This window comes from Momordica charantia, assembly GCF_013281855.1.
Source record: "Momordica charantia cultivar OHB3-1 chromosome 4 unlocalized genomic scaffold, Mcharantia_2.0 BLBB01000004.1, whole genome shotgun sequence".
Lineage (NCBI taxonomy): Eukaryota > Viridiplantae > Streptophyta > Magnoliopsida > Cucurbitales > Cucurbitaceae > Momordica > Momordica charantia.
In genome coordinates, this window is record NW_028275162.1 from 7,205,268 (window position 1) to 7,273,638 (window position 68,371).

The window sequence follows — 68,371 nt, forward strand, 5'->3', positions numbered from 1 at the left end:
TACTTCTAATAACTCTCCATTGGTACCCACCCCTTGGCTGAACTACTTTGATTTCCCTGCTTTTATTTTTCTTCCTATAGTTGGCTTTGGACCAATGTGTGTCCATAGGACCACGAGCTCAATTATTGATTGGGGTTTTCCATTCTAAACAACTGTGAATATAAATAAATATAGCTTAATAGTTAAGGTACTGAAGAAGGGAGATAGATAATTTACTACGAAGGAGTGGAGGCGACCTGACGGGATGAGAATATTGAAGATAAAATTAGAGCCTAGGTCATATATAGTTTTTTAAATTATATAATATGAGGTCGGTCAATTCGAGTTAAACCAACTAAAAATTCTTTCAACGTGCTAATCAAACTGACTTTTCGAGTCTGCAAACAACCAACCAAAATCAAACAAATAAATTTTCAAACCTAGCCTAACTTTTATGATTTGGGTCGGATTAATATTTAAGTTGCCAGGTTATTTGAACATCCAAGATACAGTTGCGTTTACTAGCTAGTAATGACTCCCCATTGCTACACACCCCTTGAGAAAATTGTAACCAAAGATTGCTTCAAACGTACAAAATGTCAGTCAACATGTGGTTTACAGGCTGAAGCATCTCGTGAGAAGCAAAAGTCCAAAGTTGTTTCTAAATTCATTCATGGTAGGAAGCATACAATGTTAAAATTGGGTGACTGGGTTTGGAGATACTATTGGAAGGATCTTTTTTCTTTTCGAAAGAAGTTAAGAGGAACCATGTAGAGCTATACATTTGACTTTTGACGATTTTAAAAGTGCTCTACACGACGAGTTCGATGAAAATTACATATTCAATGCTGCTGATTTTCGTCCATTTGATGTAGGAAATCCTTTTGATTCGAGAACGAATCCTTTTGAAGAAGGGGATGATGATATGAACCAAAGTTTCTTAGTCCTCAAGGATTTAAAGGAAGATGTTGGAGAATCCTATGTCCAAGTTGACTTTGACTCGCCTTAAAATTACTTAAAAATACATAACTTGCACCAGATTGTAGTGAATTGTTTCAACATCTTGCATGAATGCTTGAACATGAAGTAGTTAGACTTGTTGAAGTTTTCTAGCTCTTAATCTTATAATCGGTCCATGAGGCATGACAAAGGGAGCTCCTTAGTTCATATCAACATAGCTCCACAATGTTTAATACATTAGTGCCAACTTTTATACGTCACATGAAACGTGTAGATATATCCTCCAAAAAAATATATAGTGAAACTCACTCGTACTTGATTTAGGCCTTTCAAAACAAATACTTTACCAGGTCAAAATTCATTATTTTTCAACACACATAAGCATTTTCTTTAATATAGAAGAAAACAAAATCAGAAAACTCATTATCAGGTCAGTCATCTAAAACATGTCGTTTGTATAAAATTATAAAAGTTGGGAAGATGAAATACAACATGTGAGCGGAGAATTTAAATTCACGATCTTCTGACTAGAGATAGATACCTTAAGTAATGTTTTTTTTAGTACAACATATAGCGATATTGGATTGAAGTCACAATCTCTTGATTGAAAATATATGTCAATTACCGCTAAGCTATAATCGTTTTGGCTAGATGCCTTAAATAGTTGAAGTATGATAAGTTGAAATAAAATTTTAATAAATTGTCACATGCTTGAATTCTTATCACCTGTGAATACCACACATTATACAAAGGCTAATTGAATGGGCCATTTTATTCTTGGTTTAAATACATATTCTTGATAATAATAATAATAATAATAATAAAAAGAACATTGGATGAAATCAAAGTACAAATAGCTTTTCTATCTCTCAAGCAAAATAATGAAGAATAAGGAAAAAAAAAGAAAAAAAAAAGAGTCTCATTCTCAATATTTGGCTTCTTTCCTATATTATAAGAGCATTCATAATCTGTTTGCTTTTAAGTACAAATGGAGGGAAGTACTGACAATGGCAGCCTTTCATAATTGTTTCCCAAATTTTGGAATTTCCCTCTTTTCAATTTTCATGCTGGCCTTTTATTTTCATTCATGTTTTTAAATAATAAAAAAAAAACCATAGAAACGTTTGTTTCAAAAGGTTTATTTATTTATTTATTTTTGCTTTTATCTTCCAAGTATTTTAATCCTAATTTTTTTTATAAAAAAATTAAATCTTATTTTGGTAGATATCAATGTAGATATTATTAGTTAGGTAAAATAAACAAAATGTGTGCGGGCGAGAACAACTTTTTTTTTTTAGTACAACATGTTGGATGGAGGATCGAACTCACAACCTCATGATTGGAGGTATATGTCAATTACCGCTGAGCTATTCAACAACTTTTTTTTTTAATTTAAGGAGCTGGTTAAAATAAATACATTTTATCAAATGAATGTTTAGTAACATATTTTTAGACTATATTTCTCTATCCCCACATTGCTCCTCATTTTCTTTCTTTGATTTTCTCAAATTAGTGAGTAATAATAATATGTGAATATAGGTACTTTAGTCAAAATAGAAAACATTCTTTAAAAAAAAAAATACATACAAACACAAATTTTTATTTTTATTTTAAATATATAGTTAACTTAATCCAATTTTTTTAGTATAAATGGTTAGAGATTGGATGAGAAATTATATAAAAAAAAAGAAAGAGAAAAAGAAAAAATCTTCTAGAATTGTAGTTTTGTCTTGAATTCTCTTATGACAATAGATTTTAGTAGGAGCGAGAAAGTGTTTCAAAGAGCATCCAAAAGCTATTTTCAATCTAAACCTATCTCAAATATTAGACATTTGTATGCTTCTTAGTGAGATTTTTTAAAATCTAATTTCATCAAATTGGACTAGGATGACCAACACGAACATAGCTCAACGATAATTGACACCTACTCCTTTTCTTGATGTTGGAGGTTCAAACCTCCGTACTCCCAATTCCCAGACTACAATGCAGTACAAATTTTGTCATTTTGAATTCGAATCTTCACCTCACATGTCGTTGAACTAAAAAAAGTAAAACGCACTTTGAGTTCAAATCTCTTCACCCTTTTATCTTTCAAAGAAAAACAAACATAAGGATAAAAAATAATTTTTTCTACATGGGTTTTGAACAAAAAGTAGTTTAGTATAATTTTGAAGAATGATGAGGGCAAAAAAAGGTGAGGGTTGAAAGGGAAAGAAGAATGAATGAATGAAGTAATAGTTAGAGTAGAAATCCATTGGGTTATGTCAGTGAGGCAGATTGGTTTCAGATGTTAAATTCAATGAAACCAATAACATGTCCTTTGGGCACAAACTCTCTCATTTCATCCACTCAATCTCATTCAATTCCCTCTATTTTTATAGGTATTCAAATCTAAGTTGAATTCTAATTTTGGTTTATTTAGTGGGTTCCTACGGTGCTTCTCAACTTTCAATTTTGTGTCTGATATAAGTTTAGTCTGCCGTTAATTTTATGGATTAAATGACATTAATTGTGTGTTGATTAAGAATTATGCATGATGACAGGACAGTTGAAGTGTGGCAACTGACAAGTGAACTAATTTTGAGTTTTTTTAGAACACCACGTGGGGTGGAGGCTCGAATTCACAACCTCTTGGTTGGAGATATATGTCAATTAACGCTGAGCTTTGTTTGCTTTGACAACTAATTTTGAGTTCGTCAGCTATTTTCTTGAATTTTTTTATTTAACAAAAAATTGACATAGATACATTATCTTTTGTTCTTTTGCTTTTTTTGATAAAGCATATTTTGTTCATTTATATTATAATAGACATTTACATAAACAATATTCCAAGCTATGGTATTAGGTTGAAATGTTAGGCTTCTAGATATTTTTAGATCATTTTAAATGATTTAACAAAAATTTATTGGTAAGGGTCTAAAATAGTTTTGGGGATGAAACACGTGGAAGCTGGTGGACATGTAATGCCCGAGTAGAGAGGAAGGATACATAGATGAACCAGAATGTGATCCTGCTTAAAAAGACTTAAAAAATGGATAGTTACTACCTATACTAATAAGGTGCTTAGCTTAGAGCAATTTCGAGATAGTCCGAATCTTGGGACGGGAGTGTTACATTTATTAAATAAATTTTTCTTTAAACAATAAGTAGAACAAGTGAAGGTGAAAGATCCAAACTCATGACCTCTTGATCAAAAAATACGTACTAATTATCGTTGAACTAAGTTCATTTTGACTAAACAAGATTTTTGTTTCGATATTCTTATAAAATTATAATGTGTTACCATACAAGTGACAATGTTATTTTTATAACTGGCTGTAGATTTAAGGCATGTTATATTGCAATGGTAAGAAATGAACATTACATTTAGCCTTTACATCGTATTATAAATGAATTGATCCAACAAATTTCTAGCACATGATCAAAGTTAAAAAAAATGTGCAATTTTTTTTCAAAGGAATTTGGATTAACATAGGATATGTGAAAAAAAATAAACTTTTCTTTTTTTTTCCCACACAAAAAAAAAAAAAAAAACACTTTCATCAAGAAATAGAGACCACCCAGTCATATTTGACTATTGGCTTCCATTAAAAGCTTCTAAAAGTCTAATAAACCTAAGAAAAAAATAGTCTACCAATGGCATCATATTTCATTGGAGATCATGTAATTTTTCTACAGTGCATATTTCTATAATGATGGTATTTTTTTAAAATCAAACTTTGGCACGAGTCATGATCTATAGTGGTAGATCCAGAAATTTGGTTGGGAGGAACTTGTTTAATTAAGCATTATATTAAAAAATAACTTTAAATCATAGTACATATAATGTAAAGTTAAATGAGAAAATGTAACTTAGACAATTAATCTCAAAATTATCGACTTCTTTTAGACTCTGCAAAATTAAAATTAAAATTATAATAAAACAAAAACAATATCTAGAAAATTTGAATATTTATAGAGAAGAAAAAAAATATAGATATAATAATTTATAGAAAAATATTACCTATATGTAATGACGAGAGAGAGAGATATATAGATTAACCATCGTGAGTGGCTCAATGATCTAAAGGGATTAGGGTGAAGTGGGGGAGTAGGTTCAAATTCGATATTGTAGAGTCAAGTGACTGTCTCATGAGATTATTTTTCTTTTTCTAAAATTTAGCCAACCCGCATAATCCGTTGCACCAATGCACGAAAATTGATAGTTCAATCCTTCGACTTGCAATTATTGAATTAATAAAAGAATGAAAGCTCGTGGATCCTTCTAAGTTTCAAAATCAAAGATAGTATAATTAATTTAAACTTCGTGTACCTTAATTAGAATAAACTTTAAGGGCCAAAAATGTTAAAAGAGTCAAAGGGTATGGCCAGTACAAAGGAAAATTCTCTCAAACCACTCATTTGCTAATTCTACTTTAAAAAGAATCGAAAAATACCATGATGGTCACCTACCTTGAGAATTACTTCCTATGTATTTTCCGGTACCAAATGTTGTAGAGTCAGACGACTGTCCCGTGAGATTAGTTGAAGTGCGCATAAGCTGAACCGGACACTCACGGGTATAAAAAAAAATTGGAAAATAATAAAGGGCAAGAGATGAAAATGAGCCAATTCTAGGCTTTGCTAAAATGCCAAACATGAGCATTTTGGCTTAAATGCATCACCCTTTACTTTCCAAAGATGGCCCCAAAAGCACAAGTCCAGAGGAAATGGGCTGACCCTCATCCTTCAATCTCTACAATATCTTCCTTATTTTGATACACAAGATCTGGCTGCTTCCATTCCAAGAGACCGACAATAGGAAAGAGGAGTTCTAGTTACAGAGATACAGAATCAATTTGGACTGGAAAAAGGCTATGGTGACAACTCAAACCACATGACTTCAACCACTTGCATGTAGCATCTGGTGAAAAAGGTGCAGCAACAAAGTCAGAAAACAGAGTGAAAAATATATATCTCTATATGTATGGAGACTCAGAGTGTTCATAAAAGACATGTTTTGGTTTTCCATTTTTGAAAATTCAACTCACCTATGTTTTCTATGTTTAGTATTTAAGCTTCTAAAGATATCTTTTCTTAAAAAAGAACTGCTTGATTTTGAGGGTAGATTAAGAAAATAAAAGTACACAAGGCTAATGTTAAAAACTAAAAGCCAAATAGGCCTATGTTTCTCAAAAATTTGAAAAACGGCGTTTTGAGCTCACTTTACATTCAACACACAGAGCCATCATCCCCCACAGATAGGTGAAGTAGTTTTATTTGGAACTAGCTTCTTAGAAGTCAAGGATGCAGCTGTACAACTTATCTTGCTCCAGTAAGGTCGTATTTGAAAGCCTTTACCTATTTTCTCCTAATGAGGTTCCATAAATAGGATGAATACAGCTGCATCTTTCAAAAGTGAACCCAGTATAGCCCAAAGTTGAAATGACAACCAAGCTTCCAGAGGCCATAGCCTTGATGATCAATAGATAGAAACTAACTGCACAGCAAAGTAATAGTTCAATGACTGAGGAATAATTTGTAAAATTTCCATTTTGAAGATGAAAAAAATAAATAAAATAGCTATACATGACATTGACAATTCAGCTACAACAATGGCAATGGCTTTTGATCGTTGCACTTACATCTCAACATCTATTTCAAAGAACATTTCTGTTTTGAAAATTTTGACTAGGACAATAGTTGAATGGAAATAAATATTACCAGTCATGAGTTAAACCATGGATTCTACACCAGCATCTTCCTTTTTTCTCTTGAACTGAGCAAGATGCTTCTGAAAGTCTTCAAGTTCTTTCTCCAACTTCTCAATGAACTGACTTGTATGCTCAAGTGATTGTTCATACTTATATTTTTCCATGGCCTGCAATATTTTACATCCAAAATTATGCTAATTCTTAAAGCCATTAAACTATGAGTCTATGATAATCATTCCTCAATGGGATCTAAAACTGGAGGCATGTTATATTATAAGGATAATAGAGAGTTTGAATCTACCAGATGAAAAGGGGCAAGGAAAATGTTAAGATACAAATTAAAGGTTCAGGGGGGAATAAAAGGGAAATAGTGGTGACAAACTAGGAGAAAGAGAGGGGCTGATAGAATCGGGGAGTAGTAAATGAAGGAATTCTTAATCGTTTGTATTATCTTCAAACAGTTCTCATTTGCCCTCAATATGAAACATTGTATTTTAACAAATGTATTTTATAGTATCAATTTCTTCTTGATATATGAAAAACTACAAAACAAGATACTCAAAGGCCTAACTATACAATTGTCCCACTGAGCCAAACAAAAGAGCCTTTTGTTTTAAAGAAAGGAATAAAAAGAGCCAAGGTGAAATTGTAGACGGAAGATTATTAGACATCAAATCTTAAGAACTAAGAAGCAAGCTAGTAAAAAGAAAGGGGAAAAAAGACGATCTAAGAACAAAAAAATTAGTCTTTGGGATAGAAGGTCAAAATGAAGCCATCAACTGAACAGAGCCTCTGTTAAAAAGGCGACCTAATTCTTTTCGGATCATATAGCCAAATGCTTAGTCACAATTAATTGAATTAGAACCATCAGAGCCTTCGTTAATAAAGTGACCTAGTCCTTTCGAACCATAAAGTCCAAAGCTTGGTTATGAAATAGGATGATGATTTTTAAGGCGGAAGAAGGTGTACTAAGGCACAAAAATTTATTTTAAGAAAACAAAGGAAGATACAAATATGAGCATGGAATAATATTAGAAGAGGTGTACAAGTTAAACTTTCTTCAAAAAAAATTAGAAAGAACATATCCACAAAGTAACTATTATAATTTTTACAAACATACGAACATTGCAAAATGCAAACTGAAAAATTATTATGATGTGCAAACTACAATATTGGATATTACACTTCGATGCATACAAACCCATTAACTAACTAGCATGATTGTGCCATAACATATGAATATGGAGTTCCAAAGGGACAATAAATGAGATATAAATTCTGCAGGTTACTGGTTTCTTTTGAAGATTTTAATCAAATAACCAATTTTCTTAGGTAAAAAGCTCGTTTCATTTACTTATAACTCAAGGACAACGTTATACAACCTATAGAATAGAGCTTGATCAAGTAAGGTTAAAATCACATTTCATTTCAGTTTTCAGAATGAGCTCAGGTTACCTTGTCTTTTGATAGTGTATCTGGAGGTGACATTACTTCTGGTTGCACATAGTTCTTTCCCCGGTAGAAGATTATGGCATTGTTAGGTTTAATGTCAACCACAATGCCTTTGCTCAATCGAGTGAGTTCTTCAGCATATTCATGAACCTGCCCTGGCTTGCAAGGCTTGCAAATAACTTTGACAGTTTCATGCTTCTTCCAATGCAAATGCATATTGAGAACAACTCCACCAAAGACGCCTCGTCTCCCCAACAGAACAAAATTCTTCTTTTTCTCCCCAGTACGCTTTAAGAAGTGCTTCTCTTCCTCAGTAAGAATTTCAGGGTCATATTTTTCTACAACAGGTTTGGAAACCTCAAATTTCCTCAACTTCTCAATCAACCACGCTTCTTTCCTTTTGGCCTATTAATATATTGTTGAGTCTTCGAAACATTGCAATATCAAATAAACTTTACAGTTCATAAGTACAAATGATCACTAGGAGATCCAAGAACACTTCAATCAGTCATACTTATCAATTCAAAATTCAACTAAACCTGTAAAATGAATTTAGGTATGAAAATTAAATAAATCATTTTTCTTCATCACTCTTGCTTTGAAAGTTTTGTTTGACCTTATATTTTTGTTCGATACAAGCGTTTCTGATAAAAGAAAAGAAAGAAAAGAAAAAAAACCAGGTTTTTACATGAGAAAATTCTAGTTAAAGTCTGATAAAAATTACTGGAACTATGAATTATAAGTTATGCATGGTCAATACACAGAAGACAGAAGAAACAAAAGAATCAACTTTCATAGATCATGGTTTTATAGTGATGTCAAGCAGAAGAAAGCAGAGAAAAAATCATTATTGGCGCATCTTATCACACACACAACCGCTAATCGAACTGCAGTCACCTTTGATATATTGAAGGATAAAAAGCTGAACAGTAAGCAGTGAAATCGAAAACTAATATTACAAATGAGACTGCTGCACACCACTTGTTTGTCCAGCAAGAGGAGATAAATAGTTTAATACCAAACTAAGTGTTAGATGTATAACCACAAGTTGTAGATGGCATCCAACCTTTTCTAGGGAATATCTGATCCTAACTTCTGGATTGGGAGATGTCTTCTTCTTTTTTGCCTTAAGACGATAGAGTCTGAGTTCATTCAATTTGGCCTTTTTAGACAATTTAGTTTTAGCCACCTTCTTCTGTTTCGGTGGGGAACCATTAGTCACAGAAGGCCTACCAAAAGAAAACCTGACAATGTTGCTATCTGTCTTCAGCTCTACCGCGACACTTCTAAAATGCCTAAAAGATTGCCATTTTTTAAAACCACCAAGGAACTCAGGCACATTATATCTCCTAGAAAAAAGGAAGCCAGGTGGGAAGTGTATGGATGTTGATTCCTGAAGAGGTGTTACAATATGATTACTTCTTTGATGCTCACAGCTTCCATATTTGGACTGCCCAAATGATGCGGGTATGTTCGATAAAGAACGACGTGACACATTTCGAATCAGAGAAATGAATCCGACCAATGAATTCCTGCATAAACATCACACCACAATCATCCAATTCCATGTGCCTCCAAAGGGAAAACGCATACACAGATGACAACTATAATTGACAACCCGAAAGTGAAAACTACTTTAAGCAAGCTTCTATTCATAACCAATTTAACTATCTGAAGAGCTAAACAGAAAACGCTCCCAATGAGCTACACCTTTTTCAACAAATACAAATCCTGTGTTACGAGATGAGTTGATTACGTTTCAGTAAGCAGAATTTTTCAACGCAGTCGGCTAAGGCTATAAGTTGATACAAATGTAAATGTATTCAATTACAACACTATTGAAACTGAAACCCATGAGATTTCCAGAGGGATCGAGAGAAAACCTTGTAACGGCGTTGGATAGATTGCGACCGCGAGGCATGATCTTGAATCACTCAATCCCTAGCAAGTAGTTTCGTTCATTGCCAAACTAAAATGACAGGGGAATGAAAGAGTTACGAATTGGTCGTCAAAAATTTGCTAAAAGGAAGATGAAATTGGGGATTGTGTCCATATCCAACTCTGGCGCAGTATCGAATTTCACTTTCTAGAACTCGAATTATTACCGAGAAAATAAGAGGTGGAGTTCAAAATTGAAGGCTAGCGGACAGAGGAAAGGAGGGAGAATATTCTTGCAAAAATGGACAAAATAAGCTTTAAGTCATTTTTAAGTTAAAACTCTTCTCACAGACTGACATTTGTCAAATGACCTCCCATGCCCCTCCTTACTCTACTTCAAAACTTTTTAGTTTTCAGTCATTTTCCTCCTTTATTTCTCTTTTTCTTTATTTCTTCTTTCTTTCTCTTTTCCATGTCTTTCGCAAGCATGAGTTTTTTCTTGTTTACTAAACCATAAAAAAAAAACCTAAATCTCTCACCATTTTTTAAATAGCAGCCTCCATAATTCCCGTGACCTTCAACCTGACGACGGATGCATCAAAGCCGACGAGGGAGGTCGTTCGTCAATGAAAGAGGCTCAGGAGAGGAAGAAAGTTACGATGGGATGGGGAAGAAGATAGAGAGAGAGTTGAATAAGAGAAAGTTGAGAGAGAGAATTGAGCGAGAGAGATGAGTGAGCGAGAGCGAGATTGAGCGAGAAATGATTTTAAAAATTGGAATGGAGAGACGAAATCTCAAATTTAAAATACATTGAAGATTTTTTTAACTAAAATTTAAAATTATAAAATGGCATTAATTTTAGTATATTCAAATTTGAAATTTAATTTAGATTTGTTTTCTTAATTGTTTTTTTCCTATTTAATTATTTAAACGAATCATTTGAAAAATTAACATAAATCCCTCCTTTAATATCTCCCCTAATTTTGATTAGGATTAGGATTACAATTAAAATTTTATCTGGAAGTATAAAAAAAAATGCTGTTTTTTTAATCTCTTCCTCATAATATAAATCTGCTCCTTTAATCATAAATTTAAAATTTAATTTAACTCAATTTGGTGGAGTAAAGAAAAAAAAAAGAAAAAGAAAACAATCCCTTTTTTTCCTAACCATCCCATTTTTTTCGTTATTATCACCACTTCTTCACCGCTCTCTCGATCTCGCTCTCTCGATCTCGCTCTCGTCTTTCTCGATCTCGCTCTCGTCTTTCTCGATCTCGCTCTCGTCTTTCTCGATCTCGCTCTGTCCTTCTCGATCTCACTCTATCGATGACGTCGCTCTCGCTTTGTCCCTCTCTCTTCTCTCCTCTCTCTCATCTCCCCTCCCTCTTCTCTCCTCTCTCTCTTCTCCCCTCCCTCCTCGATGCATTTGGTTTCATGGAGAAGAAGATAGTCCGGACATGAGGGACGTGCAAGAGATATAGAAGGAAAGTTTTTGAAATCTCGAAAATTTGATTTTAGAAGAGAGGGTGAAAGAGTTGGGAAAAATAATAAGGAAATTTTTATCTTATTTCATATGCAAATTATTCTTGTTCAACAATGTCGCCGGAGAGGCCACAGGGAGGCGCAAGAGCTCGGGATGGAAGCAGCGGACGGCAACCGAACAGGACCTCCACTCGTTGAATTCCTAGCGGAGACGCCAAAAACTAGTGTGTTGTGTAGAAATCATGGACAAGATCAAGCAAATTTAAGAAATGGAGGAGAGAGGAGGGGAGAGAGAAGAGAGATGAAGTCTGGAAGAGAAGAAAAAGTAAGGAGGGGCATGAAATGTCATTTGACAAAGTATGTGATCTCAGCACTGACGAAGAGGCACCTACAGAACGTTTATTTTGTCAATTTTCCCAAAATTCTTTCGGTGTAACTCGATTTGTATAATTGTTTTTTTCTTTTCTCTTTCTTTTTTTACAGAAAATTAGATTTATAATATATTATGTTTTACCTGTTTTAATTTGGATTGGAATAAAATAAATTTATAATATAGAATATTATATTTATCAAAATTTTTACTTTTTTAAATTTAATTCTACTTTTTAAAGTCTCAAATTTAAAATTTGAAAACAGAAAAAAAATATACGGATTAGATAAAAAATAAGTTATATTTTATCGTATTTTAAAAAATGCGTTTGATATATTCAAAAACTGAATCTAATTTAAGAATTTGGAAAAACTGAGTTTAACATCAAACTTAGAAGTTGGATCTATTTGATAACCATTTTTGTTTATGGTTTATTGTTTTCTATTTTCTATTTTAGTTTTTAAAAAATAAAAACCATATATGTTTGATAACTATTTTTTATTTTTTGTTTTTAAAAAATAGAAAACAAAACAGGTTTGGTAACCATTTTTAGCTTTCTATTTTTAAAAACTTAGAAAATTAGAAATATATATTATTAAGAAAATTCTATCTAGAGTATAGATGACAATAATGTGTGGCGGGAGTGAAGATCCACTCTCTTTTTGGGTTAAAAAAGAATGTTTATTTAGGGACGGAGATATTTCACGAGAATTTTTTTAGAATTAAAAAAATGTAATAAATATATATTAACTATTTTTAGAAGTATTATTTACTATATAAATAATTAGTTTTAAAAGATATTTCATATTTTATTCACAATTTAGTAAATATGTTAATAAAATATATATTCATTATTTTAAAAAAGGGAATCTGGGACGGATTTGAGACATGCATTTACTATTGGAGTAGAGACCCGACCTTACGGAAATTTTTGTCATCCCTAATGTAGATATTTAGACATTTTTAAAGAAAAATTTTGGAGAGATAAAGAAAGAGATTTAGAAAAAGTAAATTAGTGAAATAAAATTTAAAGACAAAAAGAGACAAATTTCAGAAAACAATAAATAAATAAAGTTGAGAAGAAAAGATACATTAAAGAAAAAAAATTAGAAAGCAAAAGAAAATTATGGTGAGAAAAAATTTAAAAATAAAACTAAGATTCGAAATATATTTTTTAGAGTAAATAAATAAATAAAAATTATAGTGAAAGATAATTGAAAAAGATATAATTTTGAGATGAAAAATAGATTGAGAAGAAAAAGAAAAGTAAAAAAAAGAAATGAAATTGTTGAGAGAGAAAAGTTCGAGAAAATATTAAATTTTTAAAGAGTTATTTGTTAGGAAAAAATAAAAATATGTAAGGATGAAATATTTTGGGGAGAGAGAAATAATAATAAATATTCAAAATATGAAATTTTAGAGAGAGAAAAATAATTTGTAGAAAGAAATTTAGGAAGGAAAAAATGTTAGAGTGGCAAAGATATTTGTTAGCGATAAATATGAGAAAGAAAAAAAAGTCTGAGTATTAAAAAAATTTAGATTTTGAAAAGGAGAAATTAGTTTTTGAAAGCTATTTTTTCTTTTTGAAATTTACGTAGAATTTCAATGGTTTTTGAAAAACCAAAAAACAGAAAATTTAATAGATTACCCAACAACTCTATTATTAAAAAACTAAAAATTAAAAACAAAACAAGAAACAAAATGGTTATAAAATGGACGCTTAAAATTTTGTTTTGAGAATTTCCACTATTTGGATCACACAACTCAAAAACAATAAATAAAATCTAAATTACATACTAAATATGTCATAACTTTTTCTTCCTCAAACAACACAAACATAGCTCAACCTAAAGATAATTTACTCGTTTCTTTAAAAGTTTGAGGCTTAATCTCCACACCCTCATATTTATTGTACTAAAAAATTTTCATTCCCGAACATCTCTACAATTACTTTTATGACCTCTAATTCTAATTTATATTTTTCTAAAAAAAAAACATATGCAAATTGTCAGCACACTTATTAAGTGTAACTGTAAAGTGTGATTATTCTATTGTACTTAAAAAAAGTGTGATTATTCATCTTTATTATCTATTATATCGAATACTTCTTTAATTCATTTCACTCCCTAAAGAGAGTTTTAATCGTTAAAAATAGAAACGCTAACAAAATTTTTATCTTAATCTAGATATGTTTGGGATTGCTTTTGGCATGATTCGTTATACTTTTCTCGTGACAACAAAACATTCCCACTAAATTTATGTTTGACAACAAAAGTACTTTGAAGAAACATACATAGAAAGCTTTTGAATGTATAATCAAACATCAAGGTGACTTGGTCGCTAGATACTTATTACTAAAAGTACTCACATAATCAAAATAGTTATCCTAAAATTACTTATTTAAAAAGCACTCCCACAAATATTATTTTTTTTTAATAAATTTAACAAGAAGTAGGGATTCAAACCTTCGACTATAATTTTACGATTAAAAAACTATATTATGTTAAATAATATTATAAACATATTTTAAGTTTATCCTTATACATTTGTTGTTATAACATTTCTATTCCTAATACTTGGCTATTTTAGTTTGGGTAATTCTTATAACTTGATATATTCAATTCACTAACAATTTCACATCATCCATTAATTAATCACATACAATCCGATCAAGATAGTTTTCAACTTGAGAAGATTAATGCATCAATCTCTGCCGCTATTCTAAGAATACCTATATTCAAAATTCAAATCCTGTATTAAAAAAATCTATATTGAAATCTCCACGAGATCTATAACTTAACCATTAAACTACATCTATTTTCATTCTGATAGCTAGTACAGCAACGATGGATATATATGTCATTGCAAACTAAATATTGTTGGAATAGAGGGAGGAATTTAGATGAAAAGAGAAGAATTTTAGACGTAAAAATCGTTGCGCTATGGGATGAGTCACAACTTTGAAAGCAATTTCGACACGACCATAGTACTACATCATATACCTGTCGGTTGCTTCCAAGGTTAACAGAACTTCAAACTCAAGCGTGCATTCGTCAGAGTTGAATGAAATCGAAGAAGCTCTAAATTTGTTTCAAAAGAAAACAAATGAAAACATTTTATCTAAATTAATTAATTAAAACGTTACAAAACAACTAATTTAGTAACGTTTAAATAATTAATTAAAACATAACTAAAACGTTTTCATTAAAATGATAAAATTAAGTAATAATAAAATGATATTACTTATTTTTTCTTTCTCATTCCCAACAAATATCACATCGGTAATTATAAGATTTCATTTATATTTAAGATTAGTTTACAATATTAACGATATTTTCAATATTACATGACAAAAACATCAACTAAATATAACAAACATATTAACAAATATATATATATATATATATATATATATATATATATAATTCAAAAGGAGAATAGTAACAAAATATCCTAACGAGAGCATAAATACTAAGATATTGAAGAGGAAAACGAAGTGTAAAATGTTTGGAAGTGAGGGCGATTCAAAGTGGTTTGCGGAATGTTCAGCATTTGGAGGGGCATGACATTTGTAGGAAAGTAAAGGACAAAATTGAAACTGGGAGGAGAAATCGTTGTGACGTGGGCGGAACCATTGTCTTGAAAGCAAAATCGGCACCACCTCGGTGCTAAATCAATTTTACTGCCGGTATGCTCCCCAAGGTTAACACAACCTCCAATTCAGACGTGCACTCATCGGAATGAGAGTGAAATCAATCTAAAGAAGTGGAAAAAGTGAAGGAATAGAGTGGGGAATAGGAGAGAATTGAGAATGAATGGGATGAAATCAAATGGCAGGGAATGACCTTTTGACTAGCCCGTATCCACCAATTCCTTTAGTTCACCACGTGTTTTTGACCTTGTAGAAGAAATTCATCCTAAAAAGAAAGCCAGGCCCGAGCCGGTCGGACGGCGGCGTGCGTGTGTGCCTCAGGCTTACCTCACACCAAGTTTATAAGCCCAATATACAGTTTATGCTTATAAACCAACTTCCCAAATATTATGCTTCTGATGTGGGACAAAAGCAGGTTTTAATATTTGTCATTCTCAACAATCCCCACGAATGACAACATAGTAAAAGAAAGCAGTATGAAGAAGGATGGAATAGCTGAGCAAAGGATAAAAAACTTAAGCATTAATATCTTTTGATTTGAAATAATGCATAGTGAAGTAGGGGAACAACCCAAGTACTGAAAGTGAGTTACCTCTTGAACTTCCACTATTTATAGTTGAGACCTCCACAACACGTGTGAATCCTCCATTTTGATTCCACGCTTGTCAACTGCTTTTAGTGGCCATGCACATATACCTTGGGTCATCGTGAAAGCTCTAGAAAGAGGCTCCTCAACTCTGCTCTTTAATTTCATAGAAGGCGGCCTCACCTTCACAGTCACGTTTGTCACTTCATCAAGTCTATCATAGATAAACCACTGAAAAACTAAGCTATGAATACTTTGAAAATTATCTATCAAGTCCACGCATGGACCACCCAAAAAGGGCTATAGATTCATAGTGTTTTTACTATATCCATCAAGTCCATTCATGGACTATCCAAAGAAGGGCTATGGATTCACATATATATGCTTCATTACATCCATCAAGTCCATACATGAACCACTCAAAAAAAGGGCTATGGATTCATGCCAGTGAGAAAACATCATGGCTTGAGTCCCATACATCATAACTTGACTCCAGAATTACTCTTCTTGTTTTGTCTTTGGTGAGAGGATCTGCTAAGTTTCTTTCGGACCTTACATACTCCAAGGATATAATTTCATCTTTTAGCGACTGCATCACAGCTCCATGTCTTAGACGTATGTGGCGTCTCTTGTCATTGTACACACTGTTTTTTGAAATCCCGATAGCTACTTGTGAGTCACAATGTATGGACACAGGTACAGACTTCCTTCATAGTAGCACGTTTCCAAGAAGACCTCAGTCATTCAGCCTTTTGACCTGCCAGTTCAAGTGCTATGAACTCAGATTCCATGGTAGAGCGAGCAATGTAGGTCTGTTTTGCTGATTTTCATGAGATAGCTTCACCGCCAAAAGTAAACACATACCCGCTGGTGGAGCTCAGTTCATCATTATCTGTAACCCAGTTTGCATCACAATATCCTTCTATCACATCAGGAAACTTGTTAAAATGCAAACAATAGTCCATTGTACCCCTAAGATACCTCAGCAATCGATGTAGCTAGAGCAGTCCAATGATCTTTACTTGGGTTATGAGTGTATCTACTCAGTTTACTCACCGCATATGCAATATTATTGTCTAGTAGTGTAATTCATTAAAAACATGACACTACCTATGATCTTTGCATATTCGGATGGAGATACACTATCGTCCTTATTCTTTTTAAGACTAATGCTAGCATCATAAGGTGTTCTTATAGGTAATTTATCAAAGTGATCCAATTTTTTCAGCATTATCTCGATGTAGTGTGATTAACATAAGAAATATCCTTTATCATTTTTCCTTATTTTTACACAAAGTATTACATCAACCTCTCCTAAATCTTTCATTTCAAAATGTGAAGAAATGAATAACTTGGTATCATTAATGATATATAAGTTTAAAAAAAAATGAACATGTCATCAACATACAAGCATATTATCACACAATCAGCTCCAAACAACTTTGAGTATACACATGTATCAGAGTAATTTACTTTTATAACCATTGTTTACCAAAGTGCCATTAAATTTTTCTTACCATTGTTTAAGAGCTTATTTTAGGTCATAGAGAGATTTTTTAAGCTTGCATACTTTATTTTCTTGACCAGTAGCTAGAAAATATTTAGGTTGTGTCATGTACATCTCCTCTTCTAAATCATCATTGAGGAAAGCTATTTTTAGATCCATCTGATGTATTACTAAGCCTTGAATATCGACCTAAGCTACCAAAGATCCAATCGTAGCAATCTTGGTTACATGAGAGTACGTATCAAAGTAATCAATGCCATACTTTTGTGTGTAACCTACAACTACTAGTCTAGCTTTGTATTTTTCTATTATTCTATATGGTCTCATTTTTCTTTTAAAGATCCAATTACACCTAATAGGTTTATTTCCTATAGATAAATCTACCTGTCGCAACGTCATCGCGACGCAGAGCGGCCAACGTCATCCCATGAACAGTCTCTTTCGAGATAAGGGTTTGGAGTCGCCACCAATCATCTACGAGGTGTGATTGCTCACCTATTTTAAAAACTTGGTCTACGAAAAACAGATTTTGGTTCGGGAGTTGACTGAACTTAGGGAAGGTGTTAGCACCCTACGACACCCGTTCGAAAACGGTACCACATTCTATCATAAATTATCCTATTATTTTATTTGGTCCAAGAAAACATATTTTTGTTTTGATCGAAATGTCCTATGTTATATTGATTCACACCTTGTTATAAGATATGAATTAATATGTATGAGTGACACGAAGGCCATTAGAAAAATTAAGCACCTCGAGTAAATTGGAGGGTTCCAATTCCCGTCATTGGAGTTTTCAAAATAATTATTTAGTAAAAAAAATAATAACAAAAAATTTTTATTTTAAGGCACATTGAGACTTGAGCTCGTGACTTAAACGTTGACATGTAAACATCTCACCAATGTGCAAACACATTGGAATATAAGCTATGACCCCTTTTAAAATACAAAGTTTGTATTTTTTGAATTTTGTTTAAAAAAAAACTCTAAACGAAATCTTTATTTAAAATAATTATTTAGTAGAGACAATGATTAAAAAAAAAAGAAAATAAATAAAATAATTTTAATTTAAGGCATGTAAAGACTCAAACTTGGGGTCATATATATTATAACCCAAACATCTTACCACTATACTAACACCATAGATGCAAACATTGTACACTTTTACAAAATCAAAGCTTTTAACTTATTTTTTAAAACTAAAAAAAAAACTTACGAATTTTGTTTAAAAACAACTTTTTATTTATTTCGAAATTAAAGAGATTCTTCAAAAGAAAAAAAAAATTATTTCAAAATAAAGTCAAATTTACTTTAAACAAAATTTATTTGTTAAAACTGATATTTTGTTAAGATTCTTTTTCAAAAGATAACTGATATTTTGTTAAGATTCTTTTTCAAAAGATAACTATTTATAAAAACTAAAAGATCTTCTTGAAATCCTATTTTTTATTTCCTCCCTTTAAATCTCTGCAGAAGATAATTAAAAAGAAACTCGATGTCAGGAGAAAAAGAAAAAGTCATACTTGGAGAAGGAAGAGAAATATTTTTTTTTTACTTTTACACTTTTTTAAAAAAATATTTAAAAAAGAAAACTTGTCTTTTCAAGCTTTCTTTATTTACCTAAAAAAAATAATTAATTTTAAAATAAATTCTATTTATTTAAAACTTTGATTTTGAAAGGCTTATTCTCTTTAAAATTTTAACTGCTATTAAACACGGTCTTTTTATTTTAATTATAAAATAAAAAAAACATAAACGGTAAATTAAATTCAAAATCTACCAATTTAAAAAAGAACAAAAGAAAAATCTACTAATTTTAAATAAAAACTGCCAAAAAAATCTATACTCAAAATATGGAATTTTTAACAAAATACAACCTCTAAATTATCTCCAAAAACTGCCATTTATAACAAAACACAGATCGTAAACCTTCCAAAATCAACAATGAAAAACAACCTTAAATAATGGGGAAAAAAGGTTCCAAAAGCAATTGAAATCACAATGAAAGCAGTGATTATAAAAACACAAACACAATTTACTCACCTTGCTTACCAACGTAGGAGAAAATGGTGATTTCTAGAGAGAGAATAAGTGAAAAAGAAAGGGAGAAGCATAGAGATGACTGAGAAAAAAAAAAAACTCTTTTGTTCTGCTGTTTTCTGCACTCCTCTATGCTTACTCTCTATATCCCTGCTGGTCCCTCTATATCCCTGCGTGTCCTTTTGTGTTTCCCTCAGACTTTCTTAAATACATGCAGATGGCAACGGTAATATGGAGAAGGTAAAAGAGAGTTAGAGAAAAAGAAGGGAGAGTTAGAGAAAAAGAAGGGAATGAAAGGGAGAAGAGGCCACATACGTGGCTTTGATTGGAAAAAATCAAAGAGGAGAAAAAAAACTGTTATTAAAAACAATCATTTAAATTAAAAACCTAATTTATAAAATAAAACTAAAAAAAATCAAATCAAATCAAATTCTTTTTTAAAACAAAATTTATTTTTTTGGTTAAATTTAATTTAATTAAACTTTACATTAAAACTTATAATAAAGTAAACTTATGTTATTTTTTTAATAAAAATTAAAAATAAACCGGACCAAATACGGTGTCTACAGCTTGCCCCCTTTGTGTATCCTTGCAGAACTAAAAGGGTAGACAAAGGCAAAAGACAAAGTATTTGGGAAGGTGAAAATTTTATTCAGACAAGACAAGATAGAGATAGACCAACTTGACACTAGACGGGATCTCAACATGCAAAAGAACCTGTACTTGACACCGGCTTCGACCTCGATCTAGATCGGGTTCCATTTAACTGAAAGAGAAAATGCAAGGGACCTGGCTTTAACAACAGGCTTCGACCTCGACTTGGATCAGGTTCGATTTAACCGAATGATAATGCAATGGACCTGGCTATAACACAGGCTTCGACCTCGACTTAGATCGGGTTCGATTTAACCGACTGATAAAATGCAACGAACCTGACTTTAACAACAGGCTTCGACCTCGACTTGGATCAGGTTCGATTTAACCGGAGATAAAATGTAACGGACCTGGCTTTAACAACAGGCTTCGACCTCGACTTGGATCGGGTTCGATTTAACCGGATGATAATGCAATGGACCTGGCTATAACACAGGCTTCGACCTCGACTTGGATCGGGTTCGATTTAACCAAATGATAAAATGCAACGGACCTGGCTTTAACAACAGGCTTTGACCTCGACTTGGATCGGGTTCGATTTAACCGGATGATAATGCAATGGACCTGGCTATAACACAGGCTTCGACCTCGACTTTGATCGGGTTCGATTTAACCGGAGATAAAATGTAACAGACCTGGCTTTAACAACAGGCTTCGACCTCGACTTGGATCGGGTTCGATTTAACCGGATGATAATGCAATGGACCTGGCGATAACACAGGCTTCGACCTCGACTTGGATCGAGTTCGATTTAACCGAATGATAAAATGCTATGGACCTGGCTTTAACAACAGGCTTCGACCTCGACTTGGATCGGGTTCGATTTAACCGAATGATAAAATGCAACGGACCTGGCTTTAACAACAGGCTTCGACCTCGACTTGGATCGGGTTCGATTTAACCGAAAGATAAAATGTAACAGACCTGGCTTTAACAACAGGCTTCGACCTCGACTTGGATCAGGTTCGATTTAACCGAAAGATAAAATGTAACGGACCTGGCTTTAAAAACAAGCTTCGACCTCGACTTGGATCGAGTTCGATTTAACCGAAGATAAATATTTGATCACAAAAGATTACCAAGCTTACAAGCTCGGCTTGGACGAAATTATGATCTTGAGGATGAGCTGAATTTTTCTGAGCAGGATACCGGTAAGAGAAAACACTCCGACGCCAAGTCAGAAAAGATCCGAGTTGTATTAGAGAGAAAATATAGTGTTTGCGTACCTTTGATAGAGGCAAATGGTTTTTATATATAGGTAGGGTCTCTGACAGGATTCTTGATAAGACCTCAACGACCATTTAAGGTAAGCTTGAATCACAACATGCTATCATGGAGTTTGTCGGAATATGAGGCTAAGCGAGACACATCTAGGTCAGTTCAAACAAAGAATGGGAACGAGACCAAAGGAAATCTTGGTCGGATCGGTCATAACGGCACCAGCTCGAAAGACAGTCGAAATACCTAGGTGATAAAACTTGGCTTCAACAAACTTAATGAAACGTGTGAGCTAGAAAACTAGCTCCAACAGATTAAGATGCAATTTTTCAAAAAAAAAAAAAAAAAACTGCAGTTATTTGATTTACTAGAGGTTTATTATCTAAGTGCAGGACTTGGAATATCCTCTTAAAAGCTAAGTGCATGAGATATGCACTTTGACACATGACAATAAGACTAACAAAAACCACGTGTTCATGCTAATGGGAACTTCCAATGGCATCGTAGCAGGAGTCTGACATCCGAGCGAGAGGTCAGACCAATTCTATTTATCTTGACAACCGACACTACACTGCGTAGGTACCTGTGTAGCTGAGACGTCGATCGGTCATTTAATTGCGTCCTCTTGTAAACGAAAGAGCTCCATGCCAGATTTGGTTAATGAAAATCGGGTACCCTGCTGCTGACAATTGAGTGTGGCCTATCAACTAGCTCTAACTCTAAAGGCCAAGGAATGGCTAAAGAGATCTGTAGGAGGCTCCCTGGGAAGCTGTTGCGCGACCTCTAATGCGACTATCTTATGATGGATGAGTGCATCTACAATTGTGTATTACCCCAATGTCATGAATGATGCTCCATTTTATTTTGCATTTATTTTATCACTTGAAAATGTGTGACAACGTATGATCTGTTTTTTATTTAGCTTAACCAATGTATTTGATCTTCAATACATGATGCAATAATGTATATGCCTATCGAAAGCTAGAATGCAACATGTATGTATGATGCTAATTTTTGTTTTGACAATGGAATGTGATTATGAATGCACAATGCATGATACTTAAATTTTCATAATCTAATCATGATATGACAACCTTTTTTTTTTTGAAGAATATGTATGCAAGTGATGTGAATGCATAATTAGTGAAAATATAGTTGAGAGAACACCCCATACTTTGCAAAGATATAACTTTTTTTTTTGTCTACTCTCATCCTTCTTATTAACAATTATTTAGCAAAGAATCAAATGAGAAAAGGTAATGTCAACATTGGAAGAAACACATCAACTGTTCTGTTTTCCTTTTGCTTTTTTTTCTCTTTTTTTTCTTTATTTTTTTTAATGAATGTTTTCACTCGATTGGAGCTATACAAGGTAACTTCTCAACTATATCAGGTTTGGAAGGGAATTCTTTTGTAGAGGTATCCCATGTGCCAGTTTAGAGAACAATCAAAGGTAACTCATAGCATTGTACATTTTGTTTGATTAAACTGCTTCATAAACTCAACCTTATAATTGACAAGAAAAGATCGGTTACAAGAAAATGGATTTAACATTAGGAGTAATGGAGGATAGGAATCATGATTTTGCGACAAAGCTTGACAATGAATAAAAGTCAGCAGGCTTCCTTTTTAAAAAAAAAAACCAAGAATTCATGGATATTTTGTCAAATCTCTAGAACAATAAGAGATTGAAATATATTTTTAAGAGCTTTGGTGAGATGGGTTGCGTAACTCCTCAAGAGTTTATCTCATGTACCTCACTTCTTCTTTGAGCTTAGCTGGAGAAATTTGATGAAATCATCTTTCGAACCACATGTTATTCTTCACGGAAACGTTTTTGTGGTCCATTTTTAAGGTAAAGATCTTTTTAGCCTTAGCTCTGAAGTGTCGTTCTTTACGGCAATATTGTTGCAGTCTACTCATTGAATGTAAATGACTAGTCCTTTTAGCCTTCAATTTTAAAATGAAGTTCTTTATGGAATGTTGTATAACAGCCCACTTTTTGCAGTGAAGGACCTTCAAAATTGAAAGATTTCATGCGAGAGAAATGAGATCTCTTCAGTCTGAAGATGGCCTTTGTCTCATGACCCTACCCCAGCTTGCAAATGATAGTTTTGCTCTAGTGTAGCAGATGACGGTTTTTGCCCCAATATAGTAATAATCAAATTTGCCCTAGTGTGGAGATTTGCAAAGAAGACCTTGAAGTCTTTGAAATTATTGTTGTAGATTTCTGTTGATTGCCCTAGTCATTGAACTAAAATAGGGTGCAATCATGTATAAAAATGTGTAGTCGCCTCTACTGCTGTTTTAAATTATGTCTTTATTACTGCTCTAGTAAAAATTGCTCTCAGACGAAACTCATCAAAGGAGACTGAGATCTTGAGACTATTTGTCAGGTCGTTAACTTCCCAATTCTCAAAATCACTATCCTCGGTCTTGGAATCACTTTTGCTCAAAAGAAGAAAGTGGACGAAGGATTAAGATATGAGAACAATAGAAAAGGAAAGAAGGAAGTCAGAGTAGGGAAATTTTGAGCAGCTACAAGTACCAATTCATGAAGCAGTCAATCATAAGAGTTCAGTGTTATTTCAGTTACCTTCAAAGTTCTCAACATTATGTGGATAATGATGTGGTAGGCCTAACAAAAGGCTTTTATGATGAGTAATATTTGGATATTCATCACAAAATTGTATGTGACGGGCTGAGCAAATGATTTTTTTTTTGCAGCAAATGGTTAACTCTCAATGTTGACTATATTTACCATATATCGGTAAGCTAGGCTCAAGGTAGATTAGGCTTAAAGCAGGCTAAGCTCAAGGTTTTACAGGGAGTGAGTAATTTTGGTTCCTCACCTCAATAGGCATGCTTGCCCTAGTATGAAATTTGATGGTTTGCTGGTTAGCACATGAGAAGCAATAGGAAGACCAAGATAAAATTGGTTTGAGTTGCGGATTTAGCTCGACAACAAAGTCCGGAAAAATGGTTGAGTTTTGAAAAAGATTATATCTCACTGAAGACCTTGAAGGCGTTCGCATTTTCATTTTTTTCCCATTTTTCATTTCTTTTTTCCACTTCTTTTTTTTTGTTTATCATTCCACTTTTTCCCGTTTCCTCCAAGTGACTTACAATGATTGTTTTATTCTTGCTAAAATCTCAACTAACAAGAATGATAAAAGTAGACCATATTAAAAATATTATTGAGAAACTTCAAAACATGTAATTTCCTTTTTATCGCGTGCATTTAAAAAAAATATTTTTTGTTTTTGTTTTTTTGTTTTTCAACCGATGACATCATATGAGTGATACGTGAATGAATGTATGACTTTAATTTTTTTCTAGATGATGTTACGCAAATGTTAGATCACAAATTAGGGGAATTTTTTTTTGAAATTATTATCAACACGTGAACTAACGCATGCATGGGAACGATAGATGTTTTTTTATTCAATTTATGGACGACATGCGGAATGATGCATGCAAGATATATTCTTTTAGTTTATGATAGGGGTTTTTAGTTTAACTTTTCTTACGGGAAGAAAAAAACGTATTTAAATATGTTACAAAGTTCCCTAATGATATGATGCATATTCCATGCCATTATTTGTTTTTTAAAGCAATATTTCATGGAATTATTAGTGTATTTAAATGCATGCAAGATTCTAACTCAACCCAAGGGAGAGACATGAATATGCATGACATTTAATTCTAGGGTTAAAGCTTAACTCCTAAGTTTTGGATCGAAAATGAATGAATTTGAAAGTCTTTGGCGTGTCTACATAGAGACATTTATAATCCTTTTGAAAGACAACACTTTTAAATTCACTTAGAAGTAAAATGTGATGTAGTGCATGTTGAAAGCAAATGAATAATGAAAGGAGTGAATAAAAGGTAAATGATTTTTTATTTTATTTTTTATTTTTAAAAAATGGTTAATTTTAAAACCTTATAATTAAAACGTCAAATCAACCCTAAAAAACAATATGCCATGAACGACATAACAACCCACATAAAAATGCAATATGAATATCGTGTGAAGTTATGTACTAATGCATCCTAGAGGATAATGGCCCCCAAATCTTCCATATGCTTTGGCAGTATGGTCGACTTGAGTGGAGAATTTCATGCGCCTGCACGGGAACCGAAATTCCACGAAGGTCACACTACTCAGTCTCCGATCTAATCTTAAGGGTAAAGCCTGGGTAGGAGGCTTGTGAATGTGTGTGAGATGCGTGATGATGCAAAATAAAATCATAATGCATATAAATATTTACAAAAATTGAAAAAAATAACAAATGACAAAAATGGACCCAAAACATATTACAATAGGATAATAGACGACAAAATAAATGGCTTGACTTTGTTAATACTCCCTAGTGGAGTCACTAAGCTGTCGCAATGTCATCGCGACGCGGAGCAGCCGGCGTCATCCCATGAAGGCTCTCTTTCGAGATAAGGGTTTGGAGTCGCCACCAATCATCTACGAGGTGTGATTGCTCACCTATTTTAAAAACTTGGTCTACGAAAAACAGATTTTGGTTTGGGAGTCGACTGAGTGTAAGGAAGGTATTAGCACCCTACGACACCCGTTCGAAAACGGTACCACATTCTATCATAAATTATACTATTATTTTATTTGGTCCAAGAAAAAAATATTTTTGTTTTGATCGAAATGTCCCATGTTATATTGATTCGCGCCTTGTTATAAGATATGAATTAATATATATGAGTGACACGAAGGCCATTAGAAAAATTAAGCACCTCGAGTAAATTGGAGGGTTTCAATTCCCGTCATTGGAGTTTTCAAAATAATTATTTAGTAAAAAAAATAATAACAAAAAATTTTTATTTTAAGGCACATTGAGACTTGAGCTCGTGACTTAAACGTTGACATGTAAACATCTCACCAATGTGTGAATATAAGCTATAACCCCTTTTAAAATACAAAGTTTGTATTTTTTGAATTTTGTTAAAAAAAAAACTCTAAACGAAATCTTTATTTAAAATAATTATTTAGTAGAGACAATGATTAAAAAAAAGATAAGAAAATAAATAAAATAATTTTAATTTAAGGCATGCAAAGACTCGAATTTGGGGTCATATATATTGTAACCCAAGCATCTTACCACTATACCAACACCATAAATGCAAACATTGTACACTTTTACAAAATCAAAGCTTTTAACTTATTTTTTAAAACTAAAAAAAAAACTTACGAATTTTGTTTAAAAACAACTTTTTATTTATTTCGAAATTAAAGAGATTCTTTAAAAGAAAAAAAAATTATTTCAAAATAAAGTCAAATTTACTTTAAACAAAATTTATTTGTTAAAACTGATATTTTGTTAAGATTCTTTTTCAAAAGATAACTATTTATAAAAACTAAAAGATTTTCTTGAAATCCTATTTTTTATTTCATCCCTTTAAATCTCTGCAGAAGATAATTAAAAAGAAACTCGATGTCAGGAGAAAAAGAAAAAGTCAGACTTGGAGAAGGAAGAGAAATATTTTTTTTTTTTACTTTTACACTTTTTTAAAAACATATTTAAAAAAGAAAACTTGTCTTTTCAAGCTTTCTTTATTTACCTAAAAAAAATAATTAATTTTAAAATAAATTCTATTTATTTAAAACTTTGATTTTGAAAGGCTTATTCTCTTTAAAATTTTAACTGCTATTAAACACAGTCTTTTTATTTTAATTATAAAATAAAAAAATAAACGGTAAATTAAATTCAAAATCTACCAATTTAAAAAAGAACAAAAGAAAAATCTACCAATTTTAAATAAAAACTGCCAAAAAAATCTATACTCAAAATATGGGATTTTTAACAAAATACAACCTCTAAATTAGCTCCAAAAACTGCCATTTATAACAAAACACATATCATAAACCTTCAAAAATCAACAATGAAAAACAACCTTAAATAATGGGGAAAAAAGTTCCAAAAGCAATTGAAATCACAATGAAAGCAGTGATTATAAAAACACAAACACAATTTACTCACCTTGCTTACCCCTGTAGGAGAAAATGATGATTTCTAGAGAGAGAATAAGTGAAAAAGAAAGGGAGAAGCATAGAGATGACTGAGAAAAAAAAAAAACTCTTTTGTTCTGCTGTTTTCTGCACTCCTCTATGCTTACTCTCTATATCCCTGCTGGTCCCTCTATATCCCTGCGTGTCCTCTTGTGTTTCCCTCAGACTTTCTTAAATACATGCAGATGGCAACGGTAATATGGAGAGGGTAAAAGAGAGTTAGAGAAAAAGAAGGGAGAGTTAGAGAAAAAGAAGGGAATGAAAGGGAGAAGAGGCCACATACGTGGCTTTGATTGGAAAAAATCAAAGAGGAGAAAAAAAAACTGTTATTAAAAACAATCATTTAAATTAAAAACCTAATTTATAAAATAAAACTAAAAAAAATCAAATCAAATCAAATTCTTTTTTAAAACAAAGTTTATTTTTTTGGTTAAATTTAATTTAATTAAAACTTTACATTAAAACTTACGTTATTTTTTTAATAAAAATTAAAAATAAACCGGACCAAGTACGGTGTCTACACTACCAATTTCCAAGTTTGATTCATAACTATGGAGTCTAGCTCACTTTTAATAGCTTCTTTTCATAGGCTAGAATCTAAGACATTTATAGCTTCTTGGTAGGTTTAGGATATTCGTCTATCAAATACATGTAATCGAACTGATTATCTATCTTGTCAAAGTTTTTTACTAGATAGGAAGTTAGGAAGTCAGGTCCAAAGTTTTTACTAACATTTTGCCTTTTACTTCTCCCGGGTTCAGAATCTATTGTATCATTAGATCTAGGTTTAGGGTCTAGCATATCAATAGAAGTGGAGGGCAATGACATGCATGCAGTTTTTGAAGTACCACCAGATTCACCATTCGTTCTAATCATAGGGAAGATATTTTCAAAAAATACAGCATCTCTATATTCACATATTGATTTTTCATTCAAGCTCATGAGTTTATATGCAAAACTATTTTGAGCATAACCAATGAAAACACAATCAAAAGTTTTAGATCCAACCGTAGGTTTTTTGAATGCTAGATATGCCACATTTGCGAAACACCCCCACACCTTCAAGTAGCTTAGGTTTGGTGAATACCTTTCCAGAGCTCGTATGATGTCTTATCCTTTTGTGAGGGACCCTATTAAGAATAAAACAGGCAGAAAATGCAGCTTCCGCCCACATATCATCAGATAAACCAGAACTTAATAGCATGATATTTATTTATCATTTCTTTTAAAGTTTTATTTTTCCGTTCAGCTATTCCGTTTTGTTGAGGTGAATATGGAGCAATAAATTTATGTATAATTCTACTTGATTCACAAAAATCCTTAAGCGAATTATCACTATATTCACCACCCCTATCTAATCTTATCCTTTTTATTTTTTTGTTTAATTGGTTTTCTACTTTATCTTTGAATTTCAAAAACATACTACTAGCTTCATCTTTAGGTTTTATGAGATATATTTTCGTATATCTAGAAAAAGCATCAACAAAATAAATATAATATTTTTTCCACCTCTGCTAGTTGTGAATTAGCTAAATTATAATGAATTAATTCTAGGAATTCAATACGCTTTGTAATGACAGATTTAAAAGGTTTTTTTTAGCAAACTTTGTTTCTACACAGATAGGAAACTTTGTAGTTTGAGACAAATCAAAAGCATTAATTAAATTTAAAGTTCTAAGCCTTTTAATTGATGCAATATTTACATATCCTAATCTACCATGCCACACATCAAGAGACTCAACGATGTAAGCAGAACTAGAATTAGTTTCATCTGAAGAAGTAGTGTTGAGAATAGACAAACCATCTGCTACATAGCATTTACCAACAAAGTAACCATTTTTTGTGATAATAACCTTATTGGCCTCAAACACAATCCTAAGTCCGGCTCGGTTTAGTAGATCTCCTAACACCAGATTCTTACACAGGGAAGGAACAGTACATTACTTAATGATAAAATTTTGCTAGATGTGAGTTTCAAGAGAACCTTCTCTTTCCCAAATACTCCAACTGTGGTAGAGTTCCCTATAAAAATACATTAACCATTAACAGAGTCCTGAAAGTCATGGAAGAGGTCACAGTTCGAGCAGAAATGTCTGGACGTTCCTGTGTCAAGAATCCAGTCGCATTTGTTCTCTACCAGATTTGCTTCCACAACCACAGCGGCAACGATGTCATTCGTCTCTACAAGGCTGGCTTGTGGGGTAGCCATTTGATCTTTCCTATCTTTCCTCTGAGTGTATTGATAGGATTTGTGTCTGAGTTTTCCACAGACATAGCATACCAGTTTGGATGTCTCGATTCTTCCACCAGTATTTTTAGGTTGGAGACCTTTGTTCTTTTGAGCTTTTTATCCCTTGCAATTTGCTCCCCTTTGTTCTTGAACTTGTATTTGGAAACATTAGAAGATTCAATCAAGTTGGCTTTAACCGAATTTAAGGATTGAGAAGAGATCTTATCCTTTAGCCTGTTGGCTTCCTCCATGCGCACGTGACTGATCAGTTCTTACAAAGTCACATCTTTCTTCTTATGTTTCAGGTGGTTGCGATAATCACTCTAGGAAGGAGGAAATTTCTCAAGCAACACATTGGCCTGAAGAATCTCGCACATCTTCATGCCTTCATACAACACAGTTGCCACCAGGTTCTCGTACTCATGAACCTGATCCATCACAAGTTTGTCATCCGACATTTGAAATTGTAGCCATTTACCGACGACGTACTTCCTTTTGCCTGCATCGTCTCCATCATATTTAGACTCTAACATGTCCCAAATGACCTTTGCAGTTTTTTGGACTACAAAGAGATCAAAGAGAGAGTCGTTCATATGGTTGAGAAGACGTCGGCAGACTATTTTGTTGTCTTTATCGAATTTGTCAACTTCGACGATAGTGGCAGCAGATGTCCCGAGATCAGCATCAACAGTTAAAACGGTGGCAGTAGCAACGACATGTGGATCAATGATGGTTGTGGTGATGGTAGCGGCAGTGGCAATAGCAGCGGCGGTAATGGTGGTAGCGGTAGCAATGACGACAGGTTAAGCAATAGTGAGAATGTAGTCGATCTCCAACTGCTCAAAGAAAATCAGTAACTTCTATGACCATCGACGGTAGTTGAATCCGTCGAGTGGTTCCAATTTTGACAAGTTTGACATGACCTTAAATGAAGTGCTAGGGGAAAGAATTTTCTCCTTTGAAACTCGTACTCATAGAAAAAGGAAAGGATGACAACCGCTTAATATAGCATAGCTATAAATCTTATTCTGCTTAAAAGAAGAAAGGGGCATCTTTCGCTTGACTTTTGTGTTGCGAGTGCATGCGTCCACCACGGTCAGGGCTTTCACAGGTACCTTGTACGTAGTTAAGGTGAAGCTTTGTTTGGTGTTGATTCTAGACTAGACTGGAAATAACCCTATGACAGACCTAGCTGAAATTTGATGTTGATTCGGGAAAAGCGGAATCCGCGGGATAAAAGGTTTGGTTTAGGAGAAAAATGATATGTTAGTTTGGAATAAACTGGATATGCTGCTGAGGGAAATACTGCTTCGAGAGAGGGCGGTACGGAAAGAATTTTGTGATTCACCTAACACTTCAAAGCGTTACGGTTGTGCTTCTTTAGAGGGAAGCAAGCGCGCCAAGCTAAGAACAAAACACAATACCCGTCCACTTTTTCATCGACTTTTGGAAAAAAGGAAGATTTCAGCTACTTTCGGAAAACAAGGTCAAAAAGAAAGAAAATCGTAAAAGGCATAGTAGGCAGGGAAGGAAGCACCATAAGCTACAAGCTCCCCATCAACCGCCTCGGTTCGAGGTTTTTTTCCTTCGAGGAAGGTCCACTCCTTTCATAAAACAAGGTCAAAATGACAGACTCAATGAGCCGCCTTTGAGCAGTGCTTCTCCTGTCGACTCATAGAAAGTCGAACCAATCTGTTTTGTTCCACTTTGAAGCATGATCGGCACCGGTGCTGCTGCAACGGCCATCAACGGCAACAAGTGGCGTCATCGGATGAAGACTTCTGCTTTAGGTGATTCGGGGGGAGCGGATGCGTCTCTATCTTTGGATTCTGAGTCGGATACTTCCTTCATACGAAGCGGATTCCCCGGTGTTTGCGTATGCGTCTGTCGATGCGTCTTCGGATTCGGCTTTAGCTGAGACTTCTGTTTCTCTAGTGGCAACAGCTTCTTCAGATGCCGAAGAAGAAAAAGAATAATCCGATTCGGCATCTTCAAGAGTTGAAGTTGAACAGGCGCACTCACTGAAGGAAGCCTTCCGACCCGGAAGAGGCCTATTCCGCTGGTTCGGATTGGGAAAGAGCGGGCACCGATCCTCTCTTTTAACCCTCGAAAGAGCGATTGCCGGGAATAGCAGGACAAAGACTCTCTTTTTCATATGTTGTGAAAACCGGACTCTAGTCTTCGGCCTCCAACTATCTTTCTTTCTTTAGCTAAGGACAAGCCAAGCTAGAAGCTAGAATAGAATTTGTCAACTTCGACGATAGTGGCAGCAGATGTCCCGAGATCAGCATCAACAGTTAAAACGGTGGCAGTAGCAACGACATGTGGATCAATGATGGTTGTGGTGATGGTAGCGGCAGTGGCAATAGCAACGGCGGTAATGGTGGTAGCGGTAGCAATGACGACAGGTTAAGCAATAGTGAGGATGTAGTCGATCTCCAACTGCTCAAAGAAAATCAGTAACTTCTATGACCATCGACGGTAGTTGAATCCGTCGAGTGGTTCCAATTTTGACAAGTTTGACATGACCTTTTAGATCAGATAGCAGCCATGGGTAGATAGGGATTTTGCTTTCAACTATAGGAACATAAAGGACAAAATTGGAACTGGGAGGAAAAATCGTTGTGTAGTGGGTGGAACCACTACCTTGAAAGCAAAATCGACATGACCTTGGTGCTACATCGTTTTACTGCCGGTATGCTCCCCAAGGTTAACACAACCTCTAACTCATACGTGCACTCGTTGGAATGGGAGTGAAATCAATCTTGTGCTCAGTTAAGGTAGTGGAAAGAAGTGAAAAAAGTGAAGGAATAGAGTGGAGAATAGGAGAAAATCGAGAATGAATGTGATGAAATGAAATGGTAGGGAATGACTTTTTTATACTGATAGAGTGACCCAAAATAGAATTAAAATTTTAAAAAATAAAAAATTCAAAATGATTATGGTTACCATGTGTCATTTGACTAGCCCTTTCTTCTCTGCGCCACGTTTCTTGACTTCCTTTCAACACGTGTTTTTGACTTTATAGAAGAAATTTGTCCCAAAAAAAAGCTAGGCCCGAGTCTGAGTCTGCCGGACGGCGGCAGCGCGCGTGTGGGCCTTGGTCTTGGCTTACCTCACACCAATTTATAAGTCCAATACACAGTCAATGCTTATAAACCAACTTCCCAAATGTTATGCTTTCGATATAGGACAAAAGCAGGTTAATATTTGTCATTCCAACAACATTTACCTCGAAACAAATTTTACAGAGGTTTCGAAGCTATTAAAAGAAGAAGTAGACATCACCGAAATCTGTTGGATAGTAGACGAAATCAGGACTCTGATGGCTCAAAAATTGGTGGCTTTCGTCCATTCCATTTACCAAGAGGCAAATTTTTTTGCCCATCAGATTGCGTGACATTTTTCGGAAGAAGAAGAGGTGATCTGGAATGTGGGTTTTTCTAAGTTCCCTGTTGTTGATTTAGATCTTTTTGTTACTTTGATTTTCAAAAAAATAGAAAAAAAACATTATTTTAACTATTGACAAATGTGAATGACTTTTATTTTTAATATTTTTTTATCAAATTATTTTAAAAAATATACTATACACCAAACTATTTCCAACAATAATATTTGGAGAAAGAGTGATGGTCGCGATAAAATACACTTGTTTTTGTTTTTAATTTTAGATGAGTTGTTTTGGCTCGCATAAAGGTTCAAGTAAGTTGGGTGGAATTTTTGAAAAACAAATAGGAAACCTTTTTAGAAGACGCCTCCTTGGGCTTTTTGAAAAATTTTAAAAAGTGGAGATTTAAATTTTGGGGGTTATTTTAGATTTTAAATTAATTGGAGTGTGGTAATTTGCTATTTTGAATTAAGTTTGTGGGTTTTAAAATTAAACTCTTTGGTTTTATTTTAAAAAAAGAGATTAAAGATTTGAGTTTTAGTTTTGAACCAATTTTTTAATATTATTATTATTTTTTATCTTAACGAGATGCCTCTTAACCTCATTTTAGAAGTGGATGAGGTATTGATTTCATGAGCTTGTCTCCTCCTTCACCTTCAAATTGTAAGAATGCTTATCATCCCACTCCAAAGTGTTAGCTAAGGTCTCTAGGAGATCAAGTCAATTTTAGAAAAAAACGGTTAATATTAATAGAAAAGACTAGTCTTTAACGTTGGATGATTTTCTGTGGACATATAATACAAGTTATAAACTTTTCTTGACATGTCTCTCTATAGATAAATTTTTGGTAAAGTTTGCATTTGCCATTATAATTAGAACATAAAGCATTTTTGGGCGACTAAGAGATTGTCTTTTGACCTTTGCTTCTGCAAGTGAATCAAAGAAGCTCCAATTGTGGAACTTGAGAAGCAAAGAAATTTTTTCTTATGGAAATGCGAAAATTTTTAAAGATAAAACTAAGCAATGACATGATAGCCTTAGGCCTAAAATTTTTGAAGAAGACAGCTTAGTTATGCTTTCTAACTCTGGTTAAATTATTTCCAAAAAAACTAAAGTCTATGGTGGTCTACTTTCGAGAAGCAATAGAAAGGGAGAAGACCTCTATCCAATTTTCAGGAAATTGTGAAACTGAAAAGAAAATTTATTTTTCCTTTTCGATTTTTATTTGAAATTTTTTGAAGGAATTTGTGAAAATTAGTTAGGTTTAGTTTTTTCTTTTGTTTTAGTTGTCGAAAATAATTGTGGTTAGGTTGTTTCGGCTGAAATGATATTTTCAGGAAGTTAGTTTGGCGAAATTTTTGGAAAATTGAAAAAAAAAAATTTGAAAAGGTACATGACACCTTAGCCTTTCAAAAAATTAATCTTGGGGTTCATTTAGAATAGAAAGGAAGTTATTGTAGCAGAAATTACTTACTGTAAGTGTACGGGTCAAACTTTAATAAAGTGGTAAGTCAATATCGATATCGTCCTCTGGATTGAGTTTCTATATGACTCAAGTACCACAGATACAATCGCTCAATTTTTATTTAGAGAATCAAAATCAAATGAGAGAATATAATCAAAACAAATAAACATGCAATAATAAAGATAAAAACAATTGGGAGAAATGTCCTCGGGAATTGATTTCACCTATTGAATCTATGAACCAATTAATCAATTACTCAATATTGAACGAATTAGATATTCTATAGGCCAAGAACTCTCAAATCTCGACTGTCTCTCCTGAGCGTAAGCTAATTCTTCTTACCAATTATGAAACCAATATCCATATCTAGTTACAAGTAAAGACTTTATTGAACAAGTCTTTTAACGACCTCTAAAGGACTTTTAAATCTCTCGATCTTAAAACCCTTTACTTATGCATCCCAGTTCTAACTCTAAACCACCTCTCCCGAGCATAAGATTTCAAGTCTAAAATCAATCAATCTATGCCAGTAGATTCAAGGTATGAAGCATAGAGAAACATACATAGAACATTCATAAACTTTCAATCAAGAAAACTAAACAATCAATGCATAAAGTTCAATGGCTACATCAATCCCTAAGATAAGAGGTTTAGCTTCTCATAGTCAATGTAAAACAATAAAATCACAATGAGAATTCCATAACAAAACTAGAAAAATCAAGGGAAAGGAGAAGAAACTATGTTCCGCGTATCGATCATCTGTTCTCGAAGCGAGCTCCACGATCCTGAGCCTTGAAAATCTCTTTTCTAAGCTCTCCAATGGTCGCCTTGCCCTCCAAATTGACCAAAAAGGCAAACTGCCAAAAAACCTCTCTCAAACTCCTCATTCTCGACGGCTGCAAAACCCTAGTTTTATAAAAAAATCGTTGCGGCAGCGCCATGGCCCTATATGCAGGGCCATGTCACTATATACAGGGCCATGGCGCTACACTATTCACAAAATAGGAAATTTAAACTTCGGAGCGCCACGACGCTCTCGGGTTTTGGCTTCAAATCTTGTTGTTATTCCATGTTGGACACTTTGATTCCAATTTTTCTCTCATTTTGATCCAAATATGTCTCGTTTCTCTCGGTACTTTATTCCTGCAAAATATATCTTATGTGCTTAAATTTGTCATGAAGAAACGAAAACTAACAAATAATTTCAATATAAATCTCATGAAATGTAGCTCACAAAGTGTGCTATCAAATACCCCCAAACTTAGCTTTTTGCTTGTCCTTAACCAAACATAACTACTTTGTATCCAATGTTCTCATACATAATACATAAAAGTTAAAGGGTGTAAATCTCATCTTATCAAATTCCCCCCACCTAAATCATGCTTATCCTCAATTATATCTTAATTCAACATACTGAATCTCCTTTCTAATCACCTTTCACCTTTCTCAATAATCAATAATACAAGTAAAGTCAATCACACATATATGAGATGAACCGAAATGACAATTAAGAGAAAAAGCAATGGTAGGATATAATTTTTAAAAACTCAAGCATCTCATTAACTTATTGAAATCAAATATAAAAGACTTAACACCCTCACAAACTTTCACTCAAATCTCTCAAAGTGTTTTTAGGGGTGTTTTTAACTCTCAAAATCAAAACAAAGCATGTTATTACCATAGGCTTGCAAATGAACCAAATCTGCCCACTTAAAGATAAATTGAATGCAAAAATCAAAGAGACTTTAATAATGGATGTAATGGGGCTTAGGTAAGGGTGAGATAAAAGGGAATCTAAAGGTTCAAAGTCAAGATAACAAAGATGATAAGTTACATGATAGTCACATAAGACAATGAACTACGATTCGTTTGAATTATATGCCCCCATCTTCGAATACTAACGATCTTGGAGAAGTGACATCAATTAATTGCTTCTTGAAAAATATTTCTCCGTATAAACGACACAACGTAGTTTCTTTTCATGATCAAAACACCACCCCTTCTTTTTTTCTTCTCTTCTCTTTTTCACTTTTTTTTTTCAGTTTGTACACACAACTTCATAATTACTTGAAAAAATGAATGTGGTATCATGCAACGTTTTCACCTTTATCTTGACAATGGTAGAAATATTGAGGATAATTAACGAGAAAGCTTTAGGTTTAAATATGACGTGCAAACCAAGAAGAAATGAGAAATTAAGCTCAAAGGTGGCTTTCTAATGGAAAATGTAAAAAAGGTTGGCTTTTTAGAAGTCTCAAATTTGGGTAAGCCTAAATTGCCCTTGTCATATTAAAGCATTGATCCAAATAAGCCGCCACAAAATGCATTCATAGGCAAGTTCTAGAATAATCAGCAAGTTCTAGAATAATCATGTTATGTTTGATTACACACGAGAATGAAAATAAATTGAGCAAATATAAGGGTTGGTTCACTACAACAAATCTGCTATTTCATGACGGGCATTGCCCGACATTAAACATTAACCATGTCGGTCACTGACCGACATCTATACGAGTGTCCTTGTTTCCCTTTCATGTCGGACAGTTTTAAGGTCGGGCATTGCCCGTCATGTATATTTTCTTTCCATCCGGACATGGCCGTCATGAAACAACCCTTTTCAGGTCGGGCATTGCCTGTCATGTATAGCGTTTTTCATGACGGACGTGCTGTCATGAAAGAATAACCATGACGGGTGACGACCGACATCTTTATGACTGTCCTTGTTTTGTGACCGTCATTGTATGTGCAACATTGTTTGTACGCCATTGTTTGTACGTCATCTTTTGTGTGACATTGTTTGTACGTCATTGTAGCTACATCGATATGTGCGTCATGGAATGACTATATTTCATGACAGATATTGACCGTCATTATTTCATGAATAAATAAATTAAAAAAATAGTTGGTTGCCCAGACGTGGCTAACCAACTATATATATTTCCTTCACACCTATGATAATATCTGAATATGCAACTAAAACTTTTAACACATTCATCCATTATAAAACAATATCTAATCTAAAACTTAACTAAAAAACTAACCTTAGACTCAAAACACAAATAATCAAAAGTACAAATTTTAACATAACCTCTCCACTTTTAGAATAACTCAAAACTAGCCAACAATATATCTCTCCCTTCCAACCTATTTCTATAAAAGCTTAACAAAAACACAAACAATCAAGAGTAAGTACAAATTTCATCATGACCTCCCCACTTTAGAATATAACTCAAAACTAACCAACCAATATATCTCCTTCCAACTGAACTCAAAAACTAACCTTAAACTCAAAACACAAATAATCAAAAGTACAAATTTCAACATAACCTCTCCACTTTTAGAATAACTCAAAACTAGCATGGTTATAAACAAAACAAACACTTCTATATAAACACCCTTCCACACAAGAACAAATGGGACGGCCCGTCCCTCCAACAAAACTACATTCAGCATTAGAATCCAGACTTCAGCATCATCCAGTCAAATACTTCTATAATAATCCAAAACTAATATGTTATGCAGTACATTTCAAACTTCAAACTTCAAACTTCTACATATTATAAACAAGACAAAGTATTTCTAATCTACCAATTACTACACAGAAAGTAGTCTGAACCAAATACTTACATCAAATAAACACAACTAATGAATCCATAGGTACTACACAAATCGTCCAACAAAAGATGTCCATTCTATTCGAACTTCGTAGATTTCTTCTTGTTGATAGGCACTTTTTGTATTAAACTACAAAAAAAGAAAAAGAAAGATAATACTAATATAATGACAAATCATATATAAACACATAAAGGTATATGATAATACATACAAGTTCAGTAATATGAATATGAGGGTTCCGTACTATTTCTCGTATATACTTTTGCAAATAGTACCCACACTCGATAGAACCTGGTTGTCGAGGACACTACATATAGAAAATTTGAAAAATAACAAAATTATGAGTTATACAAAGGATTTACTGCGACATTGTTATGAGTTATGCAAATTTACCTTCACAGGTTTCCAAATTGTAGTACTGCGAGATTGTTGAGTAGAATGTTTGGCTTGCCACATTTTCAATGATCTAAATAATTTGAAACATTAGAATAACATAATTGTAAAAATTTCAACTATAAGAGTTCATGGCACTTACGTGTTTATGATTCCCTTATAATTTTCTTCAATCTTACTTCTTAGAGAGTCCAATACATAAATACAATTCTCTCGGAGATGTATAACAAACAACTTCCAGTGAAAACTATTAATAACCAACATGATAATATTATCATTCATGCATGGATAAAGGAAACTATAAATAAGTAAAATGAAGTTAAATTGCTAGCTTACCCGCTATTATGTGGGATGAGTACTACTTGTTCTAAGTTACCCATGTCTAACCTGTTGGCTAGATGTCTGGAACAAGTTTCTTGAGACATTATTTGTGGTAAAATGTTGTCCGGGTCAACCACCAAGAACTTCTTACATGTCTTCTCTTCACATTCATTCAAAAGATACCTAAAAATATAATTGTAAAACATTAAACTTCTTAGTTAATGAATCTAAGATATAAAATAGATTTAATATACTTACGATATGTATGTGAGCACACACATATAACCTATTTCAATCATCTCGCAGTATTGCATGATGTCGTCAAGTGTTAAAGTAATGATCTTCTCTCTTCCAAATATGTGATCACCAATATTGAATTCAATTACATCCTCGTGGTTCATCGTACGCATGACATATTGATTTAGGAGTTTAATAGTCATATGGACATCAATATGTTTAGATGATTGTGTTATCGGCTTCGATGTTCGCGGAGAAGGAACCTTTGACAAACAAAATAATTGCGAATTAAATTATAAACTAGAAAAGTTTATTACTTTAATAAAAATTCTAAACTTCTAACCTTTACACAATCGAAAATTTTATCTTTAAGTTCTTGGGGAACTTCTTTCCAATTATTGTAAATGATTGGAATTTGTTGTCGAACACAAACTCCAATAAAGCTTTGCATTTTTTATGCATTATCGCCATCTGGTTGACCTATGTCATTATACTGAATTGTCAACAATGAACCCTCAGAGTTTCTTACGTTAGCCAATTCACGAATGGTTGTTGGGCCTCGACGAACAACTTTTCTGACCTCAACTTCATTGTCACCACTGCTATTAGAATCACCCATTTAAAAGCTCTGCAACCAAAACACAAAATATACAGTTAATATGTTAACTTATAAAAACATAGTAAAAATAAATCACTAAATGACATACCGGTGTTTAATGTACTATTATTAATCCATGTACCCTCACAATCATTTCTAACATACGTAGATGACGTTTCATCGCTTTCATGAAATGTCTCGATATTTGGCATACTAGGTAAAACTCCATAACCACAATCTTCAACATTATCTCCTAATTCATCTTCGTAGAAATCATCTTCAACTATTCGTTGAGGAGATGTTAAAACCACCGACCAACGAGGATTAACAGGATCTCTCACAAAGAACACTTGCTTTGCTTGAAAGTCTAAGATAAATGAGTCTAATTTATGTCCAATACGATTTAGGTCCACGTTAGTAAAACCAAGTTCATCTATTTTAAGTCCCTTCTTATTCTCAACCCAATCACATTTGAATAAGATAACTGTCAAATGATGATAGTCAAGCTCCCAGATTTCTTGTATTACACCATAAAATGTCATATCTGAAATGATAGGGCTCTTGTCTTTAGCACTGGAAACTTGCATTGTATTAGCAGTTATACTAACTCCACTATTTTGAACCTTTCTTCTATCATCACGTCTTTTTGTGTGATAATGACAACCATTAACCACGTAACCACAATAGGTGGCTACATCTGGACGAGGCCCATGTGCAATCCATCTTAAAGAAGGTGTTATGGAGTTATTCGGCACCGCGAGAGCAAGTGCAACCTACGATTCAATTTCAAATAAGTAGCTGACATTTAAGTATACCTTAAATTGTATGGTTAGAGATTAAGATTACTCGTTCTCGCAACCAACTACTAAATGTGCGATTATGCTCATCTTGGAGCCACTTCTTGTTTTTAGATTTACTTGGATTAAGCTTAGACAAAACATCCATGTGTTGCCTGTTGCAAATATAACATATGTCAATGACAAAGTTATGATCTAGATGATCACTTAATTAGAAAGTTATGAAGAGAATGAAATTTGCATACCCTACGTATGGAAGCACATCATTTACATTTTGAAGGACATAAAGGTGAGCTTGATCTAGTTGATCCTTACTCGGTTTGCTGTAAGAAGCAATAGACAATGGTCTATTAATGTCTGAATTCTCCTTCCTCATCGATGACCTCAACCCAATTGAATCAATTCCAGATAGATATTCAGAACAAAACTCTACAGCTCCTTGACAATATAACTTTCTCCAATGCATCCCTCCGCTCGCGTTCTATTTCTTACATAACTCTTCATTATTTTCATATATCGTTCAAAAGGATACATCCACCTCAAATACATAGGTCCACAAAATTCCACCTCTCTTACAAGATGCACCACAAGGTGTACCATTATTGTGAAGAATCCCGATGGAAAATACTTTTCTAACAAACATAAAGTGACGACTATGTCTTCTTGCAAGCCTTTTAACTTGGACAAATCCATTGTTTTGCTACATATAGCATTGAAGAAGAAGCATAGTCGAATAATGGCATATCTAACATATTTCGGTAAAATACCACGAATGGCCACCGGTAACAATTGTTGCATAAGAACGTGATGGTCATGTGACTTGAGGTTATTAAGTTTCAATTCTTCGAGCGACACTAGAGACTGTATGTTAGATGAATAACCTTCGGGTACTTTAGTTTCTGATAGTGTCTTACACAAATTCAATTTCTCCACCCGTGATAATGTATAACATTCTGGAGGTAAGAATATCCTTTTCTCTCCCACTTGAGGGGCCAGCTCTGATCTAATATTCAATTCGACCAAATCTAGACGAGCTTGTAATCCATCCTTTGATTTTCCTGGAATATCAAGTAATGTGCAAATAAGATTTGAGCACACATTCTTTTCAATGTGCATCACATCTAAACAATGCCGCACATGAAGATGCTTCCAGTACTCCAACTAAAAAAAATAGACTTCTTTTTCCAATAACTATTAGAAAGATCTCCATCATTTTTTTTCTTTTTTCCTTCATTTTTTCCTTTCTTACCAAATGAATATTGGAGTCCACTTGTTTTTGCAAGAATTTCTACTCCACTGAATGGTTCATGAGCGAATCCCAATTCTGGTTTACCATTAAATGCTTTCTTCTGCTTCCTATATGGATGATTACGAGGTAAAAACTTACGATGCCCGAGATACGCCATCTTCCTCCCTTTTGGCAAATAAATGGATGAAGTTTTCTCCCCACAAATTGGACATGCGTGATATCCTTTTACCTCACAACCACACAAATTCCCATACGCAGGAAAATCATTAATAGTCCACATTAAAATCGCTTTAAGTGTAAAACACCGTTCTTGATATGCATCAAAACATTCAACTCCATCATTCCAAAGCTTCTTCAAATCATCAACTAATGGAGCTAAATAAACATCTATGTCATTTCCTGGTTGTTTGGGACCAGATATTAATGCAGTCAACATCCGAAATTTTCGCTTCATGCACAACCACGGGGGTAGATTGTACGTCACCAACATAACTGGCCAACAACTATATTTACTATTTTGTTCACCATGTGGATTGACCCCATCTGTTGAAAAAGCAAGACGAAGGTTTCTAGGCTCTAGACCAAACTCTGGCCACAATTTGTCTACTTCTTTCCACGAAATTGAGTCTGCTGGATGTCGTATATATCCATCACTTACTCTTTTTTTGGCATGCCAAGTCAAAAAACTTGATATTTCTTTGCTTCGAACATTCGTTCAAATCTTGGAATTGGAGAGAAGTACCACATGACTTTGGCCGAAACATTTTTCATTGCTTCCTTTGAATCTTTACGAAGCTTCCATCTTGATGTTCCGCAAATGGGGCATTCATCTGCATCTGAGAGTTCTTTTCTAAACAAGCAACAATCCTTGCGGCAAGCATGAATCTTCTCATACTTCATCCCAAGAGTACATAAAGTTTTTTTTGCTTGATACATAGAATTTGGAATTTCATTAGGACTTGGTAACATATCACGAACTAATGCCAACAACTCAGTAAAACTTCTATCGCTCCATCCAAATTTCGCTTTCAAATTATATAACTTCAATAATGCAGATATTTTGGTAAAGTTCTTACAATTTGGATATAATGGTTTCTTCGCATCACCTAGTAGCTCCTCGAAATTTTGTGGATTATCATCAAAGTAATCATATGCAGCCTCAAAAATCCCTATTGTGTCATCAAAATCGTCATCATGAACTTCTTCTTGTGCACTAGTAGACATACTTTCGATGTTTCTCTTAATCGATATTGATTCACCATGCCAAATTCATGTCTTATAGCTTTGATCAATACCATAAACAAATAAGTGATCTCTTACTACATTCACATGTTGAGACTTTGCATTGACACACTTTAAACATGGGCAACAAATGACATTTGATCTTTTTGAATGTCGTAATCCATTTTCAATGAACATCTCAACCCCTAAACTATACTCGGTTGACATTCTATTTCTTGTCATCCACGACTTATCATTAATTAAATCCCCAGAGAGACCTTGAATATTTTCCATCAATTTGCTTTCAGAAAACTATAAACCTGTGAGTCATCAGAGTTAAAGAGAATAATCAAAATTAGATGGACAGTTTGCAACTTGGCCTCAAGAGTCAGTAACCGTTAATATCAGAACAAATCAGAATCCCCAGCCAACATGTGGGCCCAAATATAGCACTCAACCCCAAAGAAAAAAAAAGCCCATTTTCAGCAAGTAAAGGGTGGCAGGCCCCTCATGTGCCCACACAACATCAACTTAAAATGGGAAAAGGAAAGTACCAACTCTAAAATATTTTTAAAAATTACAAAAAAAAAAAAAAACTTAATGTTCCTCATCCCCTCTCTGATGTCAACTTCTGTGTTTACTAATGTCCACATCTTGTGACGTTGAGAGATGGGAAATGGATAACAGGATAAGCCTTTGCCAATAGATTTTCAAAAAAGTTTGTTTGGTAACACTGTTTTCTCATCCATCCACAAAGGCCAAAATCATAATATTCCTCCACAGAAATTAACTAACCAGATGAATAATCATAGAGTTGGGCCTCAATCTGGGTCAGATGGGCCATGGGCTACTTTTTGATCCATAATTGGTGTGTGTGTGTTGTTGTGGTTGTTGTGTACATGCACTCATTCTGTACTATCATTGCCAAACATAGGGAATGGTGAAATGAGTTGTTTAGAGATGGGAGTTGAGTGAGCCCAGAAGAGAAAAAGAAGCAAATTGTGGGAATAAGGCCTCTCATTGAGGCTCTTTGTGAGAGAGATGTGCAAAATATGAAGTTTAGGACCAGAACACAATGTTGTGATATGTCAGATATTAAGTGTTAAGCTAAACACTCTCTGCAAAATGATTCAGACTTCAGAGCAAAAACAACAGTTAGTTAAATGAAATGCAAGGAAAAGACTGGTTGTTCGTACCAGTCTTAAGTTAAGTATTTTTCCAAATAATGATAACTTAAGGTAGGGTAGCACAAATGTCTATTCCTCCAACATGTTCCTAAAAGTCTCTTTCGCCTAAAAGATGCCTCCACCTATTTCCAAATATTATCTGCAGTACAAGTAAAACTGAATTCATTCAATAAAGGAAAAACTTGTCGACTATGAAGCGAACTTAGCAGTGAATGAGATAGATAAACAAGTATTTATCACTCAGGCTCTTACAATTAAGAAACTTACATTGTTAGTTGATGTTTGAAAATTTGCCCACACAGAATGAACTAGATGAGGGTTACTTCGTGCTCCACCATTTTTCCATAAAAACTGTCATTCAGCACATTAAAGTAAAATGTAAATAGAAATCTTACTAATGCTATATGTATCTTACCTGAAAACATATATAACTAAATCAATTGCAGTTTCTCTAAGACCTTAGCATCACCATTAAACAAAACAATTTGACTGCTCTATATTGATTTGAGGATCATTGTACTAGTAACCTGAACATATCGCAGATCACCACTCCCCTGATCTTCATCATAAGGCTCTATATTTAATTCAGTGATACCTACACATAACACCGAAAAAAATACTCAAATAATTCGGCCCCCATATGAAAGCCCCTAACTCCATCAATGTGATCTGAGATGATTCGCTCCCTGCCACCGAATCGAAGCTCACCGCTGCTGATTTTGTCGCTCTCTGCCGCCGGAACTTGCTCCTCACCGTTGGGTCTCGCTCGCGCCTCTTGTACGTGGTCGTCTGCTCCCCTTCCCCCGACAATGGAGCAAGGTTCGCGCCGGTTTCACGAGAGGGTAGAGAGGGTTCGCGCGGCAAAGAGAGCTGGGGAGGCAAAAAAATTTCGTGTGTAAAAATTTTGGTGAAATTTTTAATTTAGAATTAAAATTGGGCACTTTTCATGGCAGGCCTGGCCCGCCACTAAAACTAAAACTACAATGGCGGGCTAGGCCCGACATGGATACTTAAAAAAAATTAAAATAAAAAAGTCGGCGTGTTTTTTAGCGTGTCCGACATGGTTGCCTCCGTGTTTTTCTTGTCCGACATCGTTTCCTCCGCATTTTTTGTTTGTCCGACATTGAAACTAAGATTTGTTGTAGTGGTTGCTCATAGCACAAACAGCTCACTTAGGTGTGTAAACTGTATCAAGTCAAATGCATTTTTTAACCAAGAAATCAATAAGATACCATCATGTAATTTATATATATATATATATAAAATTCAATCATGCTTATCTCCTTCATGTATAAGAAATCAAACCCAAGATGCATTCATAACTTACAAAGTATTCAAGGGTATTAATCAAGATTCACAGTTTCAAAAGGAGAAATCAGCACATATGAATCATGATACATACTGAGTCAAAAGCATGAAAAAGATGACAAAAATCTTCACCCCCAAACTTAACGATTACATTGAAAGGTAGAAATAGTACAACAAACATGCAATATAACATCCATTAAGATAATATACTGTCCTAATCAAGTCAAAATACAACAAATTCCCCCAAACTTAAGAATTACACTATCCTCAATGTAGCAAAAATATACGTATGAAGTAGACAACAAGGACAAAAGAAAATGAAAAGGGGAAAGAACAATACTGCCCTGAATTTAATATTAATATTGCATAGCGCCAAGACGTCTAGACACACCACTACAATCTACATTAAGCCTGTACGAAACACAAAAGGTAATGAGAAAAATAAATTTAAAGAAACTAAGATAACATAATAACAAAAACAAACTAGAAAAAAAAACTTTAAGTTGCCTCCCAAAAAAGCGCTTTATTTAATGTCTGTAGCTAGACGTGACTCTCTTTTATTTTATTTTTCTTAAGGTGTATAAAACTCAATTTTTTTCGGTCCCTTCTTTCTTAAATCGATGTATCCTACTAGCTCTAGTAGGCTCATTTGCTTTTCATGGGCACCTGAAAGAGAGAAAATTTTATAATATAAATTAGGAAAGTTAAATAAAAAAAATCAAAATTATATTTACGTCAAGACTCTTCACGATAAAGAAAGAAAATATGAGAATTAAGAGAATTTTCAAAAGATAAAATAGGATTATGCTTTTCACTTTATCACGTGAATTTCCTCTTCCAAATTAGGCTCATGTTCTTTCTTTATCTCACAAAACTGTACTTCCTGGTGTTGCTCAAATTTTTCCAACTCAATCCCATTGTCAATGCAAATAGCTTCATAGGTTTCTACCTGTTCGAAAGTTCTCCAACTCATCCCCACTATCAACGCATACAACTTTACAAGTTTCTGCCTAAGTGGTATGGAAAAAATTTTGCTCATGAAGGGCTTTAATTGGATCAACTATCTGGTTAAATTGTATTTCCAAACGCTCTATAGCAGCTCTATTTTCTTCAATTGTGGCCTCCATGCTATCCACTTTGGCCTCTATCCTATTCACCATTTCGGATTCTTCTGCACAAAGATTTTTAATTCTACATTCCAAAGTATATTATCGCAATAAATCTTCAAGGGATGAATTTTTCTCACTCTGGTTGGGATAATTTTGGTTCCAAGTACCTTCATTATCACCATACAAAGAATTTCTATATCTCACATAATCAGAATGATAATAATTAGGCACTTGACTTTCCTGAAAACACCCATAATTAACATAAGAATTCTCGTGGTCGTAAGAGGGGTAAATTGAAAAATAAGAATTAAATGATGGTGGTGGCCCTTGGGTGGTCAAAGACTCCTCATAAGGCCACTCGTAAGTATAAAAAGACATGATTTATTAAAGCATTCACATAAAAGCATACACCACTAAACCAAACAACCAGGAAAAAAATATACAAAAATAAAAGTAAGAAAAGATCAAGACAAATGAAAAAAAATAAGATACAGAAAATATCATTGAGGCATGCACTCGCCAGAGAAGCGACTCGAGGTGGTTCACCGAATTTTGATATCAGATCCTTGATGGAGACATTTTGGCGTTTGAAAGAGAAAGAGGAAGCAATGGAAGGGAGGTTTGAGGCAATCACAGGAGATACAAAGACAATGCATAAGGAGTTTAAGAAAAGTCTAGAACTTTTGGCTTGGCCGCTTGACCCATGATCCTACTTGTTCTTCAGCTTAAGGTAAGTTTTATTTTACTCTTATGCTTTTCATTTTTTTTAGTATTAGATGTCTGTGTAGGTTTTGATAGGGTAGTATTGTGATGCTTTCTGTATTTGTTGAGTTTTATGTCTGGAAGTAAGATCATTGAGTTTCTTAATGTTTTGATTGTGTTCTCATCATTGGCCTTAGCAAAGTATTTTTCTTAACACAACATGTTGCAACCATGATTTCATTTAACATTTTGGTGTGTCTTTGCTTATTTTCATTTCGATGATTATTTTTAAAGATTAGATAGACGTTTTCTTTTGTCTGAAGAAGCCATGAGCCATTGCCACTTAGTTATTTTCAATAAAATATTTTCGTTATGAAAGGAATTTTATTAAATGACATTTTTGGCAAAGAAGTTTCACTTTTATTTAATCATTTTCTCTATTTATTTTATGTGTATAATTCAATTTATTTGTAGGTTTGAATTTGAATTTGAGCTCTTAAATATTTCCAACGGCTAGTTTTCTTTCTTGGAACGTTTTACTAATTGATTATATGAAAATTGTGTTTAATTATATTGAGAGATTTGTGGTTGAATTGGAATTGTGATAAATTCACTTTTCTTCTCATGTCAAATTTTCTTGTCTATTTATTGTGTAGTCTTGGAACATATCAAGTAAGAAGTGTGGAGCAAAGTTTGTTTTATTCTCTCATATTGCTCAAGCATTGTTTATGGTGTAAAACTTTGAGAGAGATTTTTTTATGTAATTCGATAAGTGCAATTCTGTGAGTTGTTTTTCTTTTGTGAGATTTCTATCAAATTGTTAGCTTTATGGCTTCAATCAAACCAAATATTTTGATGATCACAAACCAAGTGTAAACTAATAATTTAAGTATTTCAAAGTGTCCATAACGTAGAGCTCGAAAAGACAAAACCAATATCTATCAAATCACTCAAATCGAAGTTTAAACGAAGAAGTTATGGTCAAAACAAGTCAAGAGAAAAATCCTATGTGGCAGGTGACATGGACAAGTTGACAAATCCTACATGGGTGACATGGACAAGTAGACCACTCAAAAGTTGACATGTGGCATCAAGAGAAAATATTTATGCTGACGTGGCATCCAACAATCGAATAAATGAGAAGATGACATGTGGCACTTTTAATCTCTAACAAATTTATTTGCACCAATTTCTTTCAATCTCCTCAAGCACTTCCAATCTCAATAATTTCTCAATCTCCACCAATTTCTTTTAATCACCATAATTATATTTTCATTTCATTTCCTTACCTCACCTCTTAAGGTACACCATTATCCTTTGTTGCCCTAAATCCAATGGCCAAAATTTATCATCAAAACTCTATTTAATGCCACCAAATTTCACCATTCTACACACCAACTATCAAAGCAAAAATCTTTTGTTTTCAAATTCTCCTCTCAACTTTTGCAAAATCTTTGTTCTCTCCTACACATAACTTGCTCATTTTTTTGTGAGAGGTTCATTAGAGTGTGGCTTTTTAGTCATTACTTTGGTGCAAAATTTGTGTAATCCACTTTATTTTTTAATTCTTTATTTTCAAATTGGGTTTTGTATTAAGGTGTGAGTACACCTTGGGTTGTGAGAAAAATAAATTGGTTGAATCTTGAACTCAGTAAAAATGATTTTGGGTTTCTCTTTAGCCTAGGAGAAAAAGAGGGCCGATCGGTTTGGTTCTCACTCTAAGAGGGCCACTGCAGTAAAATACCCAAGAAGGAGTCTTAGGAAGTGAAGTAGGAATTTCTGAACCACTCTAAAAATTCTCGGTGTCACCAGTCTCTTCTCTACTCTCTTTTAAATTCAGTATTTATCTACTTTGAATCTTGATAAGTTTGCATATAGGTTTACTTAAATATTTTGTTCCATATTTTTTCTTTTTATTAATCTTCTATTATTGATTGCATAATTGTTCATTGCCTTGAATTTATTTTTAATTTTTAAAAAGTGGTAAGCAACCCTATTCATCCCCCTCTAGCGTTGTCATTCGATCCTACAATTGGTATCAAAGCAGGTAGTTCATTTTTTAAAAAGGTTTCATTTCTGAAAATTCCATCTTTTTCTAAAATTATTTATTATTATTTTTTAAATCTGGAATTTTCTTTATTATTGAAGAAAAGTTTGAAATTTTGAGTTTTTGAGCCGATTTTACTAGAAATTAAATTTTCTCAAAATTTGACTTTTGAAAACTATTTTTTTTCTTTACTCTTGAAAATTTATTTTGTTTAGAATAAATCTTTGAAATATTTTGAAATTTAAATATCTTTAATATTAACTTTTCTTAATTCTAAATTTATTTTCCTTGAAACTTTTCTTAAAACTTAATTGTTTGAACTTATGGCAAACATTGGTGTTAATGGATTTAATGAGGGTCATTCTACCACTAGACCACATCTTTTTGATGGAAATAATTATACTTAGTGGAAAACTAGGATGAAAATTTATTTGATTTCAATTGATTATAACTTGTGGGAAATTGTTTCTAAAGGTCCCTTTATTCTTGTTAAGAAAGTTGATGTAGCTAAAAATGAAAATGTAATGATGATGATAAAAGAAAAATATCCATTAATGCTAAAGCCATGAATTGTTTATTTTGTGCTTTCTGCGCTGATGAATTTAATCGAGTATCTGTATGTAACTCTACTAAAGAAATATGAGATATGCTTGAAGTAACTCATTAAGGAACAAATCAAGTAAAAGAGTAAAAAATTAGCATGGTTGTTCATTATTATGAATTGTTTAAAATGGATGCTAACGACTCTATTAATGAGATGTTTACTAGATTTACGAATATTGTTAATGCTTTGAAAGGTTTAGGAAAGGAATATACTACAGCTAAGAACGTGAGGAAGATTCTAAGATCTCTGCCAAAAAGTTGGGAACTCAAAGTGACGGCGATTCAAGAAGCGAATGATCTCTCAAAACTTGCATTGGAGGAGTTCATTGGATCTCTCATGATGCATAAGATAATCATGAAAGGTAATATGGAAGAGGACGTCAAAAAGAAGAAAAGAGTGACATTAAAGTCTACATCATTCCAAGGGGCTTCTGAAAGTGAGGAAGAACTTGCCTACTTGTCCAAGAGTTTCAAGAAGCATTTCAAGAAGAGGCACTTTCCAAAGAAAACCAACACTCAAGATGCTAAAGGAGAAAAGAATACTAGAGACGTCATCATCTGCTATGAGTGCAAAAAGGCTAGACATGTAAGATATGAATGCCCTCCACTACGTAAATCATCTTTAAGGAGAAACAAGAAGGCTATGAAAGCTACTTTGGATGAAAGTGATGAAGGAAGTGATTTTGAAAGTGCAGAGGAAGTAGCTAATCTTTGTTTCATGGCTTTTGGAGATGAAGATGATGATGACGAGGTATGTTTTGAAAATCCTTCTTTTGATGAGCTTATGGATGCTTACAACGAGATTAAAAAAGAATTTGAAAAATTACCTAGTAAATATTTAGGTCTTAAAAAGAAGAATACTAAGCTAGCTCATGAGAACCATGATTTATTAGTTGAGCATGATAGGATAAATAAAGAAATGAGATGGTTAGAAAAGATCTTGTTATGTCTAAGTCAAATGTGCATGCTTTGAAAGAGGAGTATAAATTATTAGAAGTGAAAAATAAAGATATATCATCTATTCTTTTAAAGTTTACAAATGGTAAAAAGAACTTAGACATGATGATGGGAAAACAACAAGCTATCTTTGATAAAAGTGGTTTAGGCTATAAATCTCATAAAAAACAAAAGAAATTTGTAAACTACTTTGTTAAAGAAAGCTTAATGTCTACTACTGTTTCCAATGCATGCGGAAAACTTGGTCATAAAATTTATACTTGTAACTTGAGGAAAAATTGTGCATTAAATGAAAAGAGATGGATTCCTAAATTTTTGCTTACTAACCCTCAATGACCCAAACAAGCTTGGACACCTAAAGTTACATCTTGAGTATCATCTTTCTTCTAGGTGTGTTTGAGATCAATAAAGAACAAGTGGTACTTGGATAGTGGGTTTTTAAAGCACATGACCGGAGACCACACAAAATTCACACACCTAAAATGAAAGATGGAGGGTACGTTACCTTTGGCGATAATAAAAGAGGTAAAATCATAGGCAAAGGTAATATAGGTAATGGTTCAAAATTTATGATTGAGAATGTGTTGCTTGTTGATGGCTTAAAGCATGATCTTTTAAGTATTAGTCAATTATATGATAGAGGTTATAAAGTAGTATTTAATGATAAAAATTGCATAATTGAAAATGCTTGTGATGGAAAAATGTTGTTCGTAGGAAATAGAGATAAAAATGTTTATACTATTGAATTGAACGACTGCCCAGTTGATAATAATGCTTGTCTGCTATGCATGATGATTCTTGGTTGTGGCATAGAAGATTAGGTCATGTTAGCATGTATTTAATTTCAAATATTTCCAAGAAATCTCTTGTTCGAGGTTTTCCAAAATTAAATTTTGAAAAAGACAAAGTTTGTGATGCATGTCAAATGGGTAAACAAATGAAATCATCCTATAAAGCAAAGAAAATGGTTTGTACTTCTAGGCCTTTGCGACTATTACATATGTATCTATTTGGACCTACTAGAGTTGCAATTCTAAGTGGAAAACATTATGCTTTTGTTATAGTTGATGATTTTTCAAGGTTTACTTGGGTTTTATTTTTATCTCATAAGGATGACGCCTTAAAAGCATTTATTAGTTTTTCAAAGAAAATTCAAAATGAAAAAGGTTTTATGATTTCAAAAATTAGAAGTGATCATGGAGGATTAGACAATGCAGCTTTTGAAAAGTTTTGTGATGAAAATGGGTTTTCTCGTGATTTTTCTTATCGAAGAACACCACAACAAAATGGTGTTGTAGAAAGGAAAAATCGCTCTTTGCAAGAATTAGCTACTTATTTGGATAAGACATGTCCATCATTGAAGGGAGTTCAAGCAGTGGTCTACAACACAAGGGGAGCTTGTGTTTGAAAATATTCAATCGAAGGAGGAGTCGATCAAGTATTGCAGCATGATTTAAGAAGGGAATTCTTTTATTCATAAGTCAATATTGATTGTAAATTGTACTAACTTTTGATTGTTAATCTTATTCTTTAGGCGTAACCTCGTGGAGTAGGTTGGAAACTGAACCACGTTAAAAACGTCTTTGTGTCATCTCGCTTAATTGTTTTAATTTCTAAGATCCAAAAAGTTGAAACTTTAAAAATAGATTAATATTTTAGCTAGCTAGTTAGATCTTTCAATTGGTATCAGAGTAGTGCACTAATTTATTTTAGTGAGATTTTTGGGATTTTTATTGATCTAATTTGTTTTGTGCTAAAATGTCTATTTCAGAAGGGTTTTCCATTGCTAGGTCACCTTTGTTGATAGCAAACAGCTATCCGTGTTAGAAGATCCGAATGAGAGCATTTATTAAAGCTATGGATGAAAGGACCTGGAAATTGATATTGATCGGATGACAAACTATCAAATTACAATAGTAAAGCTCTTAATGCCATTTTTAATGGAGCCGATGCCGATCAAATCAAACTCATCTCAACGTGTGAATCAACAAAAGAGACATGAGACATATTCTTACAGGAAACCTATGAAGGAAACAGTGATGTTAAGCGAACTAAATTAATTATGCTTATTGCTAAGTTTGAAAATCTTAAGATGTTAGAAGATGAATGCTTGAATGATTTTTATAATAAATTATGTGATATTGCTAATGAATCGTTTGCGTCAGGAGAGAAAATGTCAAGTTCTAAATTGGTTAGAAAAATTGTTAGATCTATAATGGATTGGTTTTCTCCTAAAATAACGGCTATTGAAGAAAGTAAAAATTTAGATGATATGAAGGTAGATGAATTGATGGGCTCTCTTAGAACTTTTGAATTAAATTGGAAAGAAAGAAAGAGAAATATATTGCTTTTAATTGTGCCCACAATGATAATTGAGAAAATATTGATGATGATCAACTTGCCTTTTTGTCCACCAATCTTAGTAAATTTATGAAAAAGATACAAAGAATCTAAAACTTCCCAAAATTTTTTAAAAGGCAATAATCCTTCTGTTAAACAAAAAGAAAAAAGAAAAGGGATACAATGTAGAGAATGTGATGGTTACAGTCATATCCAGATAGAATGTCCAAACTTTTTAAAAAGAAAGGCCAACTTGGTAACAAGTACTTGGAGTGATGAAGATTCAGATCAAGAAAAACCTATAGTCGGTAATGTAGCTTTTACTGCATCTTGTATTACTGATAATTCTATGAGTGTGCAGAATTTACAAGATGACATGGGAAATACTGTTATTCAGAAAGATGATTATGATGGTGAAGATTTAGAACTTGACGAAGATTCTCTCAAAGAAGCTTACCAAAGTATGTTCACTGAATCGTTAAAGGTGTGTAAAGGCAACAAAGCTTTGGTAAGTCAAAATAATCAACTGATAAAAAATAAAAAGGATTTAGAAATTGAATTTGATGGTTTAAATAAATTGCTATTGAAGAAAATAAACAAATTGAGGAGATTAAAGGTGAACTTGGTACTTCGAAATTAGATTATCTTTTGAGTACAGGAAAATCCTCGTGCAACAAAAGGGTTTGGGATATGAGGGAGAAATTAAAAGCCCTCCAATTTTTGTCAAGGCACGAAATACAAATGCAACAGTAAATGATTCTTCAATTTCCTATCCCACTTTTGCACGTATGCAACAAAAGGTCACAGGTCAAGGTAAAATTCAAAAATTTATTCCTATATGTCATTTTTGTGGTATTACATTAGACCTAAATGCTTTAAAGAATTTAGCGAGGGATGGTATCTTATCTTATGCTTTCTATGTTCTTAAATATGAAATAAATTCAAAGAAAGCTTGGGTGAAAAAATGATTTGAATTATTTTATGACTTGATTCTATATGCTATCTTTTAAATATTTTTTTTTGTCTTTTTCTTTCTTTGTACTTGTGATCCTTTGTTTAAATTAAAAAAAAATTATTATTTTGATATTTCATTGGGGGAGGTTTTTTTTAGCCTGTTTTGAAAAAATCAAGTGGAGAAATATTTTTTGATTGATTAAATTGTTTTAAATGTGTTTTTGCCAAATAAATGACAAAATGGGAGGTTGAAATGAATTTTATTTATTGACAATTTTGGCAAAAACATTAAGTTTTATTTAATCATTTCCTCTATTTATTTTATGTGTATAATTCAATTTATTTGTAGGTTTGAATTTTGAATTCGAGCTCTTAAATATTTTCAACTGCTAGTTTTCTTTCTTGGAATGTTTTACTAATTGATTATATGAAAATTGTGTTTTAATTGTATTGAGAGATTTGTGGTTGAATTGGAATTAGGGGTGTTCATGGGTTGGGTTGGGTCGGGTCGGGTTGGGGTGGTTTTTGGGACCAACCCAAATTTTCAGGTTGGGAATTTGTGGGAACCGACGGATTGGAAAATGATGACCAACCCAACCCAATAGGGTTGGGTCGGGTTAGGTTGCTGGGTTCTTTTTCTTCTTCTTTTTTTAATAACAAGGAGTGATGTTATAATAACCAAAAAGATCTTGAAAGAGGGGGAGCAAGTGGGGACGGTACTTGATTTTGTTTTCATGTTTTTAAGCAAATTTGTTCCATCTAAAAAAAGTTCATCTCTCTCTAGATATAGTTCTTGTTTTCAAGTTCTTTATATTGGGTATAATTATAGATTAAAAAAAACCTACTTGGCGAAAAAAACAGAGAACCTTGACGGCAGCGACAGCGTGAGGTGGAGACGGGAGGGCGACGGCGGCGAGAGGTGGAGACGAGTTTTCGGCGGTAGCGTGAGGTGGAGACGGGAGGGCGGTGACGGCGAGATTGAAGTTAAATCTGAAAAAATGGGAAGTTGGGAACAAGCTTGAAGCTTGTAGAGGAAGACGGGGAGAGGAAGATGAAAATGTCAGAGAAGAGAGTGAAAAGGTAGGAATTGAAAGTTGAAACCCTAGAAATAATGGAGGGTTGAGATTTATTCAAAAATGGATAGATGAGATTGAGTTTTAAAAAATAAAAAATATTAATTTATTATAAGTAATATATATATTTAAAAAAAAACCTATAATCTCGGGTCGGGTCGGGTTGGGTTGACCCGAGATTTTCAGGGGTCAACCCGAGACCCGACCCAACCCGGTCGGGTTGGGATTTTTCCAACCCAACCCAATCCAATGTTAGATTGAACCCAACCTAGGGTTGGGTTGGGTTCGTCGGGTTCCCTAAACACCCCTAATTGGAATTATGCTAAATTCACTTTCCTTTTCATGTCAATTTTTCTTTTATATTTATTGTATAGTCTTGGAACATATCAAGTAAGAAGTGTGGAGCACAGTTTGTTTTATTCTCTTAAATTGTTGGAGCATTGTTTTATGGTGTAAAATTTTGAGAGAGATTTTTTTTTATGTAATTTGATAAGTGCAATTATGTGAGTTGTTTTTGTTTTGTGAGATTTCTATCAAGTATTGGATAAGACACATCTACCATTGAAGGGAGTTCAAGCGGTGGTCTACAACAGGGAGCTTGTGTTTGAAAAGATTCAATCGAAGGAGGAGTCGATCAAGTATTGCGGCACGATTTAAGAAGGGAGTTCTTTTATGCATAAGTCAATATTGATTGTAAATTGTACTAACTTTTGATTGTTAATCTTATTCTCTGGGCGTGGCTTCATGGGGGTAGGTTGGGAAACCGAACCACGTTAAAAACGTCTTTGTGTCATCTCGCTTAATTTTTTTAATTTCTAAGATCCAAAAAGTTGAAACTTTAAAAATAGAATAATATTTTAGCCAGCTAGTTAGATCTTTCACTTTACTTAACTTGTTTTTAAAACGTAAACTTTCTCAGTGTGTTTTATGAAGTCCCTGTCCTCTTTACCTTTATTTTTGCATTATATCTTAAAAAATCTCTTCCCAGTAAAGACACTATCTCTCTTTAGTTTGGGAGACAATCTTGTTTCACAAAGAAAATACTATTTTCCCATTTTTGAAAGATCATACGGTTTAATTTTTTTTTTTTGTGAAAACTAGTCTTTATAAAGAAAATGTATTGGAAAAAGAATCGTTGCAAGAAAAAGGAGTCGAAAAACAAAAACAAAAAAAAATCATTGCAAATAAAGAGTCATCTTTTGCTTGTGAGAAAATAAGAGTGGGGCAAAGATTGAAAAAGTGAGAGAAAAATAAGAGAGGTAAAAAACTAAGAGGTAAGAAAATGTCTTTTATTTTTGCGAGTCATGCTATAGAAACTAATTGTAACTTAGGTCAAGTGGCATAAGTAGCCACTTGGTCTAGGATAGCAACTTCTCTCAACCTAAGCTACAACGAGTGTCTACCGTGGAACTCGCATAAATAAAGACATTCTCTTGCCACTATTTTTTCTTACCTTTATTACTTTTCTCTCACTTCTTCAATCTTTTCATCCATCTAATTTTCTCACAAGCAAAGTGGACTCTTTATTTGCAATATATTTTTTTTTCGACTCTGTTTTCTCGCAACAACTCTTTTTCTAATACATTTTCTTTCTAAAGACTCTTTCTCGCAAAAAATTAAATTACATGATCCTTCGAGAATGGAAAAATGACATTTTCTTCCTAAAAAATACTTAAGAGAGACAATGTCTTCATTAGGAAAAATATTTTTGAAGATATAATGCAAAAATGAAGTAGAGAGGACAAAGACTTCATAAAACGTTGAAAAAGTTTACATTTTAAAAACAAGAAAAGTAAAGAAAAGATTTTATTGAAAAAAACTAAGTGACAAATGACTCATGGTTTCTTTCAGACAAAAGAAAACAACGGCTATCTAATCTTTAAAAGTCATCATGGAAATGAAAATGAACAAAGGCACACCAAAATGTTGAATAAAATCATGGTTGCAATATGTTGTATTAAGTGAAATACTTTACTAAGGTCAAGGATGAGAACACAATCAAAATATTAAGAAACTCGATGGTCCTATTTCCAAACTTAAAACTTAGAAAATCCAGAAAACATCATAATACTACCCTATCAAAACCTAAACATGCCTATAATATTCAAAAGTGAAAAGAATAAGAGTAAAACAAAACTTCATTTAAGCTGAAGAACAAGCAGGATCATGGGTCAAGCGGCCAAGCCCCAAGTTCTAGGCTTTCCTTCAACTCCTTATGCATTTTCTTTGTAGCTTCTGTGGCTGCCCCCAACCTCCCTTCCATTGCTTCCAATTTCTCTTCCAAACGTTGAACTATCTCCCTAAAGGCTCGGATCTGATAATTCAGTGAACCACCTCGAGCTGCTAACGTTAAATTTTGATGACGAATTAAAATGTCGTCGCCATAGGGTACTTTTGGCGACCAAATTGCAATTCGTCGCCAAAAGTTTTGAATAATTAAGATATTTTATTTAAAACTCATGGCGACTCATCTAGATTTCGTCGTCATAAGATACTTTTGACAACGAAAATTGAATTTCGTCACTAAAAGTTAAAAGAAATAGTGAAAATTTCACCGCCTAATTTTTTCGCGAAAGTTAAGGCGACGAAATTAGATGTTTTCTCGACGAATTGTATTTCGTCGCCATACGTTACGATTTAACCTAACCCTCCTCCTTTCCTTTTCATTTTTGTATTGTTTTCCTCCTCCATCTGCCTCCGTTGCTCCCTCTCCCTTCCTCCTCGGCTCCCCCCTCTCCTACCTCATCCCTCGTTCTCTCTCCATCCATCATCCATTTCCTCCCCCAACACCCCCCCCCCCCCTCGATAGGCCATCGTGGGTGTGTATTCTCTTCGTCATGTTCGTCCGTTCCCACCACTGCTCGTTGCCACCTCTCTTTTTCATTTTAGGTATAAATCTTACTTGTTTTGTTATTAATTTTATCTTTTTTAAGTAATAGGACCATCTTGAACTATATTTTTAATTTCTTCCTTCTTCATTCAAAAACTTGAAAAACTTAAATCTTTCACATTATTCTACATATTCTCTATTCTTTGCCGACAATGGGCATACATCACAAGGGAAGTGATTACTCTCGGTCCATTGGAAGGTAATACCTCTAAGTATTCTATTTTATTCTCATTTATGTTTACCGATTCAAATTTGTATTCGATTGTGAAGTTTTTTAGAATTGTTAGCTCTATTTTGTGTTGAGATTGATGTGTTACGTGCTATTTGGTTCATTTTCGTACTTTAGGAACTAGTTTTGCTAAGTTGTTGTGAAATTTGAAGTGAGTTAGTGGGATTTGAAGTGATTAGATTAGATGAGTTGGACCCTTTTTTTTAGGGTTAGTTTGAATGAATCTGTGAGATTTTAAGTGAGTTTGGATGAGCTATAAATATCTTTGTTTTTGCCTTTAAGAATTTAGTGAGGTGAATTTATGGGTGTAGCAGATATTGCTTACCGTGTACGGGTCAAACTTTAATAAAGTGGTAAATCAAATACCGATATCGTCCTCTGAATTGGGTTTCTAGATCACTTAAGTACCACAGATACAATCGTTGAATTTTATTTAGAGAATCAAAATCAAATTGGAGAATATAATCAAAGGAAATAAACATGCAATAACAAAGATAAAAACAATGGGGAGAAAGGTCTAGGGAATTGATTTCACCTATTGAATCTATGAACCAACTACTTAATTTATCAAGATTGAACGAATTATTAATTCTATAGGCCAAGAACTCTCAAATCTCAACTGCCTCTCCCGAGCGTAAGCTAATTCTCCTTACCAATTATGAAATCAATATCCCTATCTAGTTTTCATAACAAGTAAATGCTTTATTGAACAAGTCTTTTAACGACCTCTAAAGAACTTCTAAATCTCCCGATCTTAAAACCCCTTTAGTTATGCATCCCAGTTCTAACTCTAAACGACCTCTCCCGAGCGTAAGATTTCAAGTCTAAAATCAATCAATCTATGGCCAGTAGATTCAAGGCATTAAGCATAGAGAAGCATAAATAGAACATTCATAAACATTCAACCAAGAAAACTAAACAATCAATGCATAAAGTTCAATGGCTACATCAACCCCTAAGATGAGAGGTTTAGCTTCTCATATTCAATGGAAAACAATAAAATCACAATGAGAAGTCCATAACAAATCTAGAAAAATCAACAGAAAGGAGAAGAAACTATGTTCGGCGTGTCAATCGTCCGTCCCCGAAGCGACCTCCACGATCCCGAGCCTTGAAAATCACTTTCCTAAGCTCTCCAATAGTCTCCTTGCCCTCCAAATTGGCCAAAAAGGCAAACTGCCAAAAAACCTCTCCCAAACTCCCTCCTCTCGGCGGTTGTCACAACCCTATTTTTATAAAAAGTTATCGCGGCAGCGCAATAACGCTACACTATTCACAAAACGCGAAATTTAAACTTCGGAGCGCCGCGACCAGCTCTAGGACAGCGCCGTGGCGCTATCTTCTTGGGTTTTTGGCTTCAAATCTTGTTGTTATTCCATCTTGGTCACTTTGATTTCGATTTTCCTCTCATTTTGACCCAAATAAGTCTCGTTTCCTCCCGATACTTTATTCCTGCAAAATATATCTTATGTGCTTAAATTTGTCATGAAGAAACGAAAACTAACAAATAATTTCAATATAAATCTCATGAAATGTAGCTCACAAAGTGTGCTATCAATGAGATGTAAATTGTGGAGTGAGTTACACATGTTTTAAGATTTTAAAGTAGTTTAAGTTTTTTATGTTTGGAGTGTGTTGGGATGAGTTTGTTGGATTTGAAGTGTGCTCGGTGAGTGTGAGATGTTGAATCAATTTGAGTTAGAATGAGCTATAAACATGTTGGCATGCTTGAGATTATTTAGGAGTACTAGAGCAAGCTCTCTAGAGTAATGATTATGAACTTAAACTACGACCTTGCATTTAATTTTTATTTATAATTGTTAATAGTTTGTTCATGTTTTTTAATTATCGTTGTTTCAATGTACAATGGTAAACACACAAGAGATCCCTTCGAATTAACTAGGTATGTATGATTTATTTAATATTATAAAACCATATTGAAACTTACTGTGTTTTGCATATTTGGTTATTTGTTGTATCGTATTTTACATTTAATTATTAGTTTGTATAACTATCTAGCATTTATTAGTTGATTTTTTATTTAATGTCATAGTTTGTTTCGATATGAAATATAGATTAAGCCATGAAACTTAGGTACACTTTAGCAGCAAAAAATATATATATATATATATCCATATTATGTTGAATATGGATCATTCGTTCCTTGTATATTTTGGTACATTTTGGCAACTTCGTGAACTATTTAACTAGGGCTACGTTAAAAAGAGTCGAGTTGGTGACATTGTATATATAACATTGTTTCCGCTAAAATACCAATTTAGTTTATTTAAGTTCAATTGGGGTAAGTTGTGCGTTTTGAGAATATTTTGGATTCTTTGGCACTACTTAGTCACTATGCTTCAAGTTAATTTTTGATTACTTTACCGCTAATTTGCTTCAAAGTGAAGTTTGTTTAGCTAAAATGTAGTGGAATGAGTTAAAGTATACCACTATTTGTTCACACCATTTTATTTTTCTTTTATTTTTTCAGGTTATTTTGATTGTTCTCTCAGAAGTTTGGAAATTAAAGAAGGTTACATGAAGTCAAAAGAGGGTGGGACTTTCTAGAATAGGTTTAGATTTACGCTGTAATCAAAATTTAGCTTATTGTGTTCGACTTCCTGTACTAGAAGGATTGTAAAATCACTTTTTGTTTAATATAAATCTAAGTTTATATGATAATTTTGAACATGTGTTTATGGTATTTGATTTAAATTTGAAGAAACATTTAGGTAACAATATTATAATAAAAGAAGAAGAAGAAAATGCGTGTGAATATTTTAGACAAAATTGAACCTTTGGCGAAATTTAATTTTTGTCGCCAAAAGTCATAGATAACGACAGGGCTTAACCGACAATATTGGTGACTACAAAATTCCATCCCAAAAACCTTTTCGCGACGATTTTTTAACCTTCGACAATGATTTCGTTCATCAACAAATCTGAAAATTCTTGTAGTGTTCGTCATAAAATGAGATGATGGAGGTGGAGTATCAACCTTAGGAGGGGGAATGTGGGGGAATGTGGGTAGAGATAAATGATGATAAATTTTGCCCACAATTTAATGAGTTGTACGACTGAAAGCATGGATTCGAGAGTGTCAAATTGAGGGAATCCTACCAGGATGGATGGGTAATTGAACAGGTATGAATGATAACAGTGACAATCAATGTTTTGTTTGTCACATAAGCTAACTAATTTACATAAACCCTCAATTATTTTTAATTAAAAATGGGAAGGAAAATTACTTTTTTTTTTTCTAATTTCTTAATTTTATGAATGCTTGATAGAAGCCTTCACTCTATCTAACTTCTCCAAAATATTTTTTAATACGTTGGCCATTGACTTTTAAAATATTTCCTTTTAAATCTTCAAGTTCAATGACAACCTAAGGTAAAATTTTTTAAATTCTAAATGGTCTAGATCACCTGGACTTTAGTTTTCTCGAAAATAACTTTAAATGAGAGTTAAAAAGTATAACTAAGACACATTCTTCAAAAGATTTAGGTATAAGCCTCCTATAGTGTCGTTGCTTAGTTTTTTCTTAAAAAAATTTTGCATCTTCATAAGAAAAATTTTCTATGCTCCTTAAGTTCCATCAATTAGAGCTTCCTTGATTCACCCTCAGAACAAAGGTCAAATTACAGTCTCTTAGTCGTCTAAAATGCTTTATGTTCTAATTCTAATGGTGAATGACAAGCTTTACAAAAAAAAAATTAATCTATAAGGAGACATGAGGAGTTTTATAAGTTATACTATATGGCTACAGAGAATCATCTAACTTTAGACTAATCTTTTCTATTAATATTAATAGTTTTCTATAAAATTGACTGGATCTCCCTGTTAAATACCTCAACTGACCCATTGGATTACTTAAACAATACTTTTTACTGCTCTATTAAAAAAATTGAGTCTCCTCATCACTTATGAGACATTGTGAGGTTCAATAACAAGTAAAGATATACTTTAATAAAAATATAACAACTGCCCTAGCATCATTAGTAGGAGTTGCAATTGCTTTTATTCATTTGGAAACATAATCGACAGCTAACAGAATGTAATTCTTAACATTCAAAGAAGGAAACGGGCCCATGAAATCAATAGAGGTTTGGAGGCGTCTCATTAAGTTTCGAGATGTTACCTGTCTATCACAAACCTGAGTGAAGTTATGTGCATCACGGAATAGAGTGGGCCAAATGAACCCCATTTGTAGTACATTCGTCGTGGTCTTTCGTCTTGCAAAACGACCTTCATATGGAGACGTATGATAAGCCTCCAGGATTGCTGTTTGCTCTTCCTTCGCCACACACCTGCGAAGGATCCCATCAGAATCAAGTTTATATAAATAGGACTCATCCCACCTATAGTATCTAACATCATAAAGAAACTTCTTTACCTGCTGTCGACTGAATACATAGGGAATAATACGACTTACTAGATAATTAGCAATATCAGCATACCAAGGGACATCTTCGATATGAAGAAGTTGTTCATCTATGAGTTGCTCCTACATCCCTGCTTGATCTTCTTGAAGTGGGGACTCAAGCCTAGACAAGTGGTCAGCGACTTGATTCTCTGTTCCTTTTCGATCCCTTACCTCAATATTTTGAAGTAGCAAAATCCAGTGTATCAAATGTGGTTCCACATCCTTCTTTGCAAACATGTACTTTAAAGATTATTAATATTAGTATTAAATCTATATTAGTGATATTTTATTGATATTTTATTGATTTTTTAAAAATATTTTTTTATGCTTTTTACAATATTACGGAAATATTGATCTACCTCTTATCTTAATGTCGTATCCATACACATATAGAAAATCTACATATATGGAAATGGAAATGTCAAAAGAAATTGAATACCCTAATAATATTTTCATAAAATTAAAATCTCGACATTTTGATTGATATCAATATTTAAATCGTTAGACCTCGAATTCGTGGAAACTTGCTACTTGCTTGTCTTCTTCTATTAGGTTTGGTGATTCCAAAAATACATACGTAGTCCTACTCAACTTCTAGCTGAACATTGCGTGTATTCTTTTTGGTCCCACGCGGAATCATTAAACATTCATGAACACATAACTAATATTAAGAATTACTATAAAAATAAATGACTATTTTAAGGAATTTTCCCAAATAATGCTACGTCTATTATATTTTTTTAGTTTGGTACGCTACGTCTATTATTATTATTATTATTTTGAGAATAATAATGCTAACGTTTTTAATAACAAGATGGGTTAATTAATCATATATTTAATATGGTATCCTTCGCCACTTATATAATTACTATACTTATACTTTAAATTGTTTTATTTTACTCTTTATACTAACATGGTATTATGCAGCCAAAGCAAACACAGTTCAGCGATACTTGGTATATATCTCCAAGCAAAAGATATTATGCGGTTGCATTATTATTAAAATATTTTAGTTTAGGTTGCGTTTTTAGTCTATATGTTTAAACCTTAGTTTTAATTTATTTTTTATGTTTTAAAAAGTTTTATTATTGCCATCCTTATAAGAGATTTAGAGTTTAATAGATATCCCTACCATTAGTGGAAAATAATTAAAAACATATTAAGTTAAAATAATATTTTAATGGTATATTTTTAACTTTTGTTCATTTTATTTGATCTCAGTCAAAACATATGTGTTGGACACTGTAAACACATAGTAGTTTGAAATTTCGTTTACTGTCTTTTGAAAAGTTAGTTTTAGTTTGGTACTTATACCTTTAAAATTGACAATTTTGATTAATTCATTTTATTTTTATCTTATTTCTTTCCATCATGACATGTCACACACTAAATTACTTGAAATGTAGTCGTAAAATTGTATTAAAGATCGGTTTGCACTGTTTATCAAATTTTGTAAATAGAGACAAAATAGTAACTTTTTAAAAGTGTAGAAACAAAAACAAACATTTTGAAAAATATGTGGACTAAAATGAACAAAAATTGAAAGTAAGAGAGTCAAAATTGAAACTTTAAAAATACCCGTACAAAGAACTTAAGTCGGAAGTCCAAGAATCAAAATAATATTTAAACAAAAAAATATAAATTATTTGTAGCTGCACTCTAAAAACGACGTCATAAAATCCAACCGATGATATCGGTTGAACTCTAAAGCAAGATTAGAACTCTAGCACACTCGTTCTATTTTTCCAGTTATAATGTATATTGCATTAAAACGTTACTCAAATTTTACATTTCTCAATCAAATTACTCCCTTCATTTCAAGTTCATGGAGTACTCAATCTCTAAAAAAACTTATAAAATTGTGAAACCAATTAAAATAAATTTTTGTTGATGGAGTAGAGACATACAAAACATGAATGCATGATGATGCATTTATTTGACTGAAAAAAGGTTTAAAACGACAAGTCTTGCCTGGCTGTAACCCCATGGGATGCCCAGCAGGCTTTGCTTACTCCACTTTTTGGCTCTTCCTCTCTATAAATACAACTTCTCATTTCCATGGAAACTTCAACCTTTCTTTTCTTTGTTTTCATGGCCAAAGTTGGTTTCAGTTCAACGCTCCTTTTCGCTCTATCTAAGGCAGTGCTGCTGCTCGGTATCACCGCCACCGCCGTGCATGGCCAAGGCACGCGCCTCGGCTTCTACGCTACCACTTGCCCTCAAGTCGAATCTATTGTTGCATCCACCGTCAGATCCCATTTTCTATTAGATCCGTCGATGGCTCCTGGGTTGATTAGAATGCACTTCCACGACTGCTTTGTTCGCGGGTGTGATGCTTCTGTGCTCATTGCTGGCCCCAATACTGAGAGAACGTCGGTGCCCAACCTTTCTCTAAAAGGATTTGAGGTGATCGACGATGCCAAGTCGCAACTCGAAGCTGCTTGCCCTGGCATCGTGTCATGCGCTGATATTCTTGCTCTCGCGGCTCGTGACTCTGTGGTTTTGGTAGGTTTGATTATGAATAATGTTTATAGAGACTTATTTGCTAATGTTCATGTTTATTTATTATCAACATCATTTAAAAAATAACGTGGGATCTAATATAGGAAGGAAATTTTATTCAATAAATAGTTACGTTTGGTTGACAGACGGATGGAATAGGTTGGGAAGTGCCCACTGGACGAAGAGATGGTAGAGTTTCATTGGCTTCAGAGGTGCGATTGCCTAGTTTTACAGATCCCATACGAGTTCAAAAGCAGAAGTTCAGTGCTAGGGGTCTCAACACTCAAGACCTCGTTACTCTTGTAGGTAACACTCAGGATTTCTATACTCATCCCTAATCACTTTGAAATCTTCTCGATTAAAATTCTCAATTAAATCATTTCGTAGTTTCTTAAAATTGGTTTATTGATGTACACTATTAAATTATAATTTATATATGAACTATTATGCTAATTAGCAGAAATGGATAGACTATCAATAGAGTGAATTTTGATAGGCTTATGATGCACAAATGGTAATACAATAACAATTAAATGATATATCTAGCGTATTAAATCTACTGATATAGAGTTAATTAACATTTTCATTGTATTATCAAAAATAAATATATAAATATATAAAAATAAAAATAAAAATATCACTAATATCAACATAATATAATAATAATAAATTTTAACTTCCTTAAAAATGTTGGATATGTTGTATTAATTTAAATAGTTTTACGAATTTCTTAATTTATATGATTTTTCAACAAGCATATGTACAGATCGTTATTTTAATCTATACATTTCTATAAAATTGAGATTTGAAAATAATATTTAGACATTTACCAATAAGTAAAAAAATTGACTGCTATTTATTTATATTCTTTTCTTGAAAAAGATCTATTTTATCTCTCTTAGCTATCAAATTTTCAACTATGATAAAAGTGTGATTAATAAGAGGTACCTACTTATTCATTAACACTTAAATATTATTCTAAAATTCAGCTCATATTTTTTACCGACATCGACATTTAAAATTCTATGTACGTCACAATATTTGTTAATAAATTCTAAAAAATTACTTAACGAAATGACACCGTTAAAAATTTTAAAAGATTAAAGACAAAATTGAGAACGGTTACAAAATCATCCATTGTTTTGATGAACTGTTTGAATTAGGTGCCCACACCCTGGGCACCACAGCATGTAGGTTCTTCAGCTATAGGCTTTACAACTTCACCACCACCACCGCCACGGGCGCCGATTCGACGATCGAACCATCGCTCGTGCCTCAACTGCGAGCCCTTTGCCCGGAGAACGGGGACGACTCGGGCAGGGCAGACCTGGACATGGGCAGCCCGGACATATTCGACACGTCGTTCTTCTCAAACCTGAGGGACGGCCGTGGGATCTTGGAGTCCGATCAGATGCTGTGGAGCGACGACTCCACTCGCGCTGTCGTCCAGCGGTACTTGGGCTTTATTGGCCCAATGGGCCGTTCCAGCTTCAGAGTTGAGTTTGGGAGATCCATGGTTAAGATGGGCAATATTGATGTCAAAACTGGGACTCATGGTGAAATTCGTACCATCTGCTCTCGAGTTAACAAATAATATCAACTTATGTTATAATTAAGCATGGTGATGGGATGTTTATTTTTTGGGTTTTATTTTCTTTATAAGGTGAAAGCACACAAAGAGAATACCTTCGTGTTTTTTCTTTTAACTTCTGACCTTTTTGCTAATGATATGTGTCTCTTGGACTATATTTAAGTTGACACTTTCTTTTTATTGTGTGTACAAATAATGACGTTGTCGATTGCTTAGGGCATGTTTTGAGAGTGTTTTTTTTTTTCATGTTTCACGATTACCAAAATTACTTACTTTGAAAAAAAAAAGATGTATGGCAATTAGAGTGATCGGTAGAGTAAGGATGAGAAAGGTAATTCTGGGTCAAGTGATTGACGGGTTTGCATTATTTCTGATGGGAAATTAATGGTCCTGAATAATTTTCCTTCCCACAGAAATATTCAAACACACACCACAATATGCAAATTAAAACACAAGAATACAACACAACAAAAATATATTGGTTCACCAACAAAGGGTTACGTTTAGTATTCCACTCAGATATGGGTAATTCACTAATATTGTCGAGAATTGGATTACAATAAACTCAATTACTTCGGTACAAGAATGAAAAACTCACAGAATAATTGAGAACAATTACTCCAAAAATATCAATCTCGATCTGCCCTTTCTGTGTTGCCAACACCCTAGCCGCCACCACGAAATTGCTACAAAAATGACCCATATATATGTCAAAAAATAGGGCAACATTAAATTGGGCTTTTGCCATTAATTTGTTTTCACTTCATTTTTTTTTTAATCCAATCCCCAACCATCTCCCATTTTAAGACAAAATAACAATTTAGCTTCCCACTGCAACAACAGTGTCCGTTCATCTTGACAACTCTGCTAAGCTCAGTTCTAACCACTGTTTAAAATGTCGGTCGACACATCGACATGTCGAGGGTCATGTCGACCACCTCGATATGTCATATAGAGGGGAAAATCGACGACATGTCGTTATATCAACGAAATATCGAAAATTCGTCAACATTTGTCAACAAATTTGAAAAAAGAAATTAATTTGTTAGTGCCAGACCCAAAATAAGAACTCGGTCCAGCGCAAAATTTATTATTGTTGTATTGCTATGCGTGGAGGAGGGATGGGAAGGGAGCGAAGTATTTATAGAGGATACTCCCTTCCCTCTCACGTTACCAATGGACGTGGGACAAACTTTATCCCACAACTTCACAAGTTTTTTTTTTTTCTATTTTTTTTCTTTCAAAATTTAAATTTGTAATTATATTTTCTTCCCTCTTGTATTTCTATTCCTCATTTTTTTCTTTCTTTCTTCTTTTCTATTCCTCCTTTTTCTTTTTCTTTCTTTCTTATTTTTCTTTCTTTTTAAATTGCTCTAATATTTCTTTAAATTTTTTTAATATAAGTGGGATATTATTTTACTAATATTTATTTTAAGT

The 68,371-nt window shown here is 33.4% G+C and overlaps 3 protein-coding genes and 1 pseudogene across 4 annotated transcripts; 1 reads left to right on the plus strand and 3 right to left on the minus strand.

The window, feature by feature from the left end:
• Positions 1-5,231: 5,231 nt before the first annotated feature.
• On the minus strand, positions 5,232-10,272 carry LOC111012231 (RNA-binding CRS1 / YhbY (CRM) domain protein). Of its 2 annotated transcripts, XR_002601542.2 has the most exons (6): positions 9,968-10,272; positions 9,151-9,616; positions 8,088-8,489; positions 6,643-6,799; positions 6,280-6,418; positions 5,232-5,842 (listed from the first exon to the last, which is right to left on the minus strand). XR_002601542.2 is itself a non-coding variant. In XM_022286302.2 (5 exons), the coding sequence occupies exons 1-4, from the start codon at positions 10,003-10,005 to the stop codon at positions 6,653-6,655; spliced, it is 1,053 nt and encodes a 350-aa protein (XP_022141994.1). In that variant the 5' UTR covers positions 10,006-10,272; the 3' UTR covers positions 6,078-6,418; positions 6,643-6,652. The 2 variants fall into 2 exon arrangements, 1 of the variants encoding a protein (XP_022141994.1); XM_022286302.2 differs by lacking the exon at positions 5,232-5,842 and having other exon boundaries at positions 6,078-6,418.
• A 27,778-nt stretch (positions 10,273-38,050) lies between these two features.
• On the minus strand, positions 38,051-39,315 carry LOC148211704 (uncharacterized). Its single transcript, XM_088122562.1, has 6 exons — positions 39,173-39,315; positions 38,930-39,097; positions 38,736-38,840; positions 38,594-38,666; positions 38,412-38,507; positions 38,051-38,329 (listed from the first exon to the last, which is right to left on the minus strand). The coding sequence occupies exons 1-6, from the start codon at positions 39,313-39,315 to the stop codon at positions 38,246-38,248; spliced, it is 669 nt and encodes a 222-aa protein (XP_087978688.1). The 3' UTR covers positions 38,051-38,245.
• Positions 39,316-39,762: 447 nt separating this feature from the next.
• On the minus strand, positions 39,763-42,285 carry LOC111023590 (uncharacterized; annotated as a pseudogene).
• Positions 42,286-64,931: 22,646 nt separating this feature from the next.
• On the plus strand, positions 64,932-67,085 carry LOC111012215 (peroxidase N1-like). The gene is made up of 3 exons (XM_022286278.2): positions 64,932-65,346; positions 65,490-65,649; positions 66,507-67,085. Exons 1-3 carry the CDS (start codon positions 64,933-64,935, stop codon positions 66,935-66,937), a joined length of 1,005 nt encoding a protein of 334 aa, XP_022141970.2. The 5' UTR covers position 64,932; the 3' UTR covers positions 66,938-67,085.
• The last annotated feature ends 1,286 nt before the right edge of the window (positions 67,086-68,371 follow it).

Bases quoted from the DNA above. Each gene is read 5' to 3' on its own strand.
- LOC111012215 (XM_022286278.2), top strand. From the start codon at position 64,933: ATGGCCAAAGTTGGTTTCAGTTCAACGCTCCTTTTCGCTCTATCTAAG. The intron at 65,347-65,489 runs GTAGGTTTGATT...TTTGGTTGACAG, and splicing joins CTCGTGACTCTGTGGTTTTG to ACGGATGGAATAGGTTGGGA. The intron at 65,650-66,506 runs GTAACACTCAGG...TGTTTGAATTAG, and splicing joins AGACCTCGTTACTCTTGTAG to GTGCCCACACCCTGGGCACC.
- LOC111012231 (XM_022286302.2), bottom strand. From the start codon at position 10,005: ATGCCTCGCGGTCGCAATCTATCCAACGCCGTTACAAG. The intron at 8,490-9,150 runs GTTGGATGCCAT...ATATATTAATAG, and splicing joins TCAGATATTCCCTAGAAAAG to GCCAAAAGGAAAGAAGCGTG. The intron at 6,800-8,087 runs GTAACCTGAGCT...AAAATATTGCAG, and splicing joins ATACACTATCAAAAGACAAG to GCCATGGAAAAATATAAGTA.
- LOC148211704 (XM_088122562.1), bottom strand. From the start codon at position 39,315: ATGAACCACGAGGATGTAATTGAATTCAATATTGGTGATCACATATTT. The intron at 39,098-39,172 runs GTAAGTATATTA...TTATATTTTTAG, and splicing joins TGTGTGCTCACATACATATC to GTATCTTTTGAATGAATGTG. The intron at 38,330-38,411 runs GTATGTATTATC...CTTTTTTTGTAG, and splicing joins ATATTCATATTACTGAACTT to TTTAATACAAAAAGTGCCTA.